This window comes from Terrapene carolina, unplaced genomic scaffold (assembly GCF_002925995.2).
Source record: "Terrapene carolina triunguis isolate 2854851 unplaced genomic scaffold, T_m_triunguis-2.0 Scaffold198, whole genome shotgun sequence".
Taxonomy (NCBI): domain Eukaryota; kingdom Metazoa; phylum Chordata; order Testudines; family Emydidae; genus Terrapene; species Terrapene triunguis.
In genome coordinates, this window is record NW_020664549.1 from 941,792 (window position 1) to 1,012,827 (window position 71,036).

General features: G+C 48.6%; 2 protein-coding genes across 3 annotated transcripts; both read left to right on the forward strand.

Moving 5' to 3' along the window:
- Window positions 1-367: 367 nt before the first annotated feature.
- LOC112118405 (cathepsin E) lies at window positions 368-10,931 on the forward strand. Its single transcript, XM_024216695.1, has 9 exons — window positions 368-423; window positions 2,612-2,768; window positions 3,680-3,797; window positions 5,913-6,031; window positions 6,814-7,013; window positions 7,392-7,514; window positions 8,892-9,033; window positions 10,135-10,233; window positions 10,767-10,931. Exons 1-9 carry the CDS (start codon window positions 368-370, stop codon window positions 10,929-10,931), a joined length of 1,179 nt encoding a protein of 392 aa, XP_024072463.1.
- Window positions 10,932-19,481: 8,550 nt separating this feature from the next.
- LOC112118421 (ras-related protein Rab-7b) lies at window positions 19,482-32,876 on the forward strand. Of its 2 annotated transcripts, XM_024216718.2 has the most exons (7): window positions 19,482-19,653; window positions 24,291-24,401; window positions 26,840-26,901; window positions 27,507-27,633; window positions 28,545-28,760; window positions 29,851-29,976; window positions 31,815-32,876. In XM_024216718.2, the coding sequence occupies exons 3-7, from the start codon at window positions 26,849-26,851 to the stop codon at window positions 31,893-31,895; spliced, it is 603 nt and encodes a 200-aa protein (XP_024072486.1). In that variant the 5' UTR covers window positions 19,482-19,653; window positions 24,291-24,401; window positions 26,840-26,848; the 3' UTR covers window positions 31,896-32,876. The 2 variants fall into 2 exon arrangements, with proteins under 2 accessions (XP_024072486.1, XP_024072485.1); XM_024216717.2 differs by lacking the exon at window positions 24,291-24,401.
- The last annotated feature ends 38,160 nt before the right edge of the window (window positions 32,877-71,036 follow it).

Below are 71,036 nucleotides of genomic sequence, written 5' to 3' on the forward strand. Positions count from 1 at the left end.
AGAGATTCAGAGCAACATCTTCTGTCCTACCACAAGACCGTGCTACCTCTCCGACACTGATGGAAGGGTTCCAGGGAAACCCCGCAAGTCCAGGCTGGGGGAGATTCCCCTGCTAGTGGGCAAAACTATCCCGTCTCAGAGAACAATCTGGCTCGGTGTGTTTCGGCTCCTGTCGCCAGGACTGAGTGTGTGCACAGTGATTCATTTCTGTGGCAAAGGCTCTGTGTTGACATTCAGAGGAGCCTTATCGCAGGGGTCTGGTCCTTTGGGGCTGGGCTGTTCCGGCTGCTATAAGGGCAAAGCTTTCGTTCAGTTCTCACAAGTTAAGAGAGAGCGGCTGAGTGAGCATTAGAGCCGAGACTCCGGTATGAAGCGGCTGATCCTTTTGATGCTTTGCCTTTGGCTGGCCAATGGGTTGCAAAGGTAAGCAGGCTTCCTTGGCCTTTCCTCACTTCTCTGGGCACCCAGGCGACAGCAGCTCTAGGCTCAAGGCTCATGCCCAAGGACTCGTGGATTGTGGCAACGGTGAACATTAAAACAAACAGCAGCCAGAACCGTGTGCCCAGGCTTTAAACAGCACCAGACACAACGTTGCTGGGTGGGGACGGGTAGGCAGGCTGGGTAACATGATGCTCATGAAACTGACGGGGAGAGCACCAGTCAGACCCAGCTTTGTAGGGACCAAGCGGGGTTTCTGTTCCCATCAGAGTATCTCCTCAATGGCTGGCGAGATGGCTCCAGTGGATGGAGACAGAGCCTGGGGACCTGACTCAGAGGAGATGGTGGGTTAATATGAATTACCTGTTGGTAAATGGGTGTAAGAGCGTCTAAATGGATGTAATTCACTCGTGAAGGGGCCAGCAAAGAAGGACGTACCAACTGCCAGGAGCGGGGACCAGGCATAAACTCTACTACAGTGTTTTAACATTGACTTACACCTGCTTCCAACTCCTCAGCTAGTAAGCGATAACCATTTAGACTCCTTCACCTTTGCTTACCTCTGCCTAAATTACAACTCACCTCTGCACTTGGTTCTAAGATTCAGGACTGCTGGGTTCTAGTCCTGGCTCTGCCTGTGAATCGCCCACGGGGCAAGTCCGCTCACCCCTTTGTATCTCAGATACAGGGCTGGCTCTAGGCACCAGCGTTCCAAGCATGGGCTTGGGGCAGCACTCTGTTTTGTTTTTTTATTGCTTGGGGCGGAAAATCGCCTGGAGCCAGCCCTGCTCTGATATAAAGCAGGGATAACACCACCTCCTGGGAGGGCAGGGTTGAGAGTCTACACTGATGAGCATTTTAAAACACACTTTGGGGTTCTCAGCTGAGCACTACCCGGGAAGTGAAAAGAATCATCATTCGGTCGTAGTCGTTAGCGTCAGTGGGCAAAATGGATCTGGATTTCTCAACACTAACAGCCAATCTCTGTGCTGATCTACTCCCCATGCAAACTCACTGGAGTCAGAGACACACCTTGGTGCCACTGAAGTCAATGGGTTTGGAGAGGGTGTAAATCAGAGAATAACTAGCCCGCTGAGCAAAGGACTAATTTACTCTTCGTATTGTGATCACACCTAGGAGCCTCAGTCCTCTCAAAACAGCAGCTCAATGTGCAGTCAAAAAAGCAATCAGAACATTGGGAATCATTAGGAAAGGGATAGATAAGAAGATATAGTGGCATTATGACATTTTCTATAAATCCATGGCACACCTGCACCTTTAATACTGCGTGCAGTTCGAGTTGCTCCCATATCAAAAAAGCTATATTAGAACTGGAAAAAAATACAGAGAAGGGGAACAGAAATTATTAGAGTATGAAATAGCTTCCAAATGAGGAGAAATTAGAAAGACTGCGACTATTCAGCTTAGAAAAGAGATGACTAAGAGGGGATCTGATAGAGATCTGTAAAGTCATGCCTGGTATAGAGAAAGTGAATAGGGGAGTGTTATTTACCCCTTCACATAACACATAAACCAAGGGTCACCCAATGAAGTTAATAGGCAGCACCTTTAAAACAAACATAAGGAAGTATTTGTTCATACAATGCCCAGGAACTCGTTGCCAGGGGATGTTGTGAAGGCCAAAAGTATAACTGGATTTAAAAAAGAATTAGGTAAGTTCACATAGGATAGGTCCATCAATGGCTCTTAGCCAAGATGGTCAGGGATGCAACCCTATGCTCTGGGTGTCCCTAAACCTCTGACTGCCAGAAGCCGGGACTGGATGACAGTACATGGATCACTTGATAATTGTCCGGGTCTATTAATTCCCTCTGAAGCATCTGGCACTATCCACTGTTGGAAGACAGGATCCTGGGCTACATGGACCATTGGTCTGACCCAGTATGGCCATTCTTATGTAATGTCATAGATCAGGACCCCACTGTGCTGGGTGCAGTACAAAGAAAAAAGAACAAAAAAAGGTCCCTTCCCCCAAAGGCTTACAATCGAAGTAAATACCACACACCAGTACATGTGTGCCTTCTATCAGATGCCATTCACTGGGTAGACGGGCCAATCCACCCTGTACTTCTGCAAGCCTGCTTTTAATTCGGGTTCCCTAGTTCCTGTTGCTCAGGACCATGTTTACTGGGCGAATGCCTTCTTTCCCCAGGGTGCCCCTGAGGAGACACAAATCCCTGCGGAAAATCCTGAGGGAGCATGGGCAGCTGTCCAAATTCTGGAAGGCCCAGAAGCTGGACATGATCCAGTACACGGAAGACTGCTCCGCCGTCCCAGAAACTAATGAGCCACTCATCAACTACCTGGATGTAAGTTACACAGCAAGGGGTGGGGGGGAGGCAGCATTGGGGGCACTGCTTTGCAGAAATCACTGAAAAGCAACACAGGAAGCAGAGAGCGCACATTATTTTGCATGAACAGCCTTGAATGCCCTACATCCTGACCCTTGAGTTCAGCTCCTGTTAAACAGAGTCTGAGCAAAGCCAACAATAATACAATAGTGTGCCATAGTTATCTGTCTGCCCGACTTTTTACTGGTCTTTTGTCCTGTAGGTATGTGACTTGTGAATGTAATGTTGATCCCATACAAAGGTCTCCATTCAGTGTATATTATACACACACACACACAAATCCCACTTTTCTCCTAATCTTCTGGGCATGAAGCTAGTGACAGTAGCCTAGAGCCAAGAACCAAAATCCCCTCCAAAACTAAAATACAATCATACAAGTAGAGCAGGGTCCAAGCCAGAAGGTTTAGACCCAGAGACCAACTTTCCCAGTGGTTGGGGGTATTTCCCGGATCTGAGGTCTTAGTCTGGCCTGTTATAGTGTCAGTGGTTGTGACATTTGGTTCTAAGCATTCCTAAAGTTCAGGACATGTTTGGATCTTTATGGGGATTCTGCTCAGGCCTGTTCCCGTTCCTGCTGATGCCCGTGGGAACTGGGCCACTGAGATTGTCGGGAGCAGGCCGGAGTCCACAATCATTGTCCATTTTCATTCTGGATTTGTTACCATTTTTCTAGGCTCTTGCTATATCTGGATCCCGCTTTCCCCCTAGCATCATGCTGCAGTATCCCCCACATGGTGTCAGCCATTCCAGAAACAAAGTCAGCCCATTGCAAACATCCATCCCATAGCTATCCCCCTGGAGCTTGGCTCTGCTGCGGTTTCCCATGGTGCCTATGCCTGACAATGGCTGTTGCTTTGCTCTTTGTCTAGATGGAGTATTTTGGACAGATTTCTATTGGGACCCCTCCTCAGAATTTCACAGTGTTATTCGACACTGGCTCCTCCAATCTCTGGGTTCCATCCATCTATTGTGTCAGCAAAGCCTGTGGTAAGTAGCGATTCCTCAGCTGCACATTGCTCCTGGACGTTGGGTGGGGCAGAGTAGAGAGACTGGGCCTGACTCTCCACTCAGCACCAAAGTAAATCAAGAGAAAATCAGGTAAAGTCCGTGGAGATACACCACTGTAAATGTGGGGGAAAGGGGCAATCAGCCTTGAGGTGCTTAGAGAAATTCCCCTCTTCATGGTCACCTTACTAGCTTTGCTGAGCCACTGCTTGGCAAATGCAGGCAAAATTAAATATGCTCCAAAAGAGCACAAAGTGAATGCACCAGCATGGAACCCAGACCATCTGCACTGAAATCAACCAATAGGAAAAAGGGATGTAACAAAAACGGAACCTCTTTGTCATGCACACTGTGTGTTAGGTCCTAAAAAAAGAAAAAGAAAAATACATCTGTTTTGTTACAAGCTCATTGCATGTAATTGCAATGGTACTAGGCAGCCATCCTGGAAACTACAGGTTAATCGAGACTGCAGCCTTAGTTCTGGGCAGCAGTCCCAGGAATTCAGCTTCATAGTACACTTGGGGCTGGTTCTGGGCAGCTGCAGCAGTGGTATTTGCCGGGTAATAGGCTGTGCTCAAGGATCTGGGCCAGTGGCGCTGCAGCTTTCAGGAGTGGGTTGATCAGTAGGCAGGCTCCTAAAGAGACAGATCATTTGCACAACACATGTGTATTGTGCCTCAGAATTTCTGTCTTTGCCGGACACCAGATGAGGGAGCGATAGATTATTGGGACATGGATCAGTTGATGTATAATTCCTTAGCAGTCAGGGAAAGGTCAAAGGAGCCTCAAAGGGTTGCGTTGTTGGGGGGGCGGGGTGTCCGTTTTGTCTAATTATAGACGTTGGCTCCACTCCCAGTTAAGACTCTCAGGTGGGCCTGAGATACTTACAACTGATCTTGCGCAAGTGGCCACTCTGATTCTGAGTGTCCAGCCATAAAGGGTATCAGGCTGGACACCCAAAAATGGAGGGACCCCAAATCAATGAACACTTTTCATAGTGTTGGCCCTAGTCATGACAACTCGGTGCAACATGAAACATTGAAAATATATTTATAAAGAACTGAGAATTGTGTGGAGAAATCACTTACTGGACTATGTGGAGACCAGGATTCCCTTTTACTCCAACCCACTGTTTAGCACAGGAAAGGAGTTAGGGAGGGCGGAGGAATAGGTGGCTTTATGCCACCCTTTGCACTCATTGTAGCCCATGATATAAATTAGAGCAGCCAAAGGGCTGCTCTAATCTATACTCTGCTTCCAATAGCCCCCTCCTCCCTGAGGGCTAAGGGAAGCAAAGAATACTCAGGAGTGCAGCTATTCTCTGCCTAAGCCTCCTACACTGGGGGTGGGACTGGAAGAGGAGCTGGCTTAGTGCTGTTCTGGTAGCAATTCACCACTGCCTGGGTGTATTCACCAGGGCCTGCTTCTACCCTTTCTACTACTCCTTTATGATCTCAGAGTGGAAGAGAGCATCAGGCCTAGGGTTTAAGTAGGCAAGTCACTTTCCCTCTCTTGTGTCTCAATTTCCCCAGCTGTAAAATGGGGATAATAATACTGACTTCCCTATCTCACAGGAGTGTTGTGAGGATAAATTAGGTAACTATTGCACAGTGATTTGAAAACTTAAAGTGCTATCAAGTTCTTGCAATAATATGTTTACTTGCAGCACTTTATGCAGCCATTAGATGACTCCATACCTAGCATAGAGTTCCATATGAGTAGTGGTGCTTGTTGTAAACAGAACACAATGCTGGAACTCAAGCTCTGTGGAAACCTGTTTCTTTATGTCTACAAGTTGTAGCTGTTTTCTTTAATAAACCACTCCTCTTTAAGACAAACTGTAACTGGATACATGACGGTGCTAAGAATTATTATTCTTTGTAATACAGAAAATACAGCTCTAAATGCTCACATTTTGCTAGAACTCTTTTATTTACAAGTTAACCTGACCATTCCATTGCATAGAGTAATTTCAATTGCCTCGGTTTTTTTTTGTGTTTGGACAGAACCTAGCACAAGGGGGTCCTAGTTCACAGCTAGAGCTCCTAGGTGCTACAGTTATGCAAGCAATAACAGAGGCATCTTGTTTTACTACAGCTGTGCATTCCAGATTTCACCCATCAGATTCCAACACCTACAGTGAAGTTGGGACTCCCTTCTCGATTCAGTATGGGACTGGTAGTTTGTCGGGAATCATCGGATCAGATCAAGTCACTGTGAGCAGAGTTTGGTTTTCTTTAGAAAAATTAAAAAGGTTCTACTCCCATTTTCTCTCCTGTCCATGGCACTGTGACTGCAGGACATTATTTGGTCACCATGTGAGCCCATCTCCCATTGTTCTTTCCTGGTAGGGCACCATGACTGCAGAACCTTTCCTGGCTCAGCTCCCAAGGAAGTCAGTGGGAATGGAGGGCATTCTGCACTTCGAGGGAGGTGCTCAGAACATTGCAGGATTGGGTCCTCCGGGCATGCCTGTTGTAAATGAGTGGATTCCTCACCCCACTCCTGACACCACACACACACACACTTACAACTGATACAACTAAACCCCACTTATCCACCCCTTCTCCCCAAGTGTGCCTTCATTCTTCATGAAAATAACCAAGACCTAAGGCAGGACTCAGCTTACAAACATGAGCATTAGCCCCCTAACGCCCTTCGGAGTGGGCTGATCAGAATTTCTACCTGCAGGAACTCCTGCCTTTCTCTTTAGCTCGCTGCAGAGTAAACTTTGAACTTTTATGTGCTTGCTTGGAGCCAATGAGACACACCTCATCTAATTACCAAGATGAGTCAGCATAATAGCTTTGCACTTCACAACAAGGTTCTACACGCTGAAAACCTTCCTTTCCTGTTCTCTCCTGTTATGACACCATGACCTGGCCTCCAGAAGACCAAAATCTTCCTATTCTTTCCTGTTGTGGCACCATAAGCGGTCTGTTGCTGAGCCTTCTGATGAAAGGTCAGAAACAATAAGTAGCTTTTCTTTCCCCTCTAGGTTGAAGGTATCACTGTCAGCAACCAGCAGTTCGCAGAGAGCGTCAGCGAGCCAGGAAACACTTTTCTGGATGCTGAGTTTGATGGGATTCTTGGACTGGCCTATCCATCGCTGGCAGTGGATGGGGTTACCCCTGTGTTTGATAACATGATGGCACAAAATCTAGTGGATCTGCCAATATTCTCAGTCTACATGAACAGGTGTGAACACGATTCTGTACAAAATGGGCTACGGCCTGATGGTCAGGCCTTGTTCTCAAGGGAATTGGGAACAGGCTGGGCCCAAAGAGGGCTGTTAAAACAGGAATGGGTTTTTTACTTAGATTGTAAGCTTTCCGGGGCAGAGACTGCCTTTTTGTTCTGTTTGTACAACGCCTGGTGCAATGGGGTCCTGGCCCATGACTGGGGCTCCCAGGCACTATCCCAATACAAAGAATGAACAACAACAGGAAGTAGTTTGGGGAGAAAACTAATGGATTACTGTAGTTTAAAGAGCTATGTGCACAGTAATAGGATTATATAATATGAAATGCTTCTGCTAATGGAAAACCCGGATGTACCAAATCCTCTTTTCTCCAGGAACCCGGATTCCTCTGTTGGGGGAGAACTATTATTTGGTGGCTTTGATCCTTCTCATTTCAGCGGGACTCTGAACTGGGTACCAGTCACTAAACAGGGATACTGGCAAATCCAATTAGACAAGTAAGTGTCTGTGTGGGGTGGGGGTTCCCCGCGATGGCGGCTGGGGTGGGGGTGGCACCGGGTGGGCACAGATTAGAGGTAAACTGTGTAACCGTTAAACCCTGTCAATTCGCAACAGCAGCAATCCAAAGCCACTCATCCCCTAAGCTACATGCACTCTCCCAGGACCTCGGTGCCATGATCAATCAATGGACAAAGGGATTCACTTAGGAAAAAGGATGCTCCCAAACCTCCTGCCTTCTCTGGCTCTTGAACAGAGACGAAGGATAGTCCTGTGCTTAGGACACTAGCCTGGGGCATGGAAGAACCAGTTCCCAGCTCCGTCACACACTCCCTGTGTGACCTTGAGCAAATCACGTTGTCTTCCGTACCCCAGTTCCCCATATATAAAGTGAAGGTAATAGTCCTTCCCTGCTTCCCAGGGGTGTTGCGAGGTGCCCAGATACTACAGAGACTGTGTGTGTGGGGTGTCACATGAACACGTAACAGACAGAATTGCATCTTATGTTTTGAAAACCATGTCTGTACTGAACTAGGTTTTCCTCCCGTCTAGGGTCAATTTTCAAAAAATGCTCAGCACCAGATTTCCACAGCACACAGCCTCCAGGATGACACTGGTGGGCAGATTTTCAATAGCTTTCAGCCCCCCCACATGCCTGGCTCTTGCAAAAAGCTGGCCAACATCGGGGAATGAAAAACAGAAATGTTCTCTCAAAAATAGACTTAAATAGCCCAATATACGTACCTTGTTGATTCTTCATCTCTGCCTAGAAGCAATGTAATGTCCTAGGGTTTGTCCAGAGATCTAAACCAAAGAAAATGTAAAATATTTAAGGAAAAGCATCACTTATATTTTATGTACATGATTTAAAGTAGCTAAAATCTCCATCATTGGTCAGCAGCCACAAGAATCCAACTTTAATATAACCTGCAAGGCATACACGTAACACACTTGCAAAGGGCAATTTGTCCCTACCTAGTGGCTGGGCCAAACAGAGAAACAACAGCCTACTAACTTCTACCAATGAAGAAATAATTCCTTTAGCTGAAGTAATAGAGACCTATGCTTTGATGCTGCAGGCCCTGAGTTCAGTTCCTGGTGTTGACCAGTTTTTGTTTTATAGACACAGAAAGCAATTCTGTGAATTAGTTCATTGTGCTCTCCTATCTGAGTGCCTCGCAGACACCAGAGTAACCATCAAGCAAAGCCTCAGTACTTACTCTCTAACCACATGCACAATCTTATCAGACTATCCCACTGACTCTGGAATGGTCACAGTTCTGATGTGCTCTCAGCCATGTGCTGGGTCAGTGGGGAGAGGAACACATTTCCCATAGACCTTTTCTCCAATGCTTGTTCCATTTCCTTTTCCCCAGCATACAGGTGGGCGGGACAGTTGCCTTCTGTGCAGAAGGATGCCAGGCGATAGTAGACACCGGGACCTCTCTCATCACAGGTCCTTCCAAAGAAATAAAAGAAATGCAAAATTATATTGGTGCAGTGCCCATGGATGGCGAGGTAAGCCAATGTGAGATGGGCAGATACCACATTTCCTGGATGCAGGAATTCTTGTCTCCCCATGCTAGATTTCCAACCAGGATATAACTCCTCAAACAAAATATTACAGAAATATTTGAAGTTTGGCATCTCTGCTGGAGACAAGTAAAGGCTCTAGGTTTCAAAAGGCCTGATCAGACCCATATAATATGTCAGCATACAGCCCCGGTAAAGAGATAAAGGCACTCGCTATTGAAACCCTGCCTTTACCATTATGCCACTGAATACCACATGCTCATATCCTTGCTGCAAGTCCTAAGGCCTCAGAGACACACAGCCTTTCCTATATGTCACCTGGGGTCTCTGTATATAAACACTGATGTCAAATTTCAATTAAAATCTGGATGTAGATATCCTTCCCTGTCCCCTTAAAAGCTACAAGTACTCTTGCTGGCCTATTCCCTTTTGTGTAAGACAATTATTAATGTTGCAGGACTGCAGCATTTAGAGATTAACAATATAGGTCCATGTGCTCGTACAGGAGACAGCATGGCTTAGAGAACAGAGTCCTGGGTTGAGAACCAAGTAATGTAGTTCTATCCTGATGCTCCTTTGCTGGGCACGTCCCTTACCCTCTCTGGGTCTCATCTGTAAGGGGCATTGGGTGTTGTAACAGCTTCCCACCCAATGCAGCGTTATTCCCTGTTGTACATTTAACACCATCCAGCAGCAACTTAGTACATTTTACATGAAATCAGGACTGTGTTTTTTCCCAGGGTTTGGGGTTGTTGTTTTTTCCAGAAGGCTCCTTCAGATAGAAGGTCACTGACCCATGACATTCACCTCCATTGAGGGTATATTGACATACAGGTAGCATCACTGCTAGCTAGAGGAAAGCTGGCTTGGGCACGCCTACATGAGTTGGAATCACACCTCTGAGCTTCATGCCTACCCCTAACCCATACACCTGCCAGTAACAAGTCAAAGGACTAGCTCCCAGGGTCAGCTGCTTGGGAAGGGGAGAACTGTATTAGGCTTTCTGGCCTTTGGGGTCAGCATGCCAGGTAAGCCGTCCCTGCAGCCGGCCCTTGGCCAATCTGTGTCATGTCTGTCACTTTGCAGTACGCCGTGGAATGCAACAACCTGAATGTGATGCCTGACGTTACCTTCACCATCAATGGGATCCCATACACGCTCAGTCCCCAGGCCTACACCCTCATGGTACAAGCGTCTTCCTCATTCTGAAACTGGCATGACAGCATGTGTCCCCAGTTTCCCTTGTAGGCTTATGTTCAATCCAGCCTTGAGATGCGGGCTGCGCTAAATGCAGTCCCATTTTTAGCTCAGGCAGGAAGTTGGGAAGCACAAGAGAGCCTCCAGCCTCTGTTTAATGTTCACAAGATCAATTGTTGTTCTGTAACAGTTCGGACTATGAAAGGGGCGATAGGGAGTGTGGTCTAATGGTTAGCGCAGGGTGGTGGGAGTCAGGACGCCTGGGTTCTGGTCCCAGCTCTGGGAGGAGCGTTGGAGCATGGAAGTGGGTGCTGTATGTCCTGGAATCTATTCCCAGCATGGAGTTGGTGGGGGTCAGGTGGTTATAGCAAAGCAAGTGGGAGGCAGGAGTCTTAGAATCAGTTCTCAGAGGGGTGTGTGGTTTGGGTACTGGGCTGGTAGTTAGGATTCCTGCATTTTCTTCCTGGCCTTTCTAGAAAGGTGGAATTTGTTCTCATATTCGCAATTCCTCTTCCCCTTAGGATAATAGTGACGGCATGGCATTCTGCACCAGCGGCTTCCAGGGGCTGAACATGCAACCACCGGCTGGGCCACTCTGGATTCTGGGTGACGTTTTCATTGGCCAGTTTTACTCGGTCTTTGACCGTGGAAATAACAGAGTTGGGCTGGCACCAGTTGTTCCTTAAGGCAGTGTTTCCTAATGGTCAGAGTAAGGCAGTAGGAGTCAGTGTAGAGCTTGGTTCTATTCCTGGCTCTGCCACTGTGTGACTTTGTGCAAGTAACATCATGTATCTTTGTGCCTCAATTTCCCCACCTGTAAAACAGGGATAATCATACTGACCTCCTTTGTAAAATGCCTTGGGATTCTTGGCTGACAAGCACTACGGAAATGCAAAGTGTAGCAGGAGGCATTTGTGTAACCAATACAAAAATGTCTTTGGTAACTTTGTTAAAGCCAGTTTACAGATTTTGATTTTGCCCTTGAATCAATGGAGATTTTCATCAAATAAAGAGGATTTCAATTCTCATTTCACATCTAAAGATGCAACAATCAAACTGAATTAGATTTGGAAACTACTGCGGAAAACATGGCTGGCTTCAGTAGGCTGAATTGTGCACGGTGCCATCACCCTTCACCCCCATGAATTAAAAGCTTTGGCTATGCCGGAAATAATACCTCATGGGTGTCTCTGTATTAGCAGCATCTTCATTGGACTGGGAAGAACCTTGACTGTGCAGGAGGGGGATATGGTGGCCAAAGCTACCACAACTGAGGAGGAAGTCTTTTTGTTATGTTGTCTGATAGTCTTTAGGCTGCAATTTTCAAATGAGCCCAAGAGACTGAGGAGCATGAGTTCTACTGAAAATCAGTAGGAGTTGGGTTTCTACCTCTCTGAGGTGCTTTTGAAAACCTTTAAAGGTCACATTCTGTGGTAAGGGGCAGAGCTAGATGGAATGTTCCGGATGAAAACCTGATACTTCAGCTAGTTTTGCCGAGGTTGGTGAACACCTGGGCAAAATGCGGAACAAGTCTGAAGTGATCCTGGGGTGTTTATGCTTTGCAAGGTGCCCCTTCAACTGGTGCTTTCCAGTGAGTTTTGCTCTGAGTGTCTGGGTTATTTCCCGAGATGTAGGGACGGTGCACGCACTTTCAGAGTGAGAGCGGGTAAAGAAAGCTTTGGGCCAATCTCCGCAAACAGACAGCATTGCGGTTGGCACAGCTGGAAAGATGGGTTCTAAAATGGGCAGCGCTCTGCAAAAACAGGCAACCATTATCAAAATCTGTGTGTGTTAGGGGTCGGCCTGCCACTCACAATGGTGTCCGGAGCATGTGACTTGTTAATGGTGAGCATAGGGCTTAGAGAATACATTTAGCACCCACAGCTCACACATGATGTGTCTTGAGAAATGCATGTAAGTCAGCAGAAAACAGAAGAGAGGGGAGGGTTATTATTAGCGTGTCTTTTCTGAGATTTTCACTCTTGTGTGGAAACAACTCCCTTTAACTAATAGCCAGCACAAACTGACACAGCAAATAGACCCTGCGTCAGCACATCCTAAAAATGGAGGATATCCAAGAGCAGAATTAGACATGGTGGATATTAGACATGAGCCTGAACCAACCCCCTGGATCCAGACACCTGTGAAACCAAACCGGAAGGGTATGCCTATCTTGTTCAAATACAGTGATTGTGTTGCTATCAAACTCATTTGTCATTGTGTCTGTCAACCACAATTCATTCCTGCCCTCACTCCACTGCTAGTGGCACTTTGTCCAGGCACATTGCTAAATAAGGTACCATAAAATGCCGTGCAACCATGTCTTCTAACATTGCCAGCTACGAATCCTGATTAGCATACAGAGATATTTGTTTCCCTCCCAAACATGAGTTACCAGGCATAACTCCACCACAAATGGCAAGAGGCAGCAGTTGAAAGTTGCTTCGTATTGAAGCTCTCAAGCTCTATAGTGTACAGTGGGATTGATTTCCCCATACCATACTTACCCACCCAGTACTGTGGCTGAAGAAACACTAGCCAGATAAGCATCCAGCAAGAACCAAGAGATGGGATGCCCTAAACCCATTAATTAGAACCTTTTGGAGCATTGAGGTTTGTCTCCTATTCCAGTAGGGGGGAAGAGAGAGAGAGATACACAGACAGACAGACAGACACTCTCATAGGCATCCCTATTTTTCCTTTGAAAGGTTCACAGAAATATAGATGTTAATGCTGCTATGGCCCTGGGTGCCCTAGAAACACAGAGGAGGAGACCCATGTGGTCCTACCCAGTCCCTCTCACCCAGTAATGCAAGATTGTTCCCCATAGCTCATTTCTCAGTGTTTTGCCCCAGTAAGCTTTAGCTATTCCAAGCAATGGAGCTTCCACCTTTTCCCCTAGGAGTACTGCTGATTGAATAATGAGTTGTGAAAAATATGAATGGCGATTTTACACCTTTTTCTCCTGCAGTTCTCCATGAGGAAGGGTTTCTTTTATTCCACCAGCTCCATTGAGAGGTCGTTGCAGCACTTGGGACAAATTACTGTCAGGAAACTTTCCCTGATACTTAGCCAAAAAAAAAAAAGTTCCTTTTCTTATCCCTTATTGACCTGTGCACACTACACTAAATAATTCCCTTCCTGTCTATGCCTTTTCTTCACCATTGTAGTTCTACTGATGGGAACTGTATGGTAGACAGGGCTCAGGCAGCTGCCAACTTTTCAACCATCATGTCTCCTGGACCTGCTCTGAGCAGGGTCAGATGGCATGGGGTGGTGGGACTTCTCCAAAGCACTGAGTGCTGGCCTAATTTTGGTCCCATTGAACTCAATGGTGATGCTTCCATTGATTTCAATGAAAGCAGAAATAGGCCAACGAGTATTTGAGACACTCCCACCCCATGGTGGTTAAAACACCATCTACCCATGTACACCAGAGCGGCAGTGGTGGAAAATTTTAAGAACAGACTAGAATGGAGATAGCCCTTGGGTGAGAGCTCACCTGATGGTGGTGGGCACGGATCAGCATTCACTTCGCACTCCCCGTCAGTACCCAGCCCAAGCTGGGGAAGCTAATGATGCAACCAGCGGACCAAATTCAGTGATGAATCCTGGCCATGTGCCACCTGAGGCACGTTGTGTGTACACTAAGAGGACAGTCTAACAGTGCTAGGTGTCTCGTGAAAAAATCTCTCTTCGGAATTTCTGTGGCCCCCACTGTATCTCAGCATCTCACAAGCTTTCCTGTGTTTATTCTCACAACACCCCTGTGAAGTAGGGCGGTGCTATTATCCCCATTGTACAGATGGAAAGCAATGGAAGTTAGGAGCCTAAATATCTTTGTTGGTCTGGGCCTGTGTAACTCCAAGGTCACACAGGGAGTCTGTGGCAGAACAGAAAGTTCCCTGAGTTGTAGTCTTACACCCTAACCACTGAACCAGCCTTCCTCACTAGCTCCCTAGAAACGGCCGTCATGTTTTAGAGATGTTGTTCTCCACCATCCTGCGACTGACTTAGTTATTAAGCCACACCCACAAAGACTGTCATAATCAGCTGAAGAGGTCCTTCAAATGAGTCACATTGCGGGATACTCAGAGAAAGGATGGGGAAGGCAGCAGAATCTGGTAGGACACCACTGGTAGGAGTTAGACCAGGCAGGAGGATGTTGAGAAGCAGAAGTGAGAGCTGGAGCCACAACTGTTCAGTGCTCCCTGAGTCACTTCAGATTAGTACATAGTGAACATCTCAACATTTGAAAGGAGAAGTAACTGGAGGGTGAATTGCTACTGGCTACTGGCTGTGAGGCAATCCCAGCCACGAGGCATGTTGCAGTGATTGACCTCAGAGCCTGGGATGGAAATGGATCCATCAGCTGACTCAGTCTAGGCAAAACATGTCCATTCAGCTCAGCATGGCTGAGCATGTGAACTGCAAAGAGGCCAGAAGTAGCCACAGAAAGGGTCAAAGAGAGCCTGGCCAGGCCAGGCTTGGGGATAGATTACTACTGGAATATCTAGCTGCCAGGTTTTTGCTGGTGAAATGGCGATGGTCAGAGAGCGATCCTTTGAGCAAGGCCTGAGGAGAAGGAGGAGGAAGGTCAGCACTGAAAAGGTAGACTTGGGAAAGGAAGACTCCAGAGCTTTGGGAAAGGATGTGGTGAAATTCTAGGGCCTGGCAAGGCAACTGTAGGGATTTAGGACCTAATCCAAAGGCCACAGTATTTCCATTGGCAGTACTGGGTTTCGGATCAGGACTTTAGGGCACAACCTAAGGCCAGGGCAACTTTGGGAGCAGATGAGAGAGAAGATCACCACCATCTGCCAGAGGAGAGTTCTCCAGAGTGCAGGAGGGTGCCAGCTAAATCCTGCCTCGGGTGCCATGGGCCCATAACATGCTGCATCATCTGCTGCGTGCGCATGCCATGCACTGGGCTGGCATCGTTTTGAAAGCATGCGTTGTGTCCTTTGCTGTTTACAGAACAAGAACAATGTGACGAGCCCACAGGGGCACAGTTAGGCCCCACATCACCATACACAAGCGTGCCAGGCCTAGCGATAGGCATATTGCCTTTCTGATTGGTTTCCGTTCGCTTCTAAACGATAGAATACAGTGCGCTCCAGTAGACAGCTCACAAACTATTTAAGGAGTTGCTACCCGGTTCCTATACAGCATAGCATGGCCGTGTAACAAGGAGCAAGGACACGCCTTCGATCTGCATGGACAAGGGGTAAACTCCAGGTAAGCTGCCCCCCCTACCCTTGTTGCCCAGTGCTCAGGGCTATACAAGCGTTTGATTGGGAGGGTGCCAGACTCTGTAGGACTGGATTGAATCCCACACCGAGTAATTTCCCTGTTCTATCTAATCTTTAATGTATTTTATTTACCCTTGTAATGCCTGGGAGGTGGGACGGTGCTATCACCCCATTGCACAGATGTGGAATGGAGGCACAGAGAAACTTTGCAAGTTCCCCAAGGTCACACAGAGAGTCTGAGGGACAGCCTGGAATTGAACCCAAGTCCCAGCCTAGCACCCTAGCCCTTGGAACACCCTTCCTCTCTATCGTTGCCCGGGCTCTCCTCAGTCCTTCTTGGCTTATTTTAACTCTTTTCGATTTCTTGTTGTTCGAGGGGAAAAAGAAAAATCACCTGTCTGAGTCTGTTTCTTTTTTTCTGTTGAGTCATACGACAGTCACGCTGGCTGTGAAATTGCTGAACTGCCTGGGCCAAGTAGTAGTACCCCTTTATGGGGAACTGATCTGTGTGTGTAAAAAAGCAGAGCACGTGCCTTTCGGTAGAGTCAGTGCTTGTAAAAGAGACTTTCAGCTTGGTTTGCAGCATGGTTAGGCCAGTGCTAGGCTAGGAAAAACTGGACCGGTAATTCCCCACTTCTGGGAGCGGTAGAACAGGCAAGATCCGGTGTTTTATCGCTGTGCTGTCTGCCCCAACCTTGACTCCACTCCTCAGGATGAAGAGAAGGATCTCCAGTCAGACAGGCCCCAAAACTGTGCTTTTTGGGGTGGGAAAACCCTTCACGAGGAGCCTGATCCAAAGCCCATTGGCATCAATGGAAAGTCTTTCATTGACATCAATGGCTTTGGATCAGGCCTTTTATGGGATGCCTGCTAGAATGAGGGACGGGGATTTTTGTCTCTTCCTTTGAAGCACCAGGGGCTGGCCACGTGCTGGGTAATAACATGAGAGCAATCCAGGTTTCTAAAACTAAACTGGCTCTTCGTTAAGAGAACGAGTTACAGAGGTGGTGCAACTACAGCTAGCATTCCAGCCATGTACACACAGACTGGCTTCCTGGTAACTCTTCCCTCCAGGTTCCATGCAGGTTGCTCAATCCACTGTCAGAGGCACAATACTGGACTAGATGGGCCACAGGCCTGATCCAGTCTGGGAATGCCCAAAGTATCTGCAAGAGTCACTTGCAAGCAGTGAACTTCTCCTGCCACACACCTGTGCTTTCCCCAAATTTAACAAAGAGTATAGGGTGCCCTCCCCCGGCCTGTGCATGACTCATTGTGCTGCTGCTATAGCCAGGAGACAGCTCCCACACCCGCCCACATAGCACAAGACGGCTAGAAAACCAAATCCAAACACTGGTTTCAACAAGGAAGTGTCAAGAGTCAGCAGAAATAGAAAAAGGCAGCATGTACAGAAGTGGCTCCAGGTTACAGGGCCCCTGCATGAATTCAGATGGGAGGGCCCGTAGGCAGACCTCAGTAGCAAAGCTAGACCATGTGGGGAAATGCTGGTCCTTAAGGGACATAAGCGATCAATTGCCAGCCAGGTAGGGCATAAGGGAGACCTGGGGAGAGTGGTTTCCCTAGGTTCATCTTCCTGGATGTGGGCGGTTGGGATAGGTAGTTGCTCAGAGACAGGACTCTCCATAGCCCAGTACCCTGTCTGACACACCTGGCAAATGCCACAGGCTTGTCCCAGCATGCAGAATGATAAAGAACAAACACCTTTAGTATTACATGCCTTAGGCACTCCCTCCTCCAGGAAACACCCATCTCTTGGTGGAGCCTGTGTTGGCCACCTCAGTGTTTGCTCTCAGATTGGATCAGACATGCCCTGAAGAAGTTCTCTAGTGTACAGCTCACCCAGCAAGGCGTTCTCCAGGAGCAGCCACTTGTAGTTCAGATCAGAATCACCGTCCGTCCTTATGCACACTCGGATTGTAGCTGGGCTCAGGGAAAGATTCCACCCATGCAGCAGTGTGGCATACAGTTAGGTGCCCCAAGAGGGAAGGGACTTGCATCTCTGGGAAGCATCATTCTTTAGGAGATACCGAACTAGATAGATCATTGGTCTGTTCCACCATAACGGCTCCTGTTTGCCGACATCAGAAGTCATGCCTATGGGATACTCATATTTTCCTCTGGACGTGACTATAGTTCAGGTTACTGGGAGTATCACAGAATTGGAGGCTGAATTCTCTCCTTTTTAACCGTTTGTGCTAATGTAAATAGCCTGACATCCCTAGTGACTGACTCCTCTATTGGAGGCAGAATTTCTAGTGGATGGAGTACTGGATGTGGAGTCCGGAGAGCTGAGTTCTATTCCCTGCTGTGTGACTTCCCTTCTCTGTGCCTCAATTTCCCCATCTGCAAAAAGGAGTTAATGCAGGGTGCTTTGCGATCCAGAGAGCCGGGACAGCACAGCACAGACAGCCCTACACCTTGACTTACCAATATGCCTCAAACCTGCTCTGAAGAGCAGTGCAGTCTCTGCACCTGTTCAACCCTTGGCCTCTCTGCTGAGGTTGCCAGCAGAGTGGAAAGAGTGATGTAGACAGCAGTGCACCAGGAAATGGACTGAGGCCAGGCCCACACTACAAACTTCTGCCAGAATAGCTATGTCACGTCACGGTGTGACCTCTGACCAGGAGCGGCGCCAGGGTTTTTGCTGCCTTAGGCAGCAGTTCTCCTCCTCTGAGCATTCAGCGGTGGGGGTCCTTCCGCTCCGCGTCTTCGGGGTACTTCAGCGGCAGGTCCCGGAGCGAGTGAAGGACCCGCTTTTATAATGGAGATATCCATCTCCTAGAACTGGAAGGGACCTTGAAAGGTCATCGAGTCCAGCCCCCTGCCTTCACTAGCAGGACCAAGTACTGATTTTGCCCCAGATCCCTAAGTGGCCCCCTCAAGGATTGAACTCACAACCCTGGGTTTAGCATGCCAATGCTCAAACCACTGAGCTATCCCTCCCCGCTGCCGAATTTCTGCCGAAGACCCAGAGCGGAAGGACCCCCCCCCCCGCCGAATTTCTGCCGAGGGCGGCAAAATGCCGCCCCCCAAATCCTGCCGCCCTAGCCGACCGCCTAGGGTCGCCTAGTGGAAGCGCTGGCCCTGCCTCTGACCGACATAGGTGTGCCGACAAGGGTCACTACTATAGATGGGGTTATACCAGCGAAAGCGCAGTTTTGCTGGTATGAGCTGCATCAACACTAGGAGTGCTTTGCTGGTGTAATAGATCAGTACAGCTCTACCAGCAAAATGTTCCTAGTGTAGACACAGCCTCCAACTCACCTGATAGCCATCAGATGGTAACAACTCTCTTACCAACCTGGGCTGGCTCACTTGGCCTTATCGGTACAGGCGGAGCCCAGGCCAGGGAGTTGACTCTGCAGGACTCAGGTGGCAATGGCAACGTAATCTGATGTTTTGTTTTGTTTTCAGCACTGAATAATCTCACAACGAACCTGGCAAGGGCAGCAGAGAAGATGCGCTGGGTGCCCCTGAGCAGCAGGATGAGTTAGAAAACAATTAGGAAAAGTCCAACCTTATTTCCTCCATCAAACTCCCAGTGTTCAGAGCACCATGCCCTGTGAGTACAGAGGCAATGCGGAGAGGATTTGCGTCCACAAAGACAGCAAGGTTTTAAAAATGAAGTACCCATCAAAGTGGAGCTAAAATAGGAGGTTTGTCTGCAGATATGGTAGCAGGCATTCATCCAGGGCTGTAAAGTGCTGGGCAGTTAATTGCTTCCTAACTCTTTCAGTGGCCAGGCAATTCACTTTAAACTTTAGTTCCTCCTTCACGCAGATGTACCCTGTTCAAATCTCTGCGTGCAGGAAATTCCTTCAGAGGCACAAAATCTGATTATCTCAACCCCTTTTCGCTGATGTCATTTCTGGACTGCCTCTTTAGCAACCTTCCCCCTGACTCTGACTGCTGGCAAAAAAAGCAGGGGAGAGAAAGGGAAAGAGAAATATACGCTCAGACAATCTAACAGTTCTCGGAGACTCCTCTCACTTGACTCTTTCCTCCTCAGGAAGCCAAGTAAAGGGAAGAAAGCAAGAGCTTCTGCAAGCACCGAGGGCTAGAGCCGATGGCCTCTGGTTGCCACTAGAATCCTTTCAGGCTGGAGGAGGAGATCACAGGATGAATGCCACAGTCAGTAAGTGTCTTTTGTTTGCCCCCTTTGTTTGCTGTTGTGAAATTCCCACAAGTGGTGGTTTGGATTGAGCTTGTAGGAAAGCCGGTGGGATCTGATAAGTAACAGCCTGCTCTCTTGAACGGGCAAATCAGGTTTTGCAAACTCCTTTTTGAATTAATAGACAAACAAAGGTTTCCAGATATGGCAAAACAACTGGTGACTTTTGGATTTCTAGACACGGGCCAGCACCAAGAGACTGCAGTGATGGGTGGGTACTCCCTGAATGATTAGAGAGATTGTGGCTCTCTCGACAGAAGGCTCAGCAGTATACAGATCCCTGCATAGAGGTCAGGCTACACTGTATAGAGGGGTCTGGGCAGAGTCAAACCTGTGCCCTTTTCAGAAGTCTGTAAAGTAGAGCAGCTTTAGACAACACATCACGGAAAAAGAATGTATGGGTTGGACGCTGTCACTAAACCTTAAGCACTGCACAGCCTGAGAAACAGATGGTAATGTCTCCGGGCAACTAGTTTGTCCCATATCGAGAAATGGACTTGGCTGACCCAGAGGCAATTCTTGGCATCAGACACAGAGGTGGCTACCTAATTAGGCACTGCCTTTCAGGGCAGCACCCAGACTGTGGGAGGAGTGTGGCTGCAAGAAGAGGGCGGCCAGTCAGAAGGAATCCACAGTCCAGAGAGTGGACTGCCAGCTGGCTAGAGGACAAGAGGCTCGCTCGAGCAAGGAATGAGGAGAATAGAGGGGAAGCCAAGCGGAGGCAGGGTGGAGAGATGGGAAGTGATCTGGACAAAGGATAGCTCAGACAGACTTTCATTGGTGGCAGGTGCTTGGTGCTGTGGGATCTTTCACAATGTGTCCTAACCCTTGTGCGGAGCAACAGATTGTGGCTGCCTCACAGCATGGAAGCTGGGCATGCTCCTAATTACCTCAGGCATTGCTTAAGGAAGGCAGTCCTGGATGAGGCTCCCTCGCTAGAGCCCTGTCTCAATGGGCAAAAAAGGAGTAGCATGTTCCTAGCCAAATTAGTTGGCCATGTTGGAGCCTCGTTTCCCTGTAGGCTACAGCATGGCCAGCTCACAAGTCTTTCAGACATGCTGGTTTGCATCTCTTCAAGCCTGTTAGGCTAACTCAGTTGAGCTAATACATTGAGACAGGTCTTAGGGACAGGGGTAGAAGGCTAGCTCCATCTTTGCCCTATCTCAGACTAGAGAGAGGGGTGAAAGCCTCCTTCGGTAGCTTACCCCACCCTGGACTGTGATCTGAGCTCAACATGAGTAAGAGCACTACAGCAGTTTGCAAGCGTAGAGGTAGGGTGGGTTGGAGACAGGAGGAGGGAATGACATGTCCGGAGCGGGATCAGAGCAATCCTAGTTAATCCCAGTTAAATCAGGGGACCTGATTCTGCTCTCAGTCCAGCAGGTGTAAACAGGAGTAGCTCCAGTAAGGTCACTGGTGGTACACAGAGGTGAAACCAAGATCAGAGAGGAGACCTCCGCAGTCTGGGCTTGTAGCCATCTGAAGGGTTAATGGAGACCTCGATTTCTGAAAGACTCATTCATATTGCAGCTGTGCTGCATGAATCCTGCTGCTCCCTTGTGTAAATGCAGAGGCCCTGGACTGAACATTACTCATCTCAGACTTATCTGTGGTGCTACCTAGCGCATGCAGACTAGTGCAGCTCTGTGACTGTTTGTGAGCCCAGCCATTCCCCTAGCCAGCCTGAGCCATAGGTGCAGGAAGCAGCGGTACTGGGGGTGCTGCAGCACCCCCAGGTTTTGTGCCCGGCATCCCGGCCGCTGGCCCCATGCCCCCGCTGCCCAGGGTATCTGACACCGGCCCCGTGCCCCTGCCGCCCAGGGTCCTGGCCACCAGGCCCGCTGCTGCCTGGGGACTCTGCTGTTGGACCCGGATCCTGCTCAGCTGCCAGCCCCGGGTGCTCGGCTGCTGGCCCCCGCATGCGGGATCCTGGCTAGCTGCTGGACCCAGGTCCCAGCCACTGGGTCCACATGTGGGGTCCCGGCTGCCAGCCCCAGCTCTAGGGGGCGGTGAGGGGTGCGGACAGGGCAAAGCGGGGGGGGTGCAGCTCAGCACCTCCACTCCAAAAACTGTTCCAGCGCCACTGGCCTGAGCCTCTCCATGAAAAACATAAAGAGCTTCCTTTACAAAGCATGGCCTTGATTTGTGCCCAGGCACTTCTGCATGCTCCCAAACACAGACACCCATCAGCCCAACAGGAAACCCTATCACCTGCATGTGGAAGTGATAACATTGGGGGATTAGTGCTGAAGAGTGTGCATCAATGTGTTCCTCCTCACAGACACACTAGATTATCAGAAATGCTCAGCTCCCAGCAGCTCCCTTCCGGGTCCTGAGCACGCTTGAAAATCTGATCAAGGGAGGCAAGGTACAGGCCCCTTTGAACATTAAACCCCAAAGGGAAACTGTTAATGAGAGGAGGGGAAAATGCTTAGTGTTCATTCCTGCTACTTTGGGATGCACAAGGCCATCATCACATGTGTTTATACTTTCTCCAAAGAGTTATTTTTTCTGAATAGACTTTCATGACATTAGTTACTATCAGCTCCCTGTTTTTTGCTGGAGGACTCTTTGGAAGGCTGGAGTGGGACAGCAACATCACACTAAGCTGAAACCTGAGAGCGGATTGCCCAGCCTTTAGCTGCAGGGGAGGGGAGTCTGGGGATGCATCCACACCTACCTTATTGTAAAATACCTCATTCTGATTTTTGAGTTGATCTGCTTCCAAAGCGAATTAGTTGATGCAGAATGAGATGCCAGATAATTTGTCAAAAAAAAAACAACAAAAACCTTGTGTATGGATGCAAGGCAGTTTATCAGAAAACACCAAGTTAAATCCAAAATAACTTTCAAGAAGCCCTAAATCTTTGATGGTGCCGTTATGGCAGGTAGACATGCCAGCTGGAAACATGCCACCACCAGAAGATACCTGAGGGATCTACCTGTTCATTTTACACACGCTCCACTCTAGCCACCCGTTGATCCAATACACAACAGGTTTGGGGAGTGGTTAGTTTAGCGGGTGCATTTAGAGTCAACAAAGCCAAATAAAACCATGCTAGTGCAAGAGGACATCCTATCAGATACACAGGTTATTTGCAGATGCCAGAACCGTGCTGTCTGAAAGCTGTAACCTACCCACGGGGACTCTGTCACTGATGGCCATAACTTGATAGGGATGCTAGCAGCAAGACTTTGAGTGATTTCACTTTCTCACACCGGGATGGCTGAGTGTATTGTACTGGGACTGGGTTTGTACTGGTGATGGCAGACTCCTTCAGGGGTAGTGAGATCAGCAGTTCAAAAGTTTTACATCCATCCGCCACACTTCCTAATAAGGGTTAGTCCAGGCTACTGGGCAGTGATTTCCATCAGGTCTTATTTTTATCCAAGGCTGGGTCTACACTACAGCCGGGGTCCGACCTAAGATACGCAACTTCAGCTACGTGAATACCGTAGCTGAAGTTGCGTATTTTAGGTCGGCTTACCTGGCTGTGAGGACGGCGGCAAGTCGACCGTTGCCGCGCTGCCGCCGACTCCGCTGCCGCCTCTTGTCGAGGTGGATTTCCGGAGTCGACGGCAGAGCGATCAGGGATCGATTTTACCGCGTCTTCACTAGACGCGGTAAGTCGATCCCCGATAGACCGATTGCTACCCGCCGGATCGGCGGGTAGTGAAGACGTAGCCCAAGCCAGCTCAGCTGTCTCTCTCCACGATCCGTGCTGATCCTTTCCCAGATGCCTGTTATCCAGGAATTAATCTCTGCCTTACTCTCACACTTCCTGGCCCAAAACCAATTATCAGCTGTCGAGGAGAAAATCCCCACCCCCTCTTATGCACCTGGTCAACTGTGCAATACCAGGAAATGGGTGAGGGGAGATTAGCCTTCAATGGGAAGGCAAAAAAACCCAAAAAGCCCGATGTACCAAAAGATGCTAGACCATCGGTGTGTCCCAGTCTGATCAGTCACATGTATCTACATATGCCTTTCTTATACTTGGCTCAAGCTCTAACTCTCCTTTGCATAGCTTCACTCCCAAGCCTCTCTTTTCCTTTCCAAGCTGCCTGGTTTGTTGCTTGTCCCAAGCTATTGCAGAGCAGTGCAGAATAGGGTTGCCAGCCCTCCCATGATTTCCTGGAGTCTCCAGGAATTAAAGATTAATCTTTAATGAAAGATGGTCATGTTATGAAGCCTCCAGGAACACAGCCAACCGAAATCGGCAACCCTAATGCAGAACGAGGGCAGAAGTTGCTTCTAGGGGACTGGGCTAGTAAGTTCTGTAGTTTTGCAGCAGTAGCTGTAGAGTCAAGATATTAAGGTGCATCATTCCAAGCACTTAGCACAGGAGATGGGCCTGACCAAGGACCTATCAGAACCCTTCAACTCTGAGGGTTTGGAATCTGAAACCCAATCCAAAATGTGCAGATAGCCCCTATCTCTGAAACAGGCTGAATCCTGTGTCTGAGAACTCTTGTGCTTTGGAGAAGGTGAAAGCTGAACCAGAGCCCAGGTCGGCGTGGCAGTAATACTTTGGTATCTAGCTCTGCTAACGGAACTGTGAACGGAGATGTTTCTCAAACAATGTTTTTCTCCGCTTCAGTACTGCTCCCTGATGCCCTTCTCTGCACTGTGTAATGGTGAATCCTTCTGCTGGCCAAGAATAGAATGAGTCACCCCGGAATGGAAGAATGATGAATCACCGCACGGTTAGGTTTGTGGACTGGGTTCTTTACCGCTGCCTTGCTCTCAGGAATAGCAGGAGTCTCAAATGGAACTTAGGGCTGGTCTCCCAAGTCAGTGCTTCATGCAGTCTCATTTAAAAGTCAGCCAGGAAAGATTAGCTAGCAGTGATACGTGCCCTTTTAACAAATACTTTGTGGCCCAGCCTCCTCTGATGTTTGGCTCAGCTGTGTGGGAGGGACCCAGGTTTCAGGGTGGTAATGAAAGCCACAGCCAGGGAAGTTTTGTGTAAGTTTCTTACAGCCATTTTATTATGATGATTATTAAACTACTATTGGAGTAGAACCTAAGGACCTCACACAGGGAGCAGGGCCTCATTGCGCTAGGTGCTGTACAAGCAAACAGTAAGAACGTCCCGGCCCTTGACAGCTCACGCTCTAGCATTAGACAATATTCAGCAGAAGAATGAGCAGACAAGAGAGAAGGGATAGAGGTCAGAAGAGGGTGAGGTAAAAAGGTAGCAGTGAAGATAGGGTGTAGTTGCGGTGGTCTCAGTGGTGTCAGTCTCCAGGCTGTGACATCAGGTGTAAAACAGTCCCTCAGCCTTGGCCCCAGAGGCCTCTCTTTATAGGATCAGTCTAAATTGCGCCTGACATCACCAGCACCATAAGGATAAAATAGCGCCCAGAGCTCCAGGCAACACCCATTTGGGATGTGGAAACAGAAGCGCAGTTTGGACAGTGGCAGCGATAAAGTCAGTGAGGGAAACACGAGCTGAGTAACGCTGGCTCCTGCACACAGCACAAACACTGACAGGTTTGTTGGATGCCGGTCCCACTCACAATAGGCTCCTTGTGGCAGGCACTGTCAGTCTGTGAGGGCTTGTGCGCTGCCTGCCTCCAGCCCCTTCTCCTTTTGTTGCAGTGGAAAGCACAGCACAATGGGGGGTTTGCTAGTGAGGGGGACAAGAGACAAATGCAGACGCTCAGCGTTTCAGGGGCCTAGAAGTGGAGCCCATTTAACCAAGCTACAAACAGTGATGGTTAAAGCTCTAAGGTTCCGGAGCACCCATAACAAATGCAAAGCCCCATTCCAAGCTCTCCTGACACGCCAGGCAGCCTCTGAGGAGAAGCTGAATCGGGCGCAGGTAGGGATAGCAATGGGAAGATTTCCTGATGGGCAAAATTCAGCTCCGTGCGGAGGCCCAGCACAAGGCCTTAGCTGCCATTTATGCAAAGCAGCTGTCACAGAGAGTCTCACTTGCTATCTGAGCAAGAAGCAGTTCCCGAAGGGTGGGGGAGTTCCCGAAGGGTGGCACCGGGAGAGCAATTGTAATACACAAGCCACAAGGGCATGGGGGGGGGGGGGGGGCGCAACAGGGGGGTGTTGTGTCCCCTTCCCCCAAACCACAGGCAGGTGTGGAATTTCCCTCCCCCCCCCCGTTGGCCTGACTAATGCTGCCCCCCAAAATCACGCCTATGCACAACATTACGAGGTACCTTCCTGCCATCCTGGATGTGCTGGCAGAAAAGGATTCAGGCAGTGGAGGGCACTGTCATTCCTGGGTCAGTATCCAGCCAGAGTGCTCAGAGCACAGAAAAATGAAGTGACATGCTGAGGGCTGAGAGGATCTGGCTCACCAGGGAGCCTGGCTGCAGGGAAAGGTCCGGCAGCCTAAGAGCTGGGGCTGGTAAGCGAAGGGACAGTGTGGAGCCAGCCTAGTTGCTGGATGCTGGCCAGTGGCCGCTGTAGCCGGACACAGCACAGTGAATGACATGTGACAGCAGGAGGGCAGTGCAAATATGCCCCGCTGAGATCATAGACAAAAGGATTCAGGCTGGGGGCAGTCTGCAGGATAGGGTTCCTGGCCCCTGGGAGAGGAGTGGGTGGAGTATCCCTGGCACGAGGAGCCCCATGGGATGCAGTGCCCCTGCCCTGAACTGGCCCCTAGGTGCTGAGTTAGGAATTGCTGGGTTGATCTTTTATTGTAATTGTTAAAGTCATTGTGGGGAGGGTATTTGCACCTTTAAGCAGCCCTGGAAAAAGAATGTGCTGTTATTCAAGGTGTATGAGTGCTACAGGGCCCCACCAAGGGCTGGAGCCTGGCCAGCCCAGCACTTGGAGCATCTGCTCTGCCTGCCTTTGAGCACGTGGTATGCACAACAGGCTACCCGGTGTGATTTCCAAAAATACATCACTTCCCATTCAGGCGTCTAAATAAAGGCCAGATAGTCACAGATAAACTCTGGCCCCCACTGTGGGCGCTGACCTCTTTTGAAAATTTCCATCCTGGAGGCGGCTCTGTAACCACAGCACTCTCAGTGACACGCAGCAATAGGGCTGGTTACCATACGGCCTTGGATTAAGTGGCGCCGAGGGCTGGTGGTGAATTTCCCTCCTCTGCATGTGTCTCGTGGTAGCTGGGATGTGAAATCTAGTCTAGTCATTGTCTCTCGTTCCATCCTCTAGGCCCCCTTCATGAATTCCAGCAAGAACGTGGATTTGAAGATAATTATCATAGGAGCACTGGGGTAAGCAGAATCCTTCCTACTGGAGTCCAACAGTCCTGAGGGTTTGTTCTCATGAAGGCTAAATGAGTCCCACTCTAAGTCCCCTTTACACTGCTAGAATGATGTAGGTTGGCCTTAATGTAAATGAGAAAGTGGGACTTTATCTTCAATGGCTAAGGTTCTCCAATTTACTTTTCATATATTTATAATCATCTCTAAGCTGCTGTGGAACACAGGGGAAATTAACAGCATTAAAAATAATCCATTAAAACATTAAGCCCTTAAATGTAGAGGTTCAAACTCCAATCTTCCTGTACTTACAGTATGGCACCCACCCACAAACCAAACTAGTTCACAGATCAGTTCGAAGCCTGGCTACATACAGGTTTCACACATCTAAGATGCATCCAAGACCAAGGCTAATTTCAGAGCATACTAGCGCAGATGAAAATGGTAAGGCTGAGTGGTTGGAGTTTGGTTCCCATCATGGAGTCAATATCCCATTAATAACAGGGTGTGGGAATCTGTGACTCTCCGGTCTTATTCTGTGCACCTGATTCTATAGTGCAACTCAGAAGTCCTGAGGCTAATGCATGTCCCTTTGTGTGCCTCTTCCTTTGTCCCAGGGTGGGGAAAACCTCCCTCCTGCACCAGTTCGTGCACAAGACATTCCATGAAGATTATCGGACTACTCTGGGAGCCAGTATCCTATCTAAGCACATCATGGTGGACAACACCCCCCTAAAACTGCAGGTGAGGCACTTCCCTGTTTGGTCTCTGGCATCTATCCACTCAGAAGAAGCCTGTCTTTTGACCTGGTGTGTGTGCACAGCGCCAGGCGATGTCCATTTAACAGAGGCCGGTGCACAAATAAGGGATCATTCAGGACCTGCTCCTGCTCCCTTTGAAATCAACAGTAACATTTTAACTGTTGCAGGCTTGTGCCTGCTGTTCAGTGGTCCTGAGCACCCATGGATTCTGCTGAAGTCAAGAGGAGCTGCAGGTGCTCAGCACCTGTGGAAACCAGGCCCTTGATAGCTAAATGGTGTACAGAGCAGCAGATAGTCTAAGGTCACAGTCAGCAGGTCACCACCTCCAGAACATGGAGGGATGGGGGGGAAGGGCTCTGCAGCAGCCCTGCCTCAGTTTCCCCTTCTCAGGACTCCTCAGTAAATGCCACAGCCTGATTTGGCCGCTGCAGTGCCTCGGCCCTTCACAAAAGCCCACTCCTTCTGGGGAAACAGAACTTAAAAACAAACAGAACACAAAGTCTTTACCCTAATCTTAAACTGGGCCCAGCCTTTCTTTCCCAAGGGATTGGTCTTCTCCCCTCTCATTCTTCTGCCCGCTCCTTTCCATCTCATCCCCACGCTGCTCTTCCCCAGACAGGCACCCCCAGTCCTTCCTGCCTGGAGTCTTCCCAGGCCTCTGCCTATCTTATGCTCTAGCTCCTTGCAGCCATCTGCACTTCCCTTTTCTCCTCAGGCCTCTGAGGTAAATAAGGTAGAAGCCTGTTTGAGTCACATGACCTGCTTCATTTCCCCCACCTGGGGAGGAGAGTTGGCTGTGTCACAGGTGGGGCTGAAGCCCATCACCCTTTAAAGGGCCAGTTACCCCATAACAGTCAATTAATGTTGTGCGTTCCTGCCCTTCTCCCCCATTAGATCTGGGACACCGGGGGTCAGGAGCGGTTCCGGTCCATGGTGTCGACGTTCTATAAGGGCTCGGATGGCTGTATGCTGGCCTTCGACGTCACAGACCTGGAGTCCTTCGAGTCCTTGGATGATTGGAGAGAGGACTTCCTGGAGAAGATAATCCCCACAGAGCAGGGCTTCCCCCTGGTGGTGCTGGGAAATAAAATCGACTTAAATGAACGGCAGGTAAGGAGGGAGCTTGGTCCCAGTTAAGGGCTCAGAAGAATCAGCCATGGAGGGTGGGAGGGGTAGGGCTAGATTTCTATGACTAAATTTCATAGCGTTCTGGTGGTGCTTCCGGGTCAGGGTTGGAGCACACTGGGGAAACTCGCCCGCCTTCTGCCTGTCCAGCTTCTGGGAATGACACAGGACTCCAGCTTCCTGTCAATCACACACCGTTCACCAGCAGCAAATTCAATTAAAAATTTATAACCCACCACAAGCCCCACTTGAAGCCTAAATTCCCAGAAGTGGCTAATGCTGTTGGGTGCCCAACTGTAGATGCCTTAAAGGAGTCTGATCTCCAAAAAGGGCTGAGCTCCCACCCTCTGAAAATCAGGCCCCTTCTGTGTGTTTCCGGTTGGGCTTCCCAAAATTAAGGCACCTGGAACAAGTGGTTCCCTTTAGAAGCTATAGGGTTTACTTACTATAGCTGGAGTATTTAGTCTGGCACAGGCCGGGTTTACAATTCACCAACAAACCAGAAATTCCTGTCTGGAAGCGAGGGAAGGGAAATCATTATTAATAATTAATAAAACCCCTCAGCGGTAGCTCAACAGTTAGATTCCAGAAGATTCCCTCCCCAGAAGGCTGAAAGAAATCTCCTTCACTTAATGCCCCACCAAGCCCTCCTGTGACCTTGCTGAAGGAGGGACATGCTCCAGCCCAGGCTCTTTAAGAAGATCAGTGTCCTCGAAGAGCAATGAGCCAAATGTTCTGCTACCGAGCACTGTGTGCCTGACGGTACAATGCTCCGCACCTGTCAGCACTTGGCCCTGTAGTCAAGAGACCACGCTGAGTTGCCAGCATGCACTGAGAGCCTCATTCTGAAACCACGCTGGAGGCTCCCGTTGGCTTCAATGGGCATTGAGTGCGCTCCACACCATCCCAACATTTGCTCTCAGTGGCTGTAGAATGAAAAGCCCAAGGAGAAGCCCAGGGGTCTCTGAGCATATGGCTACCATCAGGAGCGGCGAATACCCCACGCACTGGACTTGGTCACATCCTTAAGGGCTGCAAATGAATAACATGACCACATCCCTCTCTCTTCTCCCAGGTGTCCAAGGAGACAGCTTCATTCTGGTGCAAAGAAAAGGACATCCCGTATTTTGAAGTCAGTGCCAAGAACGATATCAACGTAGTGCAGGCCTTTGAGACGCTCGCAAGGCAGGCCCTGTCGAGGGTGAGTAGCGGTGCTGGCCATGTGCCCTTGTGAGCTCTAGAGCCCTGATGTGGGACTTGAGAGACCTGGGTTCTGTTCCTGGCTCTGCTGCTAGTCTGCCAGGTGATCTTGAGCAAGTCATGTCCCCGCCCTGTGCCTCAGTTTCCCCACCTGTAAAATGAAGATAATGATACTGGTTTCCTTTGTAAAGTGCTTTGAGATTCACTGATGAAAAGTACCATTTAGGAGCTAGAATTATTATTATTATTTTCATCATTTGGGCCAGAAGTCTCATGGAAACAGCTGGTGAGAATCTGGTGCCATTTAAGCTAAAACCCAAACCCTGGCCTGAATTTGCCCTTGGATTTAAATCTTAAACTTCACCTTATACCTAAGTGAGGATTCAGACTGGACGTTGACCAGTTCTCGTGATTTTTTTTTATCTTTTCCAATAATTTTAGTCAAAAATGCAAATTTATCATTCATCATTTATTTCTGAAATATTTTCAGGACTTAATTTTAATTATTTTCAGCACTTAATTTTAATTTTAAATAATGTTTTAAAAATCCATCTTGCAACCACTCGGATGAAAAAATTCAGTGTTGAATATTTCTCATGTAAAAAAATATTGGGCAATAAACAAGGAGATAAATGTTTTCCTAAATAACATTGATAAAAATAATTCTAAAAGCTAATGAAACAAGAAATATTTTGCGGTTTTGAAAATTCTTTGCCAAAGTGTTGTTTTAATTTTTCGACCAATCATAAGGGATTCCAGAAAGTGTAGCCAGTATAGCTATGTAAACTGTGCCCTCTACTGGTCATCTCAGTGAAATCAATAGAGGAGGGAAAGCATCGGGCTTGAAAGCCAGTCATTCAGAAGCCGTCCTCCATTTTAAGACAGCAATTTTGCATCTGCAAGTATTTGCAGGTACAACCTGAGGTCAGTTACATGTTTAACCAGAGTACCCAGACGGTGCCCAGAAATCAAACAGCTCGACATGAAAATGGCACACATTGTGCCTGAATTTATTTAAATCTACAAAACTGCAGGCAAAAAATGTGATGGGCCCTTTCAAAATATGGCCCTTTTCCTAGGTCGGAATTAGTATTTAAATAAGGGGAGGAGTCATGATTAAAGTAAATGGTCTGCTCAGAAGAGAGGACTGGTATCAAACTAAACTCTACAGTCTTAAAATGGAGTTAACTTAAATGTGCAACATTTGCAGTGAAATGTTGCTAAGTCATCTCCATTGGAAAGGTGTGGTGTCTATTGCCTGTGGATGTATGTACAATACTACGATAGGTAGAGCATATTACTCTCTCTAACCACAAGGGTCACTGTCCCATCTGTGCAGAAGGTTCAGTAGAGTGATGTAAATGAGAGTGTTTTCATTCCACATGGGGTCGTGCAAACGTTTTTGTGATTTTGGTCCCATATTCTTAGTGAACCAATATTGTAACTCAGACTGAATCTCAGATGAAGCTGCCAGGCTTTCTGCAATTCTGTTCTGTTCAGAGTCATACACCTTGCCCATCACTGTGGTGCCTGAAAGCATTAAGCAGCCCGACTAGCATCTGTTGCGCGTGGTTCTTTCTTTTTGCCTAATTTTCATCCCAAATCATGAATCAGTCTGAGATCACTCAAATTTCAGCTCAAAACTCAGTCCCAGGTTCCTGGAGATTTATCCCCAGTTCTTCAAAAAGTTTGTGACCCTCAGGGAAACTCGGGTTGGTAAGAAACCTGAAATTGGGTGATTTCCCTCGGGGAAGTTTAGGATTCAGGGATTGTAGTAAAGCAAGCCCTTTTTTAAAAGCAAACCCAAGCCACTTTTATTTCCTCTTGTCTTTTTTCCAGTACCAAGAGATGCTCGAGAACTATTTAACAGACTCCATCAAGCTCACTCCTGACGACCAGCCCAAGAAGAAATGCTGCTGAATGAGACATTTGGAGACAGCTGACATCATGTCTCTGAGTCCTCGCTCGGCACCGAAATCGCTGAACCGACTCCATTCACTTCCGGTTTTGTGTTCAGCCACAGGAGATGACCACAGTGATCTGGTTCCACATTGCACAGCCAAGCTGACAAATCTCGTGACATTTACCGAGTGCAGAGAAGAGACCGACCTTTTCTCTAAATGCCTAGATTGGACTAACGCAGCCAGGTGCAGTCGGGACCCTTGTTGCTTCATTAACCTTCTAACCACGCATTTCAAAGCCTTGCACCAGCCTTCTAAACCTGGCTCTGTGCAGTCAGTGCTGAGTCCAGGTGGCCCAGCTACCTTCCCAGGGCTGTGGCTGGCTCAGTGACCTCACTCACCTGCTATCTCTCTGCTCTAGTTACACCTGTTGACACGCAGGCAGGTCACAGTGGATTAGTGGCTCACCCTCTGGCACTTGACCAGGCATTCCCAACACACGCCTGAATTGACAGTGCTAGGCAAGGCAGGGCTGTGCTGTCACTGCCCTGCAGGCTGGGCCTCCCTAGAGAATGTAATCTCAGTCCCCGCTGTTTGAACGCAAAACAGAGACATTTGTTCGCCAGATACCCAGTGTTTAAACTAACACCTTCACAGTCTGCACTTGATATTAAACAGGCGTAAGCTACTTATCCCCAAGGGAGGGAAGGCTGGATGGTCTAGTGCTCAAAGCACAGGCCTGAGAGCCCGGAGCTTCTACATTCTAATCCCAGCACTGACACACATTGCCCTAGGCATAACCTTTCTGTGCCTTAGTTTCTCCCCACCTGTAAAATGGTAGGGGGGGCGTGATAACTCTCCCTCACCCAGAGATGAGGTTGGTTGTAAAGCACTTTGACAATGAGCTGGGCTGTGTTGTTTTATTGGCAGGGTGTTTTTTAAAGGAATACTTTTAAAGGGAGGCAGTGGGGCCTACTGGCTAGAGCACTAGACTGGGTCACAGGAGACCTGGGTCCTATTTCCAGCTCATCCGCTAGTCTGCTGGGTGACCTTTGGTAAGTCACTTCACCTCCCCGTGCCGCAGTAGCCCCATCTGTAAAATGGGGATAATGATGAAACGTGCTAGGTAAGAGCTAGGCATGATTACTATTTTATTAATCACTGAAAAAAGGGAGGCATGGATCAGATTTTGACACAAGCAAGGGGATTGAGCAGAACTCGAAAAGGGAAAGTGAAGGAAAGCGAAACTTTGGGATCTGTGCAGATCTGTGACTGTCCTGCTCAAGTGCCTGGATTTCTATCTCCACCTGGGAATGATGCCCAATTTTCTGCTTTTATTGCCCTGTGGGGTTCGGATTCATCTTTGGGTGTTAAAGACACAAGGGCTGGACTAAGCTGTGCCCGTAATGTGAAACTGACACATGAATTTAGGATTTTCAGTGATCCCAGGACAGGAGTAGTGGGAGGGAAAGCAGCACATTCCTACCTCTCGAAGGTGGTTCGTGGCACTTTTAGTTGGTGGCTGTGAGCAGCAGAAGCAGCTGCCACGTGGAACTTGGCCAACGCTTGCGGAATTGGTGAAACCTGGGTTAACACAGCAGTGAGGCTCACCGGAAGCCAAGCCGCAGGCTGGGGCCAGAGGGCACAGCGGTGTATCAATGCTGTTTCCATGCAGTTTGGCTTTGACTGTGGAAATCTCATCCAGCCATGAAGCCCAGAGGAGCGGTGGACCCCTTCCTGTACACCCTGCCGTGGGCTGTGATCTCTTCGCATACACCCGGATATGGGCTGAGCCATGGGCCAGGATCCCTTCGCGTACACCCTGGCATGGGCCGCGATCCCTTTGCAAACACCCTGACATGGGTCGCGCTGCTGAAGGTCTTTGGCCCAGTGTGCTCAAAGCTACCTTAGAGAAATGTTTCTGCGTTCAGAGATGACCACAAAACCCCTGTTAATTTAAAATCATTCCAGCAAAAGTAAAAAGTTTACTCTGAAATGCTGGGCGTGTGCATCTTCTTTGTGTGTGGCTCTAAATGAGAGGATGTCCTGGGTGGGTTCCCTGGGAGAAGCAAATTTCACAGCAGTCCTGTGCGGGGGAATAAGGCAAGCTGGACTGGCACTTCCTCGGAGCGTTTAGTCCAGCTCTGAAGTGTCAGTGTTGGTGGAGAAGTAGATCCTACTGGAGGGGTGGGGAATCCCCTTCTTCCACCCCCAGGAGCTGCAAGGATCCGTTTCTGAAGCCCCTCAATCTTTGCTGCAGAACTTCTTTTGGTTTCACATTTCAAACGTGTCTAGCTCCTGCCTCTCTCTCTGAACCGGGAGTCACATAAGCCATAGGCCTGGAAGAACCTCCTGGGTCCTGGAGTCCAGTCTCGGGCTGTCTCAAGCCACCGTGACGCACAATCCTATTGTTGTTATTATTTGTATTCCAGCAGCCCCTAGAGACCAGGTCCCAGAAGGCGCTGCGCCAGGCACTGTACAAACATCTAACAGAGTCCTTGCACCGGAAAGCTTATGATCTAAATGAGTTCCGAGCCCCTCCTGAAGATCACAATGACATTCCTGAGAAATTCCAGGATTTTTCTCTGGGACCATTGCTATTTTCCCAGCAGAAATTTCTTTGCCCAAACACCAGTTTTGCAAAGCACAGACAACAGCAAATGGGGATGGAAGGAGTTTGGAATGGACGTAAGGGTCTAACTGATCACCATATTTGGGGTCAGGAAGGAATTTTCCCTCAGGTCAGATTGTCAGCCAGAGATCCAGAGTCGTCCCCCCTGCTCCTCCCCCTCCCGGTCATCTGCAGCCTGGGGCATGGGTCACTTGCTAGTTTGAACTAGAGTAAATGGTGGAATCTCTATAGCTTGAAGTCTTAAAATGTATGAAAGATCTGTATATGGGCCTGTCATTCTGCCTTTGGGCACAAGAGGTCGTCAGTACAGTGTGAAGAAAACTTCTATTGTATAGCCTCCATACCAGCTTTGTAGAATCACAGAAATGTAGGATTGGAAGGGACCTCGAGAGGTCATCTACCATTGTCCTGCACTGAGCAGGGCTAAGTATTCCCTAGACCAGGGATCCGCAACCTTTCAGAAGTAGCGTGCCAAGTCTTCATTTATTCATTCTGATTTAAGGTTTCGTGTGCCAGTAATACATGTTAACATTTTTAGAAGGTCTCGTTCTATGTCTTTAATATATAACTAAACTATTGTTGTATGTAAAGTAAATAAGGTTTTAAAACTGTTTAAGAAGCTTCATTTAAAATTAAATTAAAATGCAGAGGCCCTCGGACCGGTGGCCAGGACCCGGGCAGTGTGAGTGCCACTGAAAATCAGCTCACATGCTGCCTTTGGCACGCATGCCATAGGTTGCCTACCCCTGCCCTAGACTGTCCCAGACATGTGTTTGTGCAACCTGTTCTTAAAAACTTCTAATGCAGAGGTGGCCAACCTGAGCCTGAGAAGGAGCCAGAATTTATCAATGTACATTGCCAAAGAGACACAGTAATACGTCAGCAGCCCCCCATCAGCTCCCCCACCCACTGGCAGCCCCGCCGATCAGCACCTCCCCCTCCCTGCCCACACCTCCCAATCAGCTCTTTCGTGGCATGCAGGAGGCTCTGGGGGGAGGGGGAGGACCGAGGGCATGGCAGGCTCAGGGGAGGGGGTGGGAAGGGGTGGAGTGGGGGCAGGGCCTGTGGCAGAGCCAGGGGTTGAGCAGTGAGCACCTCCTGGCACATTGGAAAGTTGGCGCCTGTAGCTCCAGCCCCGGAGTCGGTGCCTATACAAGGAGCCGCATATTAACTTCTGAAAAGCTGCATGTGGCTCTGGAGCCATAGGTTGGCCACCCCTGTTCTAATGATAGAGATTCCACAACTTCCCAGGACCTTCATACCTTATACTTTTTCATAAACGTCCTTAATTGCAAATTCATTCCTACCCAATACATACTCTCTTTGGCTCACCTTAAGCAACCTTCAATTCCCAGAATTGTGACAAAGGAACTCTGTGCATAATCTCATTCCTAAAATCTGCCTGAATAACTGCTCTTTCTCCCTGAAATATAATGCCATTCTGTACACACAAACTGTCTCTTTTCTGAAAGAATGGTGTTATCTCGTTAGGTAATTGGTATTTTGTCGCTGGCCATCGTTGTAGGATTATGCATTTCAATGTCTACAGCATTCTGTCTTGCTCTGTACCTCTGTATTTCTCTCAGCCTTTCTTCTGAGATAGGTAAGTCCTGTACCATATTTATTGTCTCCACCTCTGGCCCTTCCTTGTTGGGTTCTGGCAGGTATCCAAGGCTTAAGATGTCTACCAACACCTAATCTTTCCCTGGGCAATACTTGATCTATACGGTGTACCTCTGCAGTCAGATCATCATCTGCTGTAAGTGCTTTGGGGCACTGCGTAATGGCTTTCTCCAAATGCCTTTGAGAGGTTTATGGTCAGATTGTATGTCCATGGTGAGACCATAGCTGGATTGGTGAATTTTTTCCATTCCAAAGAGTATTGCTAATACCTCTTTTTCAATTTGAACATGGCCCTTCTCTGTCACGGACAATGCTTTGCTTGCAAATGAAACAGGTAACCCCCTTGCAACATGGTAGCCCCCAGGCCCTAATCAGCTATATCGCATTGCAGTATTAGGAGCTCCTCTGTGTTGCAATATTTCAAAATAGGAGCCTTCCCAGTCATCTCTTTTACTTTCCTGAATGTTTGCTCATGTTGGTCCTTCCACGGCCATAAGATGTCTCGATGTATCAGCTGTCTCAAGATCTCTCATTTCTCAGACAGATTGTTGCAAAACTGTGCTAAATAATTGATCATTCCCATGAATATCTGGACTCCTTTAACATCACTGGGTCTTGGCATTTCTCTGTCCTCACTTTCTCTGGATCTACTTTCAGTCCTTTGGAGATCAACATATATCCACCGTATGGCACCTTGGTTACTTTCAACCTGAGCTTGTCTAAGTTCAATTTAATATTCTTCTTTCTGCATCTCTGAAAAAACTGTAGTAATTTGTAGTCATGATCTTGTTGTGCTTGTTCTGTTTTATCACCCTCTCACACTATCAGCACATCATCTGCTATTTTCCGCATTCCCGTCAGGCCCTTTAACGCTTGGTCAATCTGCTCTGGAATAGCTCTGATTCCAGACTGATTCCCACTGCATCCTTACTCATCAGTATCTCCCAAGTGGAGTCGTGATGGCTGTCAAGTAACTGGAATCTTCATCCAATCCGACAAGCCAGAATTAATTTTTTCCATTGAACACTGTAATAACTCTTGCTTTAGACAGATCTGGTAATATGTCCTCAATTGTAGGCAGAAGGAAATGGTTCCATTTCAAAGCTTTCTCTAAAGCAGAAGGGAGCAAATTACCGCCCGAAGCCCCATCCGGCCCGCAGGACCTTCCCTCTGGTCCCCGAGCTCCTGCCAGGGAATGGGGTCAGGACAGGCTTGCGGAGGAGCCAGCCCAACTCCCTGGCAGCACGGTGAGCGGGGCAGAGGCTAGCCCCTACCCCCCCGCCTCCGCCTCCCTCGCAGTCACAGTGCCTGGGCAGTGTGGCTGCAACTCCGGCCGGGCGGCACACTATAGCGCCACCAGACCTGGTGCTCCAGGGTGGTGCGGTCAGGGGGTGGGGATCTGGGGGAGTTCCAGGGGGGGGTTGCAGGGGGGCGGTCAAGGGGCCTGGGCCCTGCTGCTGGGGACAGGGGAAGAGCAAGCCAGGGCCCCCCTCCACCCCCAGCATGTTTGGCCCCTGTCCCCAGCAGCCGAGCCCAGACAGGGAGCGAGCCCTGCCCGACTGCCAGGGAAAGCAGCCAAACGAGCAGGGGAAATGCACAGGGAAAGGACTGAGCCCCTCTTTCCCCCACCCCATAGATAGCATGGGGCAGGGAAAGCAGGGAGGGTTGGATAGGGGGCGGGGCCCCCAGGGGGCAGTCAGGGTGTGGGGAGCAGGGGAGATTGGATAGGGGCGGGGGTCCCAGGGGGATCGTCATGGGGAAGAGAGTAGAGGTGTTTGGATAGGATGCGGGAGTCACGGGGGCAGTCAGGGGTGGGGAGCAGGGGAGGGTTGGATGGGGGTGGAGGTTCTGGGGGGCTAGATGGGGGCGGGAGCCAGGCCACGCCTCGCTGTTTGGGGAGGCATAGCCTCCCCCAGCCTTTCCTACCTGGCCCTCCATACAATTTCTGTACCCGATGTGACCCTAGGGCCAAAAAGTTTTCCCACTCCTGCTCTAAAGGCTTTGAATCTATGCATAGTCTCAGGCTAGGTCTACACTACCCGCCTGAATCGGCGGGTAGAAATCGATCTCTCGGGGATCGAATTATCGCGTCTTGTCGGGACGCGACAATCGATCCCCGAATCGACGCTCTTACTCCACCAGCGGAGGTAGGAGTAAGCGCCGTCGACGGGGAGCCGTGGAGGTCGATTTTGCCACCGTCCTCACAGCGGGGTAAGTCGGCTCCGATACGTCGAATTCAGCTACGCTATTCGCGTAGCTGAATTTGCGTATCTTAAATCGACCCCCCCCCGTAGTGAAGACCTGCCCTCAGTTTTCCGGACAGCTTTTTTACCACCACAAGACGGTTCATCCAGTCTGTGCTCTTCTCTACAGGTTGTATAATTCCATGATTCTGCAGTTCACTTTTCAGTGGCTGTAGTCACAGGCGCCAGCTTCCTCTGGGCCCCAGGGGTTCTCAACCCCCCGCTCTGCCCCAGGCCCCGCCCCCACACCGCTTCTTCCTGCCCCCACTCCATCCCACCCTGCCTCTTCCTGCCCAGTTCTGCCCCCTCCCCCAAAAGCACCTCGTCCCCACTTCCCCCCTCCCCCAGCACCTCCTGAGCACCACAGAACAGTTGATCGTGGTGGGCAGGAGGCGCTGGAGTTGATTGGCAGGGCCGCCGGCGGGCGGGAGGTGCTGGGAGCTGGCTGCCGGTGAGTGCTAAGCACCCACTAATTTTTTTCTGTGGGTGCTCCAGCCCTAAGGTCTCCTTGCGCTGGGTTTACCATCTGTTTGGTCACTTGCATAAAGTCCTTCTACCCACTGTTGCTCTCTTCAGTTACTGTGTGTACCTTGGATTTGTTTTTCTTCTCTCTGGACAAACACTTGGCTGCAAAATGATTAAATTTGTCACAGATCTGGCCTTTCCCCCCCATAATCCAGACACTTTTCTTTCTGACTTACATGTTTTCTCCCATAGTATTTGCATGTGTCTATACCATTGTCATCTACCAGATGTATCTGGTTTTGATTTCTCTTTCTTACAGTCTGCCGACTGCCCTGCCAGGGTTCTGATCCTCTCTTTGGATAGCTCCGACGCCCTGAATATCACCAAGCTTTTCCCCAAAGTTAAGTTAGCTTCCCTCTGCAACCGCTCTCACTTGCGAGTCTCGTGTCCCATGCACTATCTGGTCTCTTATCAGTGAATCTTTAATATTTCCAAAATTGCAACTGACTGGTAGCACTTTTAAACGGGTGCTGTCCTCATCTACATCCTCCCTGGCTGCTTGATCTCAAGTAAAGAAATTATATCGTTCTTCCTGGGGTTACAGTGAGTATCAAAACAGACCATTATTGCTTCTAAAGTGCATTGAGCTTGGGGAATTGCTGCGCACAGGGTCTTATTTATCGCTTTTCTCCAATCAGGTGACAAAGGAGTTTTATTTTCACAGCATCCTCTTTATCTGCCATAGCCGTTCTACACAGAGGTTAAATTCCTCTTTCCAGCTCTTCCAGGCCTGAGCTAACTTCTTAGCTTCCAGGTTTCATGTCCCTGAAGGGTTCAGCCCCTCCATTTTTCTGTTATCAGCCTTGTCTTGCAAACAAGCTGTGCACTCACAGACGCATTCTGTTTGCTGCAGTGCAGCTCTGAACGGTCTCTCCTGCTCTCTAGGACTTGATTATAACCATGTTTTATGCTTCATTGTGTCTGGCTCTTCTGACATGTAACATCTCACTCTGACACAGGGTTAATTAACAAATTCCAGCTTTGGTGTGGCTGCCTACAACATGGCTTTTTCGGCCTCATGGCTTCTCAGACAGTTCCCCCGAAGGCCTGGCTTCCAAACAGTTCCCCCCAGGCAATGGTATGCTGCCTGACAGTGTCCACTAGCTCTTTCCTATTGTTACCCTGGCTGTGAAACGCTCACAGAGCCCGGGCACTTGGGCCAGGGTGTTGCCAGAGCTCTGGCTTATAGGGCAGCTACAGTCACAACTCTGTAAAAATCCCCTGGTGGGATCCATGGTTGGCCTCTCGCTGTGACAACTGCAGACTTTATGGGCTCAGCTTACAAGCCAAATGGAGGGAGAGTGGGAATTGCCTCCTACTATGGAAAAACTCACAGGGGGGGCCTGGCACTTCCCCCAGAATAGCGAGGGGTGGGGAAGTAGGTGCAGGGACTTGCTTCCTGCAGATCATCTTGGGGATTCTGCCCCCAGGGCTAGTGGATACCCTGAGATCAGGTGGGATGAATGCACAGTGTGAAGACTCTGTACCTCTGCACTACTCCTGCTTCCCTCCCTGCCCCCCACCACCCCAGCTTCAGTTCTGTTGGTGAAACATGAGCCAAAATAGACCCCGACGTGCTCTCCCATTGCTGCATGGGCTCCACAGGGCTGATGGGAGGAAAGGCTTGGGCGGGTATCGTTTGAGGAAGCAGATGGAGGGGGCAAGGTGTCATATAAGCAGTGGGCTGAGGGCATACTGACCCCTAGGCAGCAGAAGTGTGAACGGTGTGTCCATGATTCTCCAGACGGACATAGCAGCTGCCACACCCGGGCCTGTGTGGGGAGGATTCCCACCCCTGACAACTGTGCTTGAACTCAGCCTGTTTACTAGGGGGCTGAGCCAGCGAGAGGAGTTGCAGGTAGATGAGAGGGGAAGCCCATTTTGGCTAATATTGCTCCTCTGAGCTCTGATTTTACCTTTTCGCTCTGTCCTAAAACCGCAGGGACAGTGAGTGGCACCTGTCCAGCTGTTTCCGAGCAGTGTGTGTGTTATCTCAGCCCTACATGGCTAACGGGAGGCAGGGCTTCACGTAATGGGGCCAGAGGCTAAAATCTCTCCCTTAGTTCATTGCAAGTTGCACCTGGGCCAGTTATCTCCTCCTTATAATAGCCCTGCGATAGGCTGCATGGTATGATACAGCCAAGTCACCGTGTTTCTAAATATATCACTCCAGTGCATTAGGGTTGGCAAGTTTACAGTATGGAGGTTAAGTGCTGCTGCGAGTGTCAATATTGTGTCGAACTACACCTCTGCGCTGGCTGCTCCTAATGCAGGCAGCGGATGGGAACCCGATCTGGTTTGTGCCGACTAGCTGTCATTTGGACACTAAAAACCGTACCAAATCAAACAAACCAAACCAATTAAACGGCCACTCCTTGCTTCCTTCTATGCTTCAGGGAAAACTGCTGGCCACACCTAGATCTCACAAGAGAACAAACCCCGATTAGATGCCGTGATCAGAGACCAGCCTGAGCCGTAAACTTGGCTCTGGCTCAGAACCTGGATCAATCCTTTCCCAACGGGAACGGGCATTCTGAGGAATGTGTCATGCCACCTGATGGCCCTCAAAAGTTGCTGCTTTCTCAGCCAGACTGATTGAAGCAGCCAGAATCAAAATGGACCAGAGCATATAGAATCTAGAGCCCTTGTGAGCTGATGAGGACTAATTTGTGTGTGCAGAATGCATTGGTTGCCAATTGGTAACTGACTCAGAAAGAAAGACAGAAAGACAGAAAGAAAGAACATCTATAAATGTGGGATTTCTTGCCCTTCCTCTGAAGCAGTTAGTGCTGGCCGCTGGCAGAGAGGATACTGTACTAGACTGACCTCAGATCCTCAGTTCCTGTGAGAAGCAAAGGCTAGAGTACACATAATGGTCCAAATTCATCCATGATGTAGGTCCATTTAAATCAATGGGTTTATGCCAGGGATGAATCTGACTCTCCTTGCCTTGCGTAGTAAGTTCTCGGGCTGGAGAAACATAAGTAGCATCTTATCACTTTAACACTAGGGCTGGGCAGATCACACCAGCTTTTCCACGACAAATCTCCCAGTGCGGGGTTGGAATTGAGTTCACCCTGGTTTGTGGGAGGAGATTCTGAATGACCATTTTCTCATTTAAATCCACAGAGGCTTTCTAGCTGTCTCCCTGATGTTCTTTGTTTTGTGCTTAAAATTCTTCTCCCTCCCTGTCCCCACCCCCAGCCGGGCTCCTGAGACCCAGAGGAGCAGGAGATGGGAATGAGGAAAGGAATTCTGGATTTCCCAAGAAGGAGAGGACCTGGGTTAGTTGTTTGTTTGGTGTTGTTCTTCCTTTGCTTTATTCCATGTGAATTTCCTGCTGGTGGTAGGCACCAGCCTAACACCCCTGGAGACTAGAGTCCTCTGTTTCTGTACAGGATGGGTATGGCATGGGCAAGATTTTCCTCCACACTGCCCCATCCTACCAGAGTGCCTCGCCCGTGCCCTAGAGGGATCTCCTCTAGAGTCATGCACCTAGAAGTAGGGAAAAACTGCTGCAAACAATTCGTTGACCCAGGGCGACAGGCAGACAGAAGCAATGCCTTGCTGCTGCTGCTGTTAAATGGAAGAAACAATGGGGCAGATCCGCAGCTAGTGTAACTTGGGGCAGGTCCATTGACTGGAGTGAAGCTAGGCCAACTAACACCGGATGAAGATCTGGCCCACAGAGAGTCCCAGGACCAACTTCTGATCCCACAATGGGCAAAATGCCTATATTAGTTTGACAGGAGCAGGAATTGGCTTTTAGTGACCAGGTGCCTGATTTGCAGAAAGATATTGGGGGCCAGTGTGTGTGCGGGAGGGGAATAAACACAAAATAACTCCAAACAATTCAGGATGGTCTAATACAGAATCATTACATTAGAGTCAAAGGTGACCGGTCGAGTCAAATCTAGTCTATTCACCACTGGAGCCAGGAATAGATGGACCCCTGCCGTGATCCAACCTAACATGTCCCGTGTTCCTATGTTAATTCTGCAGAGTTTTGTCCAGTCCAATTTCAAATGACTCAAGTGACCGGCCTCCTACCTCTTCCCTTGGGAAACTATTCCCTAGTCGAACTGCTCTTCCCGTTCATACACACTTCCCTGCTAGTCAGCCCCGATTCCCCTTTCTTTCATTTCATCCCATCACCCCTAGTTCCATCCACTTGGACCACCTTCCTTGCTGCTTACCTTTCCCTTCCAATAGCTGAAGATGTTTATCATAAACTTGCTTAGTCACTGTTTGGCCAGCGAAGCCGATCTTAAGGAGAAGTATTTGACTCTGTTGCAGAATTTGTTGAGCCAGGGCTTCACGATCGCTCTGAGCTGTGGCACTGTTTGCCCAGCGAGGTGAGCTGTTGTTAACAGGACTCTCTGAGAGTGTTTGTCCGTAGGAAACGCCGTTCTTTTCAAGTGCACCGTGAATTTCAGGGAGGAGCTCTAGACCCAGGTACGCTGCAGTAGCTATGTGCACTGTTAAGTGAGAAAGCAGAGTGGAAAACACGGCTTTTCATGAGTTCACACTATTGTGTCCTACCTAAGGGGGAGCCTTCAATTAATAAACAACCGGCCTGATTCTCTTTTAGAGCAAGGCCATTTTAAATCACTTCGGCAACGTAACAGGCCTTGGAGAGTTTATGTCCACTTGAAGGCTTCTTTATGCTGCCACAGTGCTGGTATAAAGTGGGGCTAAGTTTAAAAGAGACTCAGGCCCAATGGATCAGACTCTCCATTGCACCAGTAAAATGCTTACCAAAGCATGTGTAAAATGCTACCAGGGCAGAATGGGAGTGTTTTATACCCACTTTGCCCTGGTGTAAGTGATTAGGCCTGATGTAGAGCAATGCAGAATTAGCATCTGTGATTTAGCATTAAGGCAGCTTTAGTCAATGCATCAGGCCCAGACGAATATCTGTGTGGGACACAGTACACATTCCCCAGCTGGCCTGTCTCTACATTCTGTGGGTTTTGTGTAAAACCACGGTATGGCAAAGTTGCTGCCTCAGTACACACACTCCCACCCCCACCTGGCTGGCTGTGGCATTACAGTGCCCTTGCCTCAGTTTCCCCCACTGTCCTTTGGCCATGAGAATGTCCTGGCCCTCCAGCCAGACCAATATGCAGAGTCCTGCCCCTTCCAGAACCACAGAGTCCTTTATCAAAGCCCAACAGAAATCCATAAGTCAACTGAGTCTTCAGCCCCAGCTGGGCAGGCCAAGTCTTCCTCACCACTATAGTCTTTCCCCACACCTCCGGCTCCTGGGCCTCACACAGCCCCTCTGTCCAGGGGTGGGCACATTCTTCCCCTGACTTGGTTCCTTACGGCAAGGGTTCACTCGAACACTAACATCAGCCCGCACTGCTCCAGTCTCCAGCTAAACTCAACCTGTCTCGCACAGCAGCCCACTGCTCCCAAAACACAAGCCTCCACCACACGTGCTAACTGAAGTCAATGGTGCTGCAATGGTTTACACCAGCTGCGGATCTGGCCCTTCTATATTGCACACCGGGATGTAAGTTTGCTGGTAACATTGCTAGGCCAGGTGTCCAGGTCTCTCTCTCCAGGTGTCCACACTCCCTCCCGCCTCCAGAGCCTGCTTTGGATACTCAGACCATCTCTGACATTTTCCTTCCTTCATTCTTGGCCCTGTTCATGTATTTTCAAACAAGAAACAAACATCTGTGTGGTTCTCCGCTAGTTTATTAACTCTGTTCTGGCTCGGTCAATTCTACCTGTCAGCCACTATCACCCCAGGAAAGGGTCTCTCCAGGAAGACACGGACTCTAAGCTAAGGCAGACATTGTGCCAGGTAGGATGCTGGCATATCAGGCCAAGAGGGTCCTAAACTGAAATGTACTAGAGGACGAGGCAAGAGTCTTGAAATACCCAAGATTAACAAGAGCGACAAGTGAGTGAGGTAGTATCACCCACCTTGCTTCTCTAATATCCACGGCTACAACACCACTGCATATAAGATTAACACGGTCAGCTGTAGGTTCCATCCATCGAAAGGATACCCGTGGGTTGAAAATCATGGAAAGATGCTCAGTGGGTGTAAATCAGTGCAGGTCCCTTGAAATCAGTGGATCTGTGCTGCTTCACCCGGTTGAAGATCTGTCCCATCTAGATATTTAAAAACAAAATAAACAATCCACTCCCTGTGTTATCCCCCGAGATTGATATGTTTTAAAATTCTAATGTGCTCTCCAGTACTGATGTTACTTCTTTTCATTCAGCTTGGACAGTGGAATTAGCCTGATCAGATTAACATCAGGTTCTTGTTCACTAGTTAATGCATGCGGCATTGTGTGGGTTGAATTAATATGAATTAAAATTACAAAAAACAAACAAACAAACAAACACACTGCCTAAACACCACATAACACCAAATCCATGAAAACATTTCTATCAATATTAGGAGAATTTCTTTCTTTCTTTCAAACATACATTTTGAGTCTAGATGTGTCTAGGTGATGGTCTGTCTAGTCCTGGATATTGGTTTAGCAGTTTAGGTGAAATAAAGTCCCAGGAAATATTCGTTTATTCCTTACTACATTGCTGAAACTAGCAAGACGTCTTAAATACACCTCCGGTACTTGCAGAAATAGAGGCCATTTGGGACAGGAGTCTTTTAGCAATGGACCCTGAACTAACATGTGAGGACGTTGGGTGAGCCTGGGAAGAAGTTCGGTTCAGCAGATCACTAGGGCACTGGAGTGGCAATCAGGAGACCTCCCTGCTGTGTGACCTTGGGATAGTCACGCTCTCTGTATAGACAGTAAGCACTTTGGGGCACGGAGTGTTTCCTGTTATGTGTGTATACAGCATCTAGCCCCATGGGGGTCTCATTTGGGGCCTCTGTGGGCCACCATATTATGATAATAATTGGGGACGTTCAGGCCTAAATGTAGATTCATGGCCAAAAATTGTGACTAAGGGCCAACTCTAGACATGCTGCTTAATGTCTATAATCCTGACACTGAAAAAACCCCCAAACTTTTAGCTCACTGCTGCAATCTCTTTCCAATGCACCTGAGTCTTAATTTCTTAACACCCCTCTTTCCCTCTAGTACCTCGAAACACTCTAATGCCAAGTGCATCAAGTTTTATCTCACACAGATGCACCCATCTTACTGGACTGGTTCAGATTTGACTGGTTCCAGGTTTATCAATCTAGGTGGCGCCACTGCTTTGCATTGCAAATTGCCTTTTTGAATATCACACAGATTGTGGTTTATCTTTAATTGTTTGGCTGTAAACACGTCCTTCAAACAATCCCAGGAATCCTTTAGGAGTTTAATGTACAGCCATGGGAATGTCATTCAAACCCGGCACTCAGGGTACTTATCAACAGAGTATCTGAGCGCCTTCCAGCAGTCCATTAAGGAATATGCAGTATTGTTACAGCCATGCTGGTCCCAGGATATTAGAGAGACAAGATGGGTGAGATAATATCTTTTATTAGACCAACTTCTGTTGGTGACCTGAAGCAGAGCTCTGTGTAAGCTCGAAAGCTCGTCTCTCTCACCAACAGAAGTTGGTCCAATAAAAAATATTCCCTCCCACACCTTGTCTTTCCATTAAACAATATGACTAATATCTGTCATGTGTTGTTTGGTCTCTTGTTCTCTCCTCAGGGAGAGAAGCATCTGCTTTGAAGTCTCTTGTCTTGGTAGGGTTTTAGGTTTGATTTAATATAAATTGTACAACTGGCACTAAATTAACTTACATATGATAAGTTAAAGGAACCCTATCTGGTAGCTTAAACCCAAGGTATAGGTTTTAAAAAAAACAACATTTTCATTATTTATATTCCAAGACAGCTGTGTTAAACTGAATTTATAGTTGAGAGCACATATCAGTTTATCCATGGTATAAAACATTATAAGAATGTTGTCATTAACCTAAAAACAAACATTCTAAACCCAGAAAATTCAACATTAAGTTTAAACTTTGAAGAAATCCAAGCCTGTTAAGATATGGAAATATACAGTTGCGGCCCCCAAACCACCTCAACTCTGCCCTTTAGTGACACCAAGCAATAGCCATAAAATTAGGAGTTAAAGGTTTGAATGTCCGTGCTCCCAGATTAGATAAAAGTAATATTTATAGAGAGATTAGTTCATCCTTTTGCCCCATTCAGGGATGGCATCATTACAATATACACAGCAAACACACTCCAACAGATGCTTCTATGCAGTATCAAGAGAGCCACAATGGAAACACAATAGTGAAGCGCATGGACACAATGCGGTCTTTAATTAGAGCTGTTTGATTTTGCTGTGAAGTGTCTGAGCAGAAGGAGGATGAGTTTCAGAGAGGGTCCCGCTGCTTATCTGCATCTCCAAACAGGTGCTCCCACTTCACCAGATGGAGTGTCACAGTCAGTATTGTTGGTATTATTGTTTGTGTTACCGTTCTTTACTCAGCCACTGCTCTATTATTCCACCCCAACTGGCCATCAATAAAGTTGGTTGCCCAGGGCATTAATGGGAGTTTGTGTCACTCCACTCCAGCATCCTCCCTAGAGACTGTCTGGAGATACAGAATTAGCTCTTCTTTGGAATACAATTCAGAGCACAGCCAAGACTATACACAGGCCCTCAACTTTATTTGTCCTCCTATTTACAGTAACTATTTATGTTCCCTCTTCACCATTCACCGCAATGGCTTTTATATTATTTTCCATCTGAGCACTCAGCTGACATGACGACTATCCTGCCTTATTAGGCCTGGCTTGTGCTTAGCTTGAGGGTAATGATCTCACCTCCTGGAAGATTAATGGAGGATGAACGGGTTACAGCCCATGTACTGTAAATTATCAGGGCACAGCAGGTCATTGATTTCGAATAAGCAGAGGCTAAGCATGAAGAGAAAATACTTCAGAGCCATGTTTTACCTTTCACCGCACCAGGAAATCCATCTAGGCTCCTGAGAGGGTTGTGTTTTTGTGGGAAGCCTCAGGAATTCTATTAATTATTTTTTTCTTCTTATATCACCTAGAGATCCCAGTCAGGGATTGAGTTTCATTGTCCGAGGTGTGATACGCACAGTCAATGAAAGGACAGTCCCGTCCCCAGGTGGCTTACAATTGTATATGATGATGAGCCAAGAGGTGGCTACCACAAAGTGGTGGGGTGAGCACAAAGGTCTCAGCATTAGGGTCTGTATCTCAGAGCCATGGGAAAATGGGATGGCTTTTGGTTTTCTTTTAAAACAGGGATGGCAATGTTTACCTAGAGGGCCTATGCAAAATCAATGGCCCCGACTCGCCTCTGAGATCAGTTTGATACCAGTGTATCTCCGTTCATTTTAAAGGAATCACTCTGGATTTACCTCAGTGTGAATGAGAGGAGGATCAGACCCCCCCCCCATGTGGCACCCAGACTCTATGATGATGGGTGCCCTAGAAAAGCAGATAGAGGCGTATGGGGATGGATGAAAACAGGATGGATGAATAGATGGATGGATGGATAGATATTTCTCCCAGTGCTGGCTCTACATCATATTACATGCCAAAGAAATGCACAAATAATTGTGATAACAAATATATTTAAGAATACTACAGTTTAGTATTAGAAATGGTATTAGCATTGGTATTGGTATTATTGTAGTGGTATTTAGCAGAGAGCAGGGTAGGAAATGGTTTTCCTGTACCAGGAGAATTTTTGCGACTTCAAAAAATGTTCCAATCTCAAATTGTGATGAAAAGTTGAAAACTTGAAAATCTGGGGGAACCTGATAATCTGAAAACAATTTTGGATTGGGTCAATCAAAACATTTTTTTGTTTTGTGTTTGGTAAGTTTGAGACATTTTGTTTTGATTTTGATCTTTTACATTTTTTGACCGTTTTTAGTATAAATTAAAAATTTCAAAACAAAAAGTCATTTTGAACTGAAAAACGAAAGTTTTCATTTAGAAAATGTTGAATTAGGACATTTTGACAATTCCCAAACTTCTTTTTTCACAGTTTTTCCCCTAAATCGGGAGATTTGTCAGAACCAACCCTTTCCCTAAAACAGGTTTGGTTTCGACGAATCAGCATTTTCCCAAGAAAAAATGTTGAGTTGGAAAATTCCTGACCAGCTCTAGATGTCAGCTCAGATCGGGGAACCACTAGTTTGTGCTAGGCCCTGCACAAACACACAGCAAGGATAGTTCCTGACCCAAACAGGCAGATAATTCATGAGCAGGAAAAGATGGGCAGAAAAATTACTCAGACTGTTTGCCAAACTTTAAGAGCTAATAAAGTGCCAAGGGCTGGAGATGTGTCCCCCCTCCTCCAGGAGAAAACTAAATCATTTTGGCTTGACTATGTTCTCCCAAAGGGCACTTGCCTACATGCCTGTTGGTTTATCTAGTATCAGGGGGTAGCCGTGTTAGTCTGTATCCACAAAAACAACAAGGAGTCCGGTGGCACCTTAAAGACTAACAGATTTATTTGGGCATAAGCTTTCACTCCATGCATCTGAAGAAGTGAGGTTTTTTACCCACGAAAGTTTATACCCAAATAAATCTGTTAGTCTTTAAGGTGCCACCAGACTCCTTGTTGTTTTTGGTTTATCTATTTATTCAGTGGGGTTTTCTTTTTCCCTTTGGTGGAGTGAAGATACTATTGTTGTTTGAGCAGGAAACACCTCTGAAGCCTGACTGTTCCTTTCACCAGTGCACTCAATCCCCTGGCACGTTGGGCAGACAGAGCCCTTTCCCCTATGGAGAGGGGAGAAAGGAGATATCTGTGCAGAGTGTAGATGAGCTTTGCTCAGGTGGTGTGCTAAGGGGCAAGAGGGCAGAGGGCTCTTCCTCTCTCTATCCAAGCAATAGGGCTTGACCTCTCTGTAGCCAAGGAAAGTGCAAAAAGCTGGGCTGCATTTACACAGCACTTTGCACACCACATCTGCAAGTCAGCACGTATTGAGGATTGGGGTTGTGGGCAGTCCCCCTAGCCAGCTAAAGTATATGCTGAAGTCAGCAGTAAGTGCTGGCCTCAGGCACACTTCCTTGCTGCTAAGAGTAGCAGCAAAGTGCTCTCTTCAACTAGTTGCCTACCTGTCCTCCTGGAACCAGGTTCTGGTCAACCAGAGTCTTCTGCACAAGATGAATTGGGCAGCGTCTCTGCTCCCCCTTGCAGCCCTGGCCAGGGCAGTACGCAGCCCTACATGTGTGGATGTGAGTGTCGTCTACCCTTCTCCAGTCAACTCCCATTTGCAAAGCCTAAATGCTAAGTATTATTGTAGGGCTGAATCGTGGAGTGTTTTGTCCTCAAAACGGAGGCTAACAGAGTCATAGGAATGCTACATTGCAATTAATGCCCGCAGCTGGCCTGTGCCAGATGACTGGGGCTCGCGGGGCTTGGACTAAAGGGCTGTTTAATTGCGGTGTAGACATTCGGGCTCAGGCTGAACATACACCTCCGTCTATCTCTGGGACCCTCCCACCTTGCAGGGTCCCATAGCCTGGGCTCCAGCCTGCGTCCTGAATGTCTACACTGCAATTAAACAGCCCCTGCAGCCCCTGAGCCCAAGCCCCATGAGCCTGAGTCAGCTGGCAAGGGGCCAGCTGTGGGTTTTTAATGCAGCATAGACATATCCAGGCAGTCTGAGGGCTCGTCCACACAGCACTGGCAAAGTGCACTAGAGGCAGGGGTGGCTCCAGGCACCAGCGCAGCAAGCGTGTGCCTGGGGCGGCAAGCCGTGGGGGCAGCCTGCCGGTCGCTGTGAGGGCGGCAGTCTGGCTGCGTTCGGCGGCATGCCTCCGGGAGGTCCGCCGGTCCTGCGGTTTCAGCAGCAATTCGGCGGCGGGCACACCGAAGGTGCCGGACCGGCAGATCACCCGCAGACACGCCGCCGAATCCACGTGACCACGGACCGCCCGCTGAAGGCCGCCTGACTGCCGTGCTTGGGGCGGCAAAAAACATAGAGCCGCCCCTGACTAGAGACGGGTGATTTGTTAGGCGCTCTAATGTGTTGTGCTCTAACTGTCCGGTGTAAACCCTGCTGGCCCACTCTAAAAGGTACCTAGTTCGTGTTAGCATCGTCCTAAGGATACATTAACACCCTTCCGGCATGCGCTGCTGCTCTGTGCAGACAAGCCCTGAGGCAGAACAGAGACCGGACTAGCTTCGGCTAGGGTGAAATTCACCCTTGTGCATATGTGATGGTTGCCAGCTTCGCCAGCACACCAGGGATTGAATAGGGTCGTCCAGAGCTAAAAGCATGAGCTGCTACCACACCGTAGTTCCCTAGGTGTGGCTGTAACTGACACAGGCTGGATCAGTCACAGATGGGGACATGTCGCACACTCAAATTACTCTGGTCCTTGGCACAGGGGGGAATTTCACCCAGTGAGCTTTGCCTCCGAAGGAACTTCAGTTCCGCAATTATTATTGCATTTGACCCTCTCTCTTGCATTCTTTCTCCGGGCCTGTCTTTTGGTACGGGGCCATATGTAAGAAAGGTTTTATCCTGTAATATAATAGTCATGTGTGAGAAAAGGATTTCTGAAACTACCTGCTCCACAACCCAGTATCAGGAGATTTCCTCACCTCTGCAGTATCGGGTCTGTTTTCATTCAAATAATCCTTATCTTATCTCAAGTGCATTTTAATCTACACCCTACAAAAAAGGTAGCTAGCAATGGCTTGTAAAAGTGACATCATCAAATATCTCCTGTGCTATATAATTATATCATTAAATATCCTAGGACCAAAATAAACCAGGGAAACTCACTTCACAAACTCTGCTACAAATAATTGTGAATTAAGGCCTCGAGAAGTGTCCTCTAGTTCACACTTCAGTGTTAGGACTAAGCCCCCGCACCTCCACCCCCTCACCAGTTGCATTCACTTCCTGGAGAGAATACTTTAAATTCAGAGTCTAAAATATGCAACTCAAATGTTGTAACTCCAACAATCCTGTTCCTGTATGTTACCAACGTCATCAAACAAGCATCCATACTGGGAAGTAGCACCCCAGATGGCTGCATTTCAGTAGTGGGTGAAATAGATTCATAGATTCAGGGCCAGTGCTTCCATTTAAGCGACCGCCTGGATTTGGGGGAGCGGCAATTCGGCGGCGGGGGGGTCCTTCCACGCTCCGGGTCTTCGGCGGCAATTCTGCGGCGGGTCCTTCACTCGCTCCGGGACCCGCCGCCGAAGTGCCCCGAAGATCGGGAGCGCGGAAGGACCCCCCTGCCGCAGAATTGCCGCTGACAACCGGGAGTGCGGAAGGACCCCCGCCTGGGGCACCAAAAACCCTGGCGCTGCTCCTGCATAGATTCCAAGGCCAGAAGGGATCATCTAGTCCAGTGGTTCTCAAAGCCGGTCTGCCGCTTGTTCAGGGAAAGCCCCTGGCGGGCTGGGCCGGTTTGTTTCCCTGCCGCGTCCACAGGTCCCGCTGATCGCAGCTCCCACTGGCCGCGGTTCGCCGCTCCAGGCCAATGGGGGCAGCGGGAAGCGGCGCGGGCCGAGGGATGTGCTGGCTGCCGCTTCCCGCAGCCCCCATTGGCCTGGAGCAGCAAACCGCGGGCAGTGGGAGCCGCGATCGGCCAGACCTGCGGACGCGGCAGGTAAACAAACCAGCCTGGCCCGCCAGGGGCTTTCCCTACACAAGCGGCGGACCGGCTTTGAGAACCACTGATCTAGTCTGACCTCCTGTAGAGCCCAGGCCGCAGAACTTCCTCACCGTAATTCCTAGCACAGAACTGTTTGGAAAATATCCAATTTTGACTTAAAAATTGTCAATGATGGAAAATTCGCCATGAGCTTTGGTAAATCATTCCAATGGTTAATCGTTCCCATCGTTAAACATTTACGCCTTATTTCCAGACTGAATTTGGCTAGTTTCAACTTTGGCTAGTTTCAACATAGGATCATGTTCTAGCTTTCTCTGCTAGATTGAAGAGCCCATTGTCAAATATTTATTCCCTATATAGACACTTACAGACTGTAATCAAGTCACCCCTGTAACCTTCTCATTGGTAAACTAAATAGATTGAGCCCTTTAAGGCCTGGTCTATACTGGGAACAGGGGGGGAGGTAAATCAGTCTAAATTACGCAACTTCAGCTACGAAAATAGTGTAGCTGAAGTCGACGTACTTAGAGCTACTTACCGCGGTGTCTTCACTGCGGTAGGTTGACTGCTGATGCTCCCCCGTCGACTCCGCCTATGATCCTTGCTCCGGTGGAGTACCTGAGTTGACGGGAGAGCGCTCGGTGGTCGATTTATCACGTCTTCACTAGATGCGATAAATCGACCCCCGCTGGATTGATCGCTCCGGAGGTAAGTGCAGACATGCCCGAAGTCTATTACTATAAGGCATGTTATCTAATCCTTTAACATTCTCATTGCTCTTTTTTGAACCCTCTCCAATTTGTCAATGTCCTCCTTAAATTGTGGGCACCAGAACTGGACACAGTATTCCAGCAGCGGTCGCACGAGTGCCAAATAGTGAGGTAAAATAACTGCTCTACTCTTACTTGAGATTCCCATGTTTATGCATCCCAGAATCACATTGGCTCTTTTGGCCACAGCGTAATACTGGGAGCTCATGTTCAGGTGCTTATCCACCACAACCCCCAAATCTTTTTCAGTCTCTGGTTCCGACAATAGAGTCCCACATCCTATAAGCATGGCCTACATTCTTTGATATTGATATTTATCAGTATTAAAACGCATATTGCTTGCTTGCGCCCAGCTGGCCAAGCAATCCAGATGGCTCTGTATCAGTGACCTGTCCTCTTCATTATTTACTACTCCCCAATTTTTGTGTCATCTGCAAACTTATTCAGTGATGATTCTGTATTTTCTTCCAGGTCACTGATAAAAATGTTAAATAGTGTTAGGGCCAAGAACCAATTCCTGCGGGACGCTATTGGAAACACCTGCCCGTTTACAGTTACATTTGGAAACCTATCAGTTAGCCAGTTTTTAATCCATTTAATGTGTGCCGTGTTAATTTTATATTGTTCTAATTTTTTTAATCAAAATGGCAGTCATATCCAATTAAATGCCTTACAGAAGTCCAAGCATATTATATCAACACTATTACCTTTACCAATCAAACCTGTCATCTCACCAAACAAATATATCAAGTTTGTGTGGCAGGATGTATTTTCCATAAAGCCATGTTGATTTGCATTAATTCCTTTACACTCCTTTAATTCTTTATTAATCGAGTCCCATATTAGCCACTTCATTCTCTTGCCTGGGATCAATGTCTGGCTGACTGGCCTATAACTACTTGGGTCATCCCATTTATCTTTTTTAAAAATTGGCCCACCATTAGATTTCTTCCAGCCTTCTGGAACTTCCTCTGTGTTCTAAGACTTATTGAAAAGCAACATTAATGGTCCAGTGAGCTCCTCAGCCTGCTCTTTTAAAATTTTGGATGCAAGCTATCTGGGCCTGCTTAGATATGCACAGGGATACACATATATACACATTACACAACTCATGTATATGCATGTATATTGTGACAGACCCAGACCAGTGGGGTACAGGAGTCTGGTAGAGGGCAAATATACTGGTCACTGGATGAGTAGTTTTCTGTTCCCTGAGTGACCAGAGCAGGGGCTGCACTAGAGTAATCAGGAACCTGCTAGAACCAGTTAAGGCAGGCAGGCTAATTAGGACACCTGGAGCCAATTAAGAAGAAGCTGCTAGAATCAATTAAGGCAGGCTAATCAGGGCACCTGGGTTTTAAAAGGAGCTCACTTCAGTTTGTGGTGCGAGTGTGAGGAGCTGGGAGCAAGAGGCGCAAGGAGCTGAGAGGGTGTGCTGCTGGAGGACCGAGGAGCACAAGTGTTATCAGACACCAGGAGGAAGGTCCTGTGGTAAGAATAAGGAAGGTGTTTGGAGGAGGCCATGGGGAAGTAGCCCAGGGAGTTGTAGCTGTTATGCAGCTGTTACAGGAGGCACTATAGACAGCTACAGTCCACAGGGCCCTGGGCTGGAACCCGGAGTAGAGGGCCGGCCCGGGTTCCCCCCAAACCTCCCAATTGACCTGGACTGTGGGTTCTTCCAGAAGGGAAGGTCTCTGGGCTGTTCCCCAATCCACATGGTGAATCTCTGAGGCAAGAAAATCCGCCAATAAGCACAGGACCCACCAAGATAGAGGAGGAACTTTGTCACAGTATGTATATGTGGAGGTGAGAACCATGTGATCAGTTGCAGAACCATGTGATGAGGTGCCATGCCATATTATGAATGAATTTATTGTGCACCTTTAACCAATTCACCCGCCCTCTACCCACCAACTCTGCTCCTGTGGATCTTATTCTGACATTCCAACCCTATGAGCACTTTCTCCTAGCCATGGGGATGTATCTACTTTCGAATGCAGAATTATTTTCAAAATGTAGAATTTTACTCCCCCAAATTCTCCTGCCTTTGACCCAGGACAGACAAGATTCAGTCCTGCACCAGGGACAGCTTTTCTACAGATAAAATGATCACAAAGGTAAAGCCTAATGTCTCATAGCCTGTTGGCAGTGCCAGGTCAGCTACACCGCTGCTGAAAAATAGGTATGAAAATCCCTCCTTGTGACTTCTATGTTAAATGCCAACAGGTCTTTTAAGGGTTGATCTACACACAGTCTTTGTACCCATAATTATATCCCCTGGTGTCCATGCATTTACACCCATATGAAAGTGTTCATGCCGATGTAACTTTACTTACAGCTTTATATCGGTGTAGCCGTGTCCACACTAGAGTAGTGGGTTGCACCAATTTAACTAAACTGATATAATTATATTGGTACCAAAAGTGTGCATAGACCAGCCCTAAACTCGTCAATATTTTCTTTAGAACTGCAGATGAGGCACAGGCGTGCAGCCGTTCAAGATTTGTATGTCCTGGTATGACAAAAGGGCCAGATTTCCCAGCTAGAAAATATACTGTGCTTGTCTAGTGGGTTTTACTGAGCTCTAAACTCATGTTGCCTGCAAACTCTTTCTAGGGTAAATGACATATACCCAGGGCCTGATTCTGGGCACACTTACATTGGTATAAATGAGAAGTAATGCCATTCACTACAATGGAGTCAGAGCCTGCCTAAAACTGGTATAAGTGAGAACAGGATCAGGCTCTCAGTTCTTTATTTACGAGTGATAGTGGGCTGGATTCTGCTCTCAGTTACTCCAGGATACGTCTGGCGTGGTGGGAGCTCAGGCTGTTTAGTTAGGTGCCGAACATCAGTCACTCAGGTTTGAACACTTTGGCTTTAATGACCTCCCCAAGCAGTAGGGCAGTAGTCAGGAGTAGAATACAAAAAGCCAGACTCATGCAGCGCTGCTATAACCACACTCAGTTACTGGTCTACCCAGGCTGCAAGTTCTTCTTTCCTTATTCCAGACTCTCCTCTCTTTCTCTCTCCTCCACTTTCAAGTAGGGTGACCAGATGTCCCGATTTTATAGGGACAGTCCTGATTTTTGGGTCTTTCTCTCACATAGGCACTTATTACCCCCCACCTCCTGTCCCGATTTTTGACACTTGCTATCTGGTCAGCCTACTTTCAAGTATGTCAGGCTATGCAATAGCTCTCAGAACCACCGACAGGACTAGACAGAGCTTAGTGAGCTGCTGAGATTCTCTCAGTGTTTCTTGCCCGATGTCCACAGCAATGCAATGTGTGTCGGTTCATTGAAGGTTCCACCTCTATTGGCTTCAACGATATCTCTCTGTTTATGTTCACTGTCAGGCAAGGGTATTTTCAGGTCCAGAGTTCTTTTCCCAAACTTTTGCAACCTCCAGACCTGCCAGGTGACACTCATCTTGTGTGACGCTCATGTATTCTTCCGAGCTATCATTCATTCCTGCCGACGAACTCACTAAATGTAATGCATTTTCTTTGAGAGAGACAGCAGCCTTACCCCACGCTATAACCTAGCCCCCTCGAGGACAGTGTACTAAGCTACAAGCCTGGCTCGCATGACTTCCAATCCCAACTCTACTGCTGAGTGCTGTTAATATTTCTGTGCCTTCACAAACCTTATTCAGCATTCACACACTGCTACCTTAGGGGAGGCAATTATCCTGCACCTATTTTACAGATAAGATAAATGAGAGAATGCACAAGGTCAATTCAGGGGCAGCTGGGAATAGCACATTGGTCACTAATACAACAAATTCAGGTCCCGTCCACTTTGCAATGTTGCCTTTTGGAACAGACAGCCCAAATTTTGCACTTGTATAACCCATGCTAACACGGGGAGGATCTTTGAGGACGTCTACACTGCAGTTAAACATCCGGGGCTGGCAGGGGTCAGCTGACGCGGGCTCACGAGGCTTGGGCTGTGGGGCAGTAAACCGTGGAGATATTTGGGCTTGGGCTGCAGCCCGAGCTCTGGGACCCTACGACGGGGAGGATCCTGTAATAATGGGCGTGGTCCTTTAGCTGAAGTGTTAGACCATGTCTGTGCGTACAGCGCTGCAGTGCCACGGCTGTACCAATCAAGCTGGGCCTCTACCGCGCGTCTGGTGAAAACTATCCATGCCGATGTGAGAGAGGTCTCTCCTTGGCATAACAACCCACCTCTGCGAGCAGCGTAAGCATAAGCTTCTCCTGCCGACATAGCGCTGTGCACACGAACACTTATGTCGGTGTAATTTATGTCGCTCAGGGAGGTGGAATATTCACACCCCTGAGCGACATAAGTTCTGCCGACATAGCCATAGAGACTGATGGTTTTAGATCCAGACATCCCACATCCTCTCCCTGCAGACATTCCCCACAAGGAGCAAACTATATTTGGCAATGGTGTCTCTAACTGCAAGCCCACACTCTGCTCCCAGACCCAGGAAAAGAACCCAGGAATCCTGAGCCCCAGAATGCTAATGTGAGTTTGCAAATAGTTGGGTAAGACACTGGAAACCTGCGTGTCCTGTCGACCCTCATGGAGCATAATGGCGTGTGTTCCCACCAATTGCCCCCCCAGCTGAAGTGGATGAGGACTATCCTCTAGGACCAAAGTCCTGTGTTCGAATGCTGCCGCTGACCTGTGCGGGAGATGTATACATAGGATAATATGACGACCCTGCAATAATGGATGAAATTATTTTATACTGCAAAACATTGTATTTGGAGGCACATGTGGAGGATGTGTTCATAGCAGTCTGATTGCTGTATTTTTAGTGTTTTAGTTTGGGGAGCTGTCCCTTTAAAGAGCAGGGTGGAGCACCAGTAATTATAGGGTTTGTCTGAAGGAGACGTGTGGGAAATTTTGCCTGTGTATGCAGAGAGTGGCAGACCCTGCCTGTAAGCTCCAAAGAGGTCAGAGCTTGATTTAATAAACATACCTTTCCAGAAAGCAAGGCTTATTCTCAAGAGGGTATCGTTGGTGAAGCTAGATGCCTCGGGACATTGTTAAGGAGCAGCAGAACCTCGCACCTGTATGCATCCAGCCTAGCTCACTAGGGCTTAAAAGTTGTTCCCATCTACTAAATGTTTGGTGGCACTGATGCGATGAGTTTGGTAGGTCTCACCACCATGCTTTGCATTAATTGACAGACTCAGTGGACAGGCCGGGAACTGCCCTTGTCAACAACAGAGGAAGTGCCCCTGTGCATCAGGGCTGAGCCAGGCTGACAGTATGTGTGTGGGAACTGGGAAACCTACCCTGTAGATAAACAGAGGGCTCCCTATGCAAGGAATGCCTTTCACCAGCACTAAATCCAGCCCCTTAAGTCATTTTGCATCAAGAGTCCTGCTGGAGCTGCATGAAACTAGAAAGCTGGGAGCCTCTTTGCATGCTGTCCTTTATTCTGGTGCTGTAAATAATCCAGCTGTTTCCTCCCAGGACTTTCCGTTCCTCATTCCTACATGGGTAAAGCTTTTGACCCTTGTGCCAGTTTGCGAAACCAGACCTCGCAGCATTGCAGTGAAGACAAGGTTATCTAGGCCACCTTCAGCTTAAAGATTTGGGGTTCTTTGTCTGCTGGGGAAGAGAGAAAGGGCTTGATTCTCCAGTTCCCTCCATCCTTGTGCCATCATTTACCACCCACTGCGAAGTGAATGGCCAATGCACCTCAAAGCTACCAGATCAGAATGGCCGTCTCGTTGCCCTGGCGTATGTGATGATGCAAAGGTGCAGGATGGGTTCCCAAGGTGAGGGATGGGGGATGGCGGATAGGGCTATTTGGCTGTTGTTTTTCAAACCAAGATGGTCAAAGCAGGAAAACGGCTAGAGGATCAGGAAGGATTAGATGAAATAAAAGGATAAGGAAGGACTTTCCCTGAAACAATGGGTCTTCTGTGGAGACCTGGAACCTTCAGCCACGCTCTTGGGAGGTCTCATGTAATCGAGTCACAGGCAGGCCAGTCGTTTTATAGGAGGCAGAGTATGGCCGCATGCCCCTGCCCTGCAGGAAGCCGGTGTGGGGAGAGAGAATACAGTGCTAGCTGCTTAACTCTTCTCTGCACGAGAACACGTCATGTACAAATTGTCCACGGGCGTCAGCAACAAATGCAGCTACGCGGGGGACAAACGTGGTTTGTTTGCAATTGGAGGCAAGGCCTAAATGGGTCACATTCTCAGCCAGTGTCAATCAGGGGAGTTCCATTGAAGCCTATGGAGCGATGCTGAGTTTCTGGCCCAATGTGTTCAGCCCTGTTTCATGAAGGCTTCATCGGCAGGTTCATCCCTCTTTTCTTTTCTCTGCAAAGGTCTGCATGGGCACATGCAATGTGACCAGGAGCTGAAAATTCACCCACCTAGTTACATCTACGGCAGTGTATATAACCAATGCTCAAATGTACCCCCTCTTCCCCAACCCATCAATGTCCAGGGTGTGGGGCCTTGACTGGAATGTCTCCTAATCACCGGCATGAAATCACCCCATCTTCAGACTTACAAATGTTAATTCTGAAGCATCAAAATGCCTTTGTGCGTTTGTGTAGAGCATGTCAGACCTCAGAGCCCCTGCTGCATGAAGGAGATAATAGCAGATACTTTGAAAGGGAGTAGCTTTGCTAAGAAAGAAAAAGAGTTTTCACAAACACTTTGGGTCACTTTGTTTTCCTGGTTCCTGTCCAAGAAGTACAACTCCTGGGCTAAAAGGAGACTACGGTAAACAGGTGGCTCACTGCAGGGTGGCTCAGAACATCAGGTGGGCAGTGGCTAGGAGAAGCTAGTTAGCCTCCAGTCACCATCTTACATTTTCACCTATTCCACTGGAAAATCCTTGGCACTTCTGGCTTGTTCACGCCCAACCCACCTAGACAGAGAGTGGGGAGGCTGCCGTGACCCATGGGGAGAAACAACCGCAGGATGAAAAAGAGAAAATGGTCTGATAATGAAAATGATCATCAGTGCCTAGGGGCCCCAGTCCTGGAACAGGAGCCCATTGTGCTAGGTGCAGCACAAACACAGAGCAAAAATACGGTCCCTGCCCCAAGGAGCTTCCAATCTCAGGAAATGGTGGAAGAAAAGACGGAAAGGACAAGTGAACGGGAAGAAGAAATAGAAACAGAAACAGAAAAAGAGGAAACTCCGCTCTGAGGCTAGAAAATGTTGTTTTGTTTCTTCTTAACCCTTTTAGTTTATTTTATGTCACTGGCAGCAAAGGGGGAGCAGAAAGGAAGGAAATGCAAGGAGGGAGGGGGCAAAATGTTGATGCTGATTGTAGCATGGATTGGGGGAGGGAGAGTTATCAGGCTAATGGTAGCCTGGACTACAGGGCATCAGATAACTTTTCTGTACCATTTTGAGCAAAAGGAATGTTGTTTACTGAATCGTATATAAGCCCAGGGGTGTTTGGAATAAGAGTTACAGAGTCCAGAGGCAGGTTAGGAAAAAACAACAACTGAATGTAATCAGAGCTGCACACACAGAAGAGGTTCTGAGCTTCTAGAGGTCTCTGCCCCCATCATCCTCCAGCAGGACAATGAGGGACCAGTCAATAAATTAGGAGCATCCTCAGGACAAGCTGTCATAGGCTCATCATTGATGGTATGAAGTGATATTCTACTTATAATACAGGACAAGGGTTGGGTCTGAACTGATTCCCCAGGACCGGACCCCTCGCCGTGCAAGTTTCAGAAACCCAGTATGGAATCCAGTTTGCCCCCTTCTCTTTATAACGGGGTGGATTATTATAATCTTTGATCGGAGCACCCCTGCTATTTGGGGTTTCAACTACCCCCTCCAGGCATGGATTGAATTTTGCTTTGTAATGGGTCTGACCCACACCCAAATCCCAACGCTCATGAGCTTTGGCATGTTTGGAATCCAGATGTTCGTTTTGCCTGGAGGACTCATCTCTGCACAACAAACCGAAATGAAACCCCAGAAGCAAAACTAGAGCCGCAAAAAGGGGAAGCCGCTAGGATCCCTGGAGACTGCAGGACACCTGCCAGGATCAGCAACTCCATATGAGTAACCCCACCATGCATCCCCGTGTGCTCCTGTCCCCTCCATCCCAAGGCAGCCGTTCTCCCTCCCTCCTGTAAGTCATAGCCATGAACTCCAGGGCAGGTTTCCCAGGGTTCTTAGCAATAAATTAGTACTGAATTATTACCGCAGAGAGTGCAATCTATCCACTAATATTAATCACTTGTAAACAAACCCACACAGCCCCTGCTTGGTATTGTTATCACGGCAGGCGATAAAGAGCTGCACAGCAGTCACAATCAGGGTCGTGAGGTTCGAGCCAGAGCAGCCCCATTTCCTCTTTCCCATCTTTTCAGTGTTCACTGACATCTCGCAAAGCTTCCTGCACACTGATTGCTCTCTGTGTCTCTCACGTGCGCACACACGTGCGCACACCCTCTCTCTCCATCCCAGCCAGCACGGAATGGAGTGGAATATGGCAGCTGTTTCACAGTACTGCAGTTTAGGACAGGAAGTACAGGCAAATGCAGCCTCCAGCTGGGGCTGGGGAGAGGGGGAACTGAAGGCAGAATCATAGTTACTTGAGCCAGAGGTCGGCAATGTGGTGCCGACTCTTGAAAAAATTGGCAAAAGATCTTCAATAGACCTATGGGGCCTGATCCAGTAGGGGGCTGAGCACCTCACAGGATCACGCCCACCAGGAATTCGGTGTAATGCCTCGTGCAGGGGGAAACTGCCATACTTCCGGAACAGAAGTTCCAATCGCTTGGAGGATTGCCTCTGCCTTTGGATTGCCTCCCTTTGAGCTGGGATCTCCACTAGCTATTGCCTCCTGGGTTCTTTCTGTGGAGGCTAAGCCCCAGTTTGCAGCTTTCTACTGATGCTCTCAATAACCTGGGTTTTGTCCTTGACACCACCACTCTCATGCCACAAAGGCTAGTGACTTGCCTCTGTTTAGAGAGGCTGCTCTATTCCACACCCTGCTGGGGAGATCTTGGAGGAAGCAAATGTTCTATCTACAGAGCACATCTGAGATTGCCCCCAAAGCTGGTGTCCTGCAAAGCACCTAGCACCAGGAGCAGCCATGGGTAGGTTTAACGGGCTTTGCATCCCGTATCCTGTGTGCTGTCCTCATGCAGGTTGTTCTGCACCCAGAACGAGGCCGAGGGGATTGTGGCTCTGTGCATACGGGACCCCTGAACTAGTGGGTCTCTAGGAAGTTACACAGGTAGCATAGGGCTGAGGGTGTCACTGGAAAACTTCCCCTAGGGGCAGATTATTCCATACTTGTCTGCTACAAGGTTCCTTATATCTTCCTCCAAGGTACGTAGGACTGGTCATTGTTGGAGGCAGGATAACAGGCGGCTAGAGGGGTTGGATCTGCACATGTGCCAATAGCTCAGAGCCTGGTAGCTTTGCTGCCGGGTCACTAAAACTGTTCAGATTTTGGATCTGAATATAAATAATCTTTAAGCTCTCTTATTCCATCTGCCAGAGCTCAGCAAATAGGCCTCTGGGCCCACCGTCCCGTGCCTGCCGGGAGCCTGTACGAGCTCACGCGGCACCACGGCCTGACACAAATAGCACACCATGCAAAGGGCAGAAATGACGGCAGATTCCTTGTCTGGAATCGATTATGTTTCACTTGCTGCTGCCATTGCTTTAGATTGCAGCTGTCCCCTCAATTTTGCAATGAGCCGACACTGGCTATCGGGTTCCACTTTTTGGGTACGTTGCAAACTGGTTGGATTTTTTTGTCAAGTCTAAACCAAGGGCAGGGACTCCTCCCTGAGCTCAGTGTCTGGGCTGGCCCCATGCATGATGCCTATACTCTGCTACGGCACACACACTGCTCAGTGCATTCAGGGGGATCCATGGTGCCCCATTTCCTGCTGTGGGAGTAGCAGGGGCTTTACAGGGCAGAGAGAGCATCCTAGGGATGCCTGCTTTGGTTGGATGTATTCCTGGAGGTGTCAGCCCATGACATGCTCTTTAATTAAAGATTAATCTTTCATTCCGGGAGACTCCAGGACAATCCTGGAGGATTGGCAACCCTAATGCATCCAGTTTTGCCAACTGTTGGTGTGCCCGCACTGCATCGCGTGTAGACGTAGCTGAGCTAGCTCCGATCGCGCTAGCTCCAGTGACAATAGCAATGAAGACCTGGTAGCACAGCAGCATGGGTTGTACAGACCTGCCTGGGACACTGGGTATATACCTGAGTGGCTAACCCATGCTGCCGTGGGTGGCTTCACTGCCATTGTTATAGGAGCTGGCTGGATCCAAGCTTGCTCGGGTAGGTCTCCACATGCTGCAGTCACACCTCGAATAGACCTACTCTGCGAATGCTGTGGCTTAAAAGGTTTACAAAACGAGTGGGATCATGATTAGAAGGGAGGCATGGGACGGCCAGGACTCCTGGGTCCTATTTCCAACTTGGTCACTGACCTTGGGCAAGTCATTGCCCCTCTCTGAGCTTCCGGTTCTCCTCCCACTCTTTTGTCTGTCTAGATGGCAAGCTCTCCAGGGCAGCGACTGTCTGTACAGAGCCAAGCACAGTCTCGGTGGGGATCTTTAGGTGCCACCGTCACGCAAATGATACAATAATGGAGTTCAGGAGGCAAATCACCATCCCTGCTGCTGAAGGGAGCCGGGCTAGAACCACACTGAGCTGTTGAACCTGGAATGGTTTTTACCCATGGCCCTCACGGGGTTCCTGTTTCTGAGGGCTTCCTACGCTCATTAATATCAAGCTGCCCTTTTACAAGAAAGTGATACAGGTAATTAATGATATTTACAGAACCACTGGGCAATTATTGCCTCTGTCTCTCAGAAGGCAATGAATCAACCCCCGGCTCCCACTTATCGGCTGGACTGGCAGAACGTTTCTTTTGCTCACTTTGGACACTGTGATTAGCTTCCTGAATTAATGATGGTTAATGGTGAGAAATTGATGGTGTCTATGGGGCCTGTGATTTGGAATAAACAAGGCATCAGAGTTCTTTCCCCAGGGAATCTCAGGGCAAGTTAATTGCTGGGAACTTGGCATAAAGTGTCATATCTCTGCCTTGTCTACCCATCCCCATCCCTCTCTCTGCCCTCTGTCACCCCAACCCGGCTCTCTCCATCCCCCCCTCATCCTCCTTACCCCCTCTGCCCCCCTCTCTTTCCTCTCACTCTGTTTGTCCCCTTACCAGTTCTCTGTGCGCACCCGGGGAAACATGAGTCTTGAGCGCTATTGAGCTCACAAGTGGGCAGCACATATCGGAATGGCAATGCTGGGTCCCTCCCCATCTTCTGGCACCGAGTGTCCGTGCTCTGTGGGTCACACACGCAGAGGGCTGGGTGTGGCCAAGCACCGAAGAGCTGGGCATTGACTGCGCCAGAGTTATTTCTTGAAAAGCCCCTCAAGCCCTCATCCTGAGAGTGGGTTTTAAGAACACTAGTAAGGCTGAACCCCTCCTTGAAACCTTCCTCAGCCATGATGCCTACAGGCCTTGGGCATTGGTGAGGCAGATGGCCAGCCAGAATGTCTATTTTCCTGCTTAACTCTGTTCATTTGGTTACCTCACCCTCCGACCCTCCCCAGCCCATCCGTCTCTTTCATCGACCTGTCACGGCCTGCCTGACACCTGGACTGCCAGCCCCATGAGGCAGGCACTGTCTCCATAGATTCCAGGGCCAGAAGGGACCATTGTGATCATCTAGTCTGACCTCCTGTGTAACAGAGGCCAGAGACCTGCCCCACAATAATTCCTAGAGCAGAGCATTTAGAAAAACATCCCGTCTGGATTTTAAACATCTTCCCACCCTGCCCTGTACTGTGGGCTGTCCCAGTTTTTCATTCACAAAGGGAGAAGGGCTTGCTTTTCCTTCTTATGTCCCTCCTTCGTCCCACCACCAAACACTTCCCTGTCATGCCCCCCCACCAGCAGCCTTGTCTCAGATGTTCATTTTGAATAAATAATCCACAGAGGGGAGGGAATGTCTCTCCTCTTGGTGCCCAAATGCCTGAGCCTACATGACCTCGTTTCTATGCCAACAACCACTATTGCCCCTCCCTCCCCTCTCCCCAGGAGCATCTCCATTTGCCATCAGGCGTGAGGGGGAGATGGGCACCCCATCTCCACTGGAACAAGTGTATCCATTCCTTTAGCCTCAGAGACACAGATGTCCCCACAAAGGCACCTCCTGCTGCTCCCTTGGTCTGGACAGGCTGGTATCCCTGGGGCCGAGCAGGGCTGGGGCCAGCACAATCTCTGCTCTCCTTGTTGCTGGGGGAGGATCTGGTACTTGTCTGTACAGTACCTCACACAACGGGGCCCTGAGCTTGGACTGGGTGTTGCCAGGGGCTATCGTAATACAAAAAAATAATAATGCTCCTCATCCACTCATCCCGCAACCCATCCTGAGGAAGTGCAGAGGCTGAAAGGCAAGGGAATTGCAACCACGTATCTCGTCTGGAGAAGAGAACTCCATGAACCTGCCCCAATCCTAGCTGGAGTCCTCCTCAGCAACACACACTCCACACTGGTATCTTTCTTCCGGCTTTTCAAACTTGACAACAACTCGTCTGCGGGTGTACAGAGACCACTGCCTGTCATGCTGACCATTGCTTCCTGGTGCTCCCCCATCTGACTATGCCCGTATGTTGCCTCTTGTCTTATACTTAGATTTTATGCTCCTGGAGGCAGGCTGCCTCAGTGTTCTGTGTTTCTACAGCGGCTAGCACAATGGGCTCCTGGGCCAGGACTGAGGGCCTAGGTGCTACGATAATATAAATAAGTAATAAATAATAATAATACATATTTTTAAAATCTTAAGGGCTGGATCCTCTGAGGTGCTGGTCACCTTCAAAGAGACTTGGGTGCTCAGCACCTTACAAGATTGGACCCAACCTCTGGACCATATGGAAAGAGACCAATGGATTACAGCTTGATCACTACTCTCCATCAGTATCCCATGGTGGGTGCACTTGAGGATGTTGTAAAACTCTCCTTTTGCACTCGCATGTGCAGTTCTGTACAACGGGAGAGTGGATGAACATTCCCTCCTGACCCTCCCTGGAGATAATGCTCTGAAGCAATGAGGATTGATGGCCCTGGACAACTTTACTCTCACTATAACATCACTGCCGATGTGATTCTTATTCACACGACAGTCTCTCAATCTCTTCTCCAGGCAGAGCCCCATCGGTGTGGGGAATCTCAGTGCTCGCCGCCTAACAGACCAACCGTGGCTTCCTCTGTCCTTTCCACCCCTCTCATCCCTTTGAATGTGGAAATAAGAAAGCAACCGCTTTCCCCTGCCAATCCTCAGTTCAAAGCCCAACCTCTGGGAGTCCAGGACCTGGCACAATGCACTCCATTGTCCTTGTCCGATGCTGAGAGGCAGCCAGAACACAAAGACAGGCTGGAGTCACTGTCCAATGCGCCAGGAAACCGTAGCCCAGGTCAACAAAAGCATCTTCTCCCCACAATGGGAGTCCGAACGCTGGGGGGACCCGTGGGGACACTCAATATGTTCTATTGTCTCCGAGGGCCTGGGTGTATTGAGGGAATTGTACAATGGGATCAAACAGCCTAATTCTGAAAGGGGGGGGGGGCTAAAAAAGCTGTCCTTCTTCAGATCTCTCCTTATCTCTCTTGCTATCTCCTGGGCTTAGCCTGGGTGTACTTGCTTGCAATCACTTCGTAACAAGCCCAGCAAGCCAATCAGAAGCCAAGCACAGCCCTCAGTCCCCTTGACTGAGGTGATTTATAAATGACTCACTGGTTTATATTTGAGCACAGTCCTCTGCACACCTCTACCTGGGGAGCAACTCTCTGCCTGGGCTTTCTTGACACATTTGCAGCTCACCTGGCAGAATTAGCCCTTTCTTCCCTCCAGCAAAGGTGAAGGTAAGTCCCTGCTCCCAACAATGGTGCTCTTTGTCTGGGTGGGCGTGGGGGATTCGCTCTGTGGTTGCACAGCCACAGGGTGTGAATTTCAATATTTGGAGACCTGGTTGTTGAATGATTTTTTTTCCCCCCAAAGGGGATTTGCAGCAGCAGATATGCCAAGGAATTAGCAACAGCAAAGATCAAGGGGCCTGAGTTACGAAGGAAGGCTACAAGAGCCAAATATGGGAATTAATTATTATGGGATCAAACCCTGCAGTCCTTACTCACACAAACTCCCGCTGAGATTGGTGGCAATTTGCCTGAGCATGGAGAGTTACTAGTAATTACAGAGCCTGTGGGTCTGGTCTATTACTCAGGTTTGTGCTGCACCCATTCAGTCCATGGTGCTTTGCAGGCAAGTCCCTGCCCCAAGGAGTTTGCAACCAAAATCAGACTTTGCGATGCTCCCCCCTTCTCCCCCCCAAGTTTGCAAGGTGGCGTTTGCATAGCTTGGCTAAGGAATAAATCGCAGGAGCTTGGGGGGGGGGGATATAAAAGTCTGTCCCAGCCTAATATTCCAAGGACGAGAGGGGAATTATTTAAGGTGGGATGAAATTAAGAAGAAATTCTAGGCTAGAAATCTGAAGGTGCTTCCTATCAGAGATGTAGGGACAGTGTCCAAAGGGAAGCAGTGGGATTTCCATTGTTCGGGAGTTTTAAATCTAGACTAGACCAAGCCATAGGATCGGTATGATAAGGAACAGTCCTGTCCAACATGGACCCTAATTAGGATTCCAATTCTCTATACTCTGATCAGTGGAACTATGTTGTGGTGATTCTGCCTCTGTGTGCTGCTAAAATCGATCCACTTCTGCCTTGTGCATAGGCTGAGAACCTTGGGACAGGTTCTCCCCTGGCACGATCCCTGAAGAGGCTCTTACCTACATTGTTATTTGCTGGTCAGCAGAAAGTGCTTTCAAGAGCTTGCTGGTATGGGCGGAGATGATTTTTTGCCTAGGTTCAAACCCTGGATGCTCTCCTCTGCCCTTACTGTTGGGGACAATGGACTAGGTGACCCGCACGGTGTTTTTCCTTCTCTTAGATCAGATTCCCTGGGGGAGGGAGTGTGTCTGTGTACATGAGAGAGCGCTAAGCAGGCAACTTGGATAAGAGTGTTCTCAGGTGCTGCAGGAATGCTGCAGTCTGCAAACTTCCTAATTCCTGAGACTTTCCATTGCCCATGTGCTCTTCAAAGGGCAGTAGCAGTCTCAGTGCTCCGGGAACACCTAGCCAGAGGTATCTATTGGGGGGCAGATTTTCCCCCTTACCCCTCTAGTCTCTTTAAGTCAGTTCTCAGTCCTTTCCCGCAGAGCTGTGGAGATGCTGCCTCCATAAGGGGACTGGGAGCTGTGATGGAAAACTTTCCAAGGGCCAAACGCTGATGTTATTGAGATCAGTGGCAAGACTCCCATTGACTCCAGCAACACTGGGATTTGCCCCTAAGACTGTTTCTAAACTGGGTGATTTTGTAGAATCCAGCAGCCACCCACCTGACAGCACTTGAGAGAAGAGAGGCCCCCAGGGGTTCTTATGGCTTTTAAACCCTGTAGCCTGCCAAGGGGCTGCTGACCTTGCTCCAGATCAGCTCTGACTGCACTAAGTCAATGGGCTGGCCTGGCCCTTGGAAGCCAGGCTGCTGCTGGTGGTGTTATTTTTGGTGGTCTGGAGGAAGGAGTGCATGGGCTTCCCACTGGAGACATATCAGCCTCACCACTGTTACTGACCCCCTGGCTGGCAGTCTCAGCAGAGAGGCTAAGGATTGTAGAGGACCTGGAGACTCAGCTCCTCTCCAAGCCCTAGAGATGCCTCCTGGGGGATCAGGACTGACGCCCCGTGGGATGAGGAAAGCAGCATTCTGCTGTATCTGTGTGGTGCCCATGGACAGAGGGTGTCAGTCTCCAGCACTGTCACCCTGGCACCTGCACTGAATTGTTCTGACGCAAGAAGTGTATTGTTCTTCTGCACTGGAGCAACGCTGCATTGGAGCAGGCAGAGCTGCTCATTTTTTATTCCATGAGACTAGTGCAGGGAGTGGGTCCTTCCCACACTTGCTACCCTGATGTCTACTCCTGCTTGGCAAGCACGTGGCTCCAAGCCACCTTGCACCCCCCAAATCTGTTCCTTTGTAACATGCCTACCAGCCTCCCCTTCTTCCCATAATTAAACTGGGACTAGATGCAGCTGAAAAGTTGTGCATATGAAAAGTTGGGGCAGGGCTGAGAGCAAGTGGGTTATTTAAACAAATCACAGAAAGACTGGGCTAAATTCTGGTCTCATTTATAAAATAGTCAATCCAGAGTAACTCCACAGACTCTAAAGGAGTTACTCCAGATTTACACCAGAGACCAGAATGTGGCCCAGGGAGTGGAAGCATTTTCTTTCATAAACCCCCTTTTCAACCAAATGCTTTGGCTTCACCTGCAGTAACTGGCAGATGTCTGCAGCTCTTATTATGATGGTTACCAAGTGCACAGCTAGTTTGGTTTGAAACGCCTGTGAAGTGGTACAACAAATATTGGCACTGGCCCAACGGTAGCAGCGAGAGTGCAGAGCCTGAGCTCCTGCCCAGTACTGCTCAGGTTTGTTCCTACCTCCCGCCACCCCCTCCGAAGGACCATCTGTCTATGGAAATCATCTATTAACACTCCCAAATATTTAAACCAAAAGAAACCATTGTTTCAAAACCTAGCTGCTGTGAAGCAAAGGGGCCAGACAATGGCCACTGGTCTCCTCACTTTGGACTGTAGGGGCTCAGAGTAAGAATGTGAGAAAATACGGGCTATGGAAGGGTGAGGTGCGGAACAGGGCATAGATGCTCCATCTCTGCCACAGCGACCTAATCACCGTAGGGTTTTGTACCCACCGCCATCGTATCTGAGCACCTCCCACAGAAAATAAAACCCAGGGACTTCAGGGAGTGTCTGGCACCTCTTCTTTTTGGGGGGTCAGATCTCTTGCTTGGGATCAAGCTTTGGGTTTTTCATTCTTCCTTATAGCACTTATTATGTGGCTAGATTTTCAAAGTGCGCAGCCCTTAAGGTGACCAGATAGAGAGAGAGAGTGTGTGTGTGTGTATTTTCAAAGTGCGCAGCCCTTAAGGTGACCAGATAGAGTGTGTGTGTGTAGGGCTAGTAGTATCCCATAAAACAAAGCCCCTAATACCAGGACATCTAGCAGCCCCCAACCACTCCCACTGGGCACTTTAAAATGTGGCCACTCATGTCTCAGTTCTGGTCTACATGTAAGAAGTTTTCCCAGCAGAATTATGTTAGTTAGGGGTGTGGATTTTGTTTTTTGTTTTTTACCAGTATAGCTATTCCAGTAAAAGTCCTAGCATAGGTGCAGTTTTACCAGTATAAGGTGCTGTATCCTGGGATGACTGATTTTGCATCGCCAAATCAAAATCAGCTCTATTGTTATAAGCACTTTTATACTGGTAAGACTATGTCTGCACTTGTGGGGGTGGAGATGGGAGTTGTGGTTCTGCTTTGACTATGCTGGCATAATAAAAGCAGCAAAACTTTTAAGTGCCTAAGCACTGAAATCTCTGGATTTCAAAAGGACTGGAGATGGAAGTGGACAAACCTGTGGATTTTAGAACATTTCCTAGGTAAACTCATTGGGGTTGGGAGGACATGATCAGGAGAGGCTGGGGAAGTGGTCATGGTAGGGGATGCTGGGATACAAAGATGAGTGCAGTAGAAATAGAAAAAGACTAAGTTTTCTGAGGCAGGGACTTTTTACGATATGTATGTACAGCCCCTAGCATCATGGGGCCCTCATCTTCACTGAGTTCTCTAGGTGGTACTACCCTGTTTCCCCGAAAATAAGACATCCCCCGAAAATAAGACCTACTTC

Coding starts and splice junctions, on each gene's coding strand:
- LOC112118405 (XM_024216695.1), top strand. CDS start 368: ATGAAGCGGCTGATCCTTTTGATGCTTTGCCTTTGGCTGGCCAATGGG. Junction 9,034..10,134: donor CAGTGCCCATGGATGGCGAG/GTAAGCCAATGT, acceptor GTCACTTTGCAG/TACGCCGTGGAATGCAACAA. Junction 10,234..10,766: donor CCCAGGCCTACACCCTCATG/GTACAAGCGTCT, acceptor TCTTCCCCTTAG/GATAATAGTGACGGCATGGC.
- LOC112118421 (XM_024216717.2), top strand. Junction 26,902..27,506: donor ATTATCATAGGAGCACTGGG/GTAAGCAGAATC, acceptor CCTTTGTCCCAG/GGTGGGGAAAACCTCCCTCC. Junction 27,634..28,544: donor ACACCCCCCTAAAACTGCAG/GTGAGGCACTTC, acceptor CTCCCCCATTAG/ATCTGGGACACCGGGGGTCA.